The 71,738-nt window shown below is 44.0% G+C and overlaps 1 protein-coding gene across 1 annotated transcript; it reads left to right on the top strand.

The window, feature by feature from the left end:
- The first annotated feature begins 14,417 nt into the window (after positions 1 to 14,417).
- GATA6 (GATA binding protein 6) lies at positions 14,418 to 44,772 on the top strand. The gene is made up of 7 exons (XM_036245749.1): positions 14,418 to 14,645; positions 16,010 to 17,172; positions 21,799 to 21,965; positions 25,455 to 25,580; positions 26,440 to 26,527; positions 26,623 to 26,726; positions 44,602 to 44,772. Exons 2-7 carry the CDS (start codon positions 16,047 to 16,049, stop codon positions 44,770 to 44,772), a joined length of 1,782 nt encoding a protein of 593 aa, XP_036101642.1. The 5' UTR covers positions 14,418 to 14,645; positions 16,010 to 16,046.
- The last annotated feature ends 26,966 nt before the right edge of the window (positions 44,773 to 71,738 follow it).

A 71,738-nucleotide genomic window follows, 5' to 3' on the forward strand; every position in this document is an offset into this window, starting at 1 on the left:
TGTGAGTACCTGTTTGGTTACACAGCATTGGGTATGGGAACAAGGGGCCAAAGACATATCATTCTCATTCTCTGTCCTGTTCTTCCTTATTGTATGGTCACCTACAAAGAAGTTTCCCCAGGACCCTTGTGATGTGGCCAGGCAGTTGCTTCGTAAGTAAAAGAACAGTTGCTTCTCTCCCCTGAAGGACTTACTTAGGGTTATGCCCAGTGAGCCTCTGAGTTGGTGCATGGAGGGAGAAAATGACAATTATTCCATCTCTTCCTCATCTCAAGTCCACAGTCCCTGCACTGGTGTGAGAGAGGAAAATATAACACAGGCCTCTGCTCTTGGTGGTGTGGAACAGAAAAAGTACAGTTGAAATGATGTGTGTCTAGGACTTTGCTATGAATCTATTTGGGTGCATCTATTTACGTAGGATATTTTATGGTGGCTGTCCTTTAAAAAAGCACTCTGTAAGGCAGAAACTTTATCTACAGTATTCTTGCATGGTGTTGTGTGAGAGTGTTTGAACTTAGTTTCCTTAGCAGTTCTTGCTCTGTTTCTACATATTTGGGGGCTTCCAGGGCAGGAGGACCCATGGCAGGAGGATGGCTGGTTTCCTTCAGATAGGGCACTAGTTCTCACACTAGGCGCATCCCCACCAAGAAAAAGAAATTTGAACTATCCCAAGCAACACAGTGGAAGTGTGGTAGAATTCTTAAACTGGTTCAGTAAAAATGAAAAGAATTGGACATTTTATTTGAATGATCCCTTCAAAATTGACCCTCTTTTCTCTTTTTTAGGTGTGACCTTATCCTGTTTTATTTTGGGTAGGTGCCAGCCGTAAATCTATTCTTTTCTTATGCCCAATGGCAAAAGGCAGTTGCTCTCAAGACTGAAATCTGTTTCTTAATATTGAAATGATGGAAACAAAAGAGTTCCCTGGGCCCAGCACTGAAAATGCAAGTTACCCCTCTGCTTTATGTCCATGGTGCTGGAAACACTGTTGATGTTTACTATATTCTTGCTGATTTGTACTATTCATCATTAATTCTTCTTCTTTTTTTTTTAAATGTTCTTTTCCCCCCCTATTTGTTTTTAGAGAGTGAGGAAGGGAGAGGGAGAGAGATAGAAACATCAATTGGCCGCCTCCTGCATGCCCCACTCTGGGGATTTGGCTCACAACCTGGGCATGTGCCCTTGACAAGGAATCGAATTGGCAACCTCTTGATGCATGGGTCAACGCTCAACCACTGAGACACACTGGCCGGGCTAGACAGAACACTTTTTTTTTAATTTTAATTTAATTTTATCTTTATTGTTGAATGTATTACAGATGTTCCTCATTTATCCCCCATTGATCCCCTCTTCCCCACACTGTTGTCTGCGTCCATTGGTTATGCATATAAGTTCTTTGGTTTATTTCTTCCCACCCCCTAACCCCCTTCCCTTTGAGGTTTGTCAGTCCAGCAACCAATTTGTACTTCTTAAACCCTTCACCGTTTTCACCCATTCCCCCAAAACCCCTCCCATCTGGCAACCAACAAAATGTTCTCTGTATCTATGAGAATGTTTCTGTTCTACCTGTTCATTTTGTTTGTAGATTCAGTTGTTGATAGATATGTATTCATTGCCATTTTGTTTGTTCACATATTTTATCTTTTTCTTCAAAAAGACCCTTCAACATTTCATATAATAATGGTTTGGTGGTGATGAACTCCTTTAACTTTTTCTTGTCTGGGAAACTCTTTATATGGTCATCGATTCTAAATGACAGCTTTGCAGGATAGAGTAATCTTGGTTGTAGGTTCTTGCTTTTCATCACTCTGAATATTTCTTGCCACTTCCTTCTGGCCTGCAAAGTTTCTTTTGAGAAATCAGCTGACAGTCTTATGTGAACTCCTTTGTTTTTTTTTTTTTATCCTCACCAGAGGATATTTTTTTTTTTCCATTTTTTGTACAGATAGAGTGGGAGGGAGAGAGAGAGAGAAACATCGATGTGAAGGGACACATCGAGTGGCTGCCACCCGCACGACCAACCAGGGCCGGGGACAAACTGCAACCGAAGTACGTGCCCTTAGCGGGAACCGAACCCGGGTCTCTCCGGACCGCAGGCCGACGCTCTAACCGCTGAGCCAAACCGGCCAGGGCTTATGTGAACTCCTTTGTAGGTAACTAACAGCCTTTCTCTTGCTGCTTTTAAGATTCTGTATTGAACCTTTTGCATTTTGATGATGATGTGTCTTGGTGTGGGCCTCTTGGGGTTCATCTTGTTTGGAACTCTCTGTGCTTCCTGGACTTGTATGTCTGTTTCCTTCACCAAGTTAGGAAAGTTTTCTGCCATTATTGCTTCAAACAGGTTTTCAATTTCTTCTTCTCTCTCTTCTCCTTCTGGAAACCCCAAGATGTGAATGTTGGCACGCTTGAAGTTGTCCCAGAGGCTCCTTACACTATCCTCATTTTTTTGGATTCTTTTTTCTTTATGCTGTTCTGATTGGGCATTTTTTTGCTTCCTTATATTCCAAATCAATGGTTTGCTTCTTGGTTTTACCTACTCTACTATTGAATCTGTGTAAATTATTCTTTATTTTAGTTAGTGCCTCCTTCATTTCTGACTGTGCATCCTTCACTTCTGACTGGCCCTTTCTTATGCTCTTGAGGCCCTCACTGAGTTCACTGAGGTTCTCACTCAGTTCATTGAGCATCCTTATAAGCAGTATTTTGAACTCAGCATCTGTTAAGTTGCTTATCTCCATTTCACTTAGTTTTTTTCCTGGGATTTTGTTCTGTTCTTTCATTTGGGACCTGTTTCTTTGTCTCCTCATTTTGGCTGCCTCCCTGTGTTTGTTTCTAAGTATTACTTAATGAGAGGTGTGGGCTAGCTGAGACCAGATGCTGCTTGTTTGAAAGAATTTAGTAAAACCTGAAGCAGGATCCAAGACAAGCCAATCCTATGGTTAAGCAACTGGCAACAGCTTGGGTGGGCCTGAGAGTTAGGCGGGGCTGGGGGCCTGAGGGAGTCACCAGGGTGGGGCAACCAGTGTGAGCCAGGTTGCTGGAATCCCAGATATAGCGGGTGTCTGCTGCCCCAGGGAAGGGCTTACCAAAGGAGCAAAGGCCTCTGATAGCACGTTTGTCCTGGAGAAAGCCCCCTCTCCAGCCCTCGTTCCAGTACCAAACAGCTCAGTTCTTCTGTGTATGTCTCTGGTGCCCCTCCAGCTGCCTCTCCTCCAAGCTTAGAGGGAGTGAGTCCGATAAGTCTGCGTGTGGGCCCTTTAAGAGGAGCTGCCTGGGGCTCTAGCTGCCTCAGCCTCAGGCTCAGCCTCTGGCTGGTTTTTCCAGCCAGAAGTTATGGGAACTTCTCTTCCTGGCACTGGAACCCTCAGCGGGGTGCCTGGTGTGGGATGGGGACCCCTCAGTCCTCAGGGAGGACCTTTCCAGTCAAGGTATCCTCCTGATTTTTATCCGCCACATGTGGGTGTGGGACCAGCCCATCTGCCTCCACCCCTCCTACCAGTCTCGATGTGGCTGCTTCTTTAATTCTGTAGTTGTAGGACTTCCATTCAGCTTGATTTCAGGCGGTTTTGAATGATGGTTTTTCTGTAGTTTAGTTGTAACTTGGATGTGGTGGTGGGAGGACACGATACTGTATTTACCTACGCCGCTGTCTTGACCGGAAGTCCTCTAGAAAGAATACTTTAAAAGATGAATTAATGTCCTGGCCGGTGTGGCTCAGTGGTTGAGCATCGACCTATGCACCAAGAGGTCGCTGGTTTGATTTCCAGTCTGGGCACATGCCCAGGTTGTGGGCCTAATCCCTAGTGGGAGGCATGCAGGAGGTGGCCAATGTTCTCTCTCATCGATGTTTCTATCTCTCCCTCTCCCTTCCTCTCTCTCTAAAACCAATAAAGAAAAAAAATTTTAGAGTTCTTTAAAGAAAAAAGATAAAGTATTCTTTCTATTAGGTTTCATAAAGTATTGGCTAATACAGAATTCTGAATACAGATAATATATTCATAAATGGCTGAATTAAGGGGAAAATGTGGAACGCATTTTGAATTGGAAGTAGTAGAATTCAGTGAAATACAAAGTCCATAAAAACTGAGACAAAGTCTGGGAAGTAAAGGAACAATGTCTGCTGTAACAATAGCTTTACAATATCTCCCTTAAGGACCAAGCATACAAGGACCACAGGTTACAGTCAGAATTTTTTTGTATTAGGATTTTGATCACAAAATACCTTAGAAATAACCTTATTAAAATCTTCAATATTACCAAAATGAACAAGCATTTAGTGAGTGCTATGTGCTAGACCCAGCGTGTGTCAATGGGGACACAAAGAGGAACGAGATGTGATGTGTGCTCCTCAGGTCTCACAGACTGGAGGAGTACAGGACACAGTAAAGAGGAGCCACCTCTGATCCACCGTGTGTCACAATGACCACAGTGCGGCCTGAGCATCAAGAGGCTGTGGGAGTGGGTGGAGCAGGAAGAGGGCCATTGTGTGATGGAGACACACATGACAGCCTTTGCTAATTTTGTGATGGGCTTCACAGCCATTAGAGTCACACCAGTTGTGACTGGGGACGCAACTTGGGATGCTCATGAGGACAGAATAGGTGGTATGACCCCAGACCAAGTTTCAGCCATCATGCCCTGGTGCTTCCTCAAGAGAGAAAGGGTGCTGACTCTGTCAGAAAAAAGAACCTTTTACATTTATTAGACATTAAAATATCTGTGCCCTGAAAGAGTTTCATTGCTTCTGCAACCATTACTTTTATGTCTATACAAACACAATATGCTGGGTAAAAGCCTACAACTTCATTCACAGATCAACTTATTGGCACATTTGTCATCATGAAAACAGCATATTGGAAGGTCATATATACAGAAAGGGCAAGTTTATGTTGTTAAATAATCCCCACAGGAAATGTCTGACATTCTCAAAGGCTTTTTCCCCTAGCTTTTTTTTTATGCCTTTGATCACTTCCTACCTACCTTTTTTGAGTCATTGATCTGTTCTCTCTTCCCTCTCATCTCTCTTCCCCTTAAGAAGTGGCCTGAAATAGAAGTTTATGTTTTTATTTATTTATTAAACAGTTCAAATAGCCTGTTTGTTGAGCCAGACATTTTTCTAAGCAGGTCGTAAATATTAATTTGTTTAGTCTTCAGAACTCTTCTTTGAGGTGTCTACTGTTATTATCACTCCCTTTCTACAGATGAGGAAATGACAGCAGAGATATTAAGGAACTTGACTAAGGATACACAGCCAGAGAGAGAGAGCAAGCTGCAGGGCTGGGATTTGAACCCAGACCTCCACACAGTGCTTAATCTAGCTGCAGTGGTGTGGTGTAGACAGACTCTCCTGGGGGTGCGCACCAGCCCAAATGGTAGGCTCTTCCCAATTCACCTAGCCTTTTCTGCTTCTGTCCAGAGCTTGCTGAGCTCCCTATAGAAGGATGCCTTTGAAATGCAAAGGTTGACAGCTTTAATTGTGGATCTGCCTGTGGTTTTTGGCTAGAATCTGCTGGTAACTGGCTTTGTAGTAGTCAGTCTTTAAAAATGGTGTAATATTCACACTGTTTTTGTTGGATAATTGCATGTCCTTAATTTGTGGTATCATAAATAGAGCCGTAGACTGGATCAGGAGTAGCCAGAGAAAGTTATTTGATATCCATTAAGTTTCTATTTTTATTCACCTCTATAGAGGTTAAGTATTGGTATGGTCATGAAAAAGCAACATCATGAAATATATTCTAGTGGGTGTCTCCTGGCTGGACAGATTTTTTAAAATAATGCCCTTTGAAGAAGGTAGGCTTCCTTCCCCTTCCTTCTTTCCCTAACAGAATAGGCAAGTACAATTTCCCCCTTAGATATTATGACAGTTTAACTATCTTTAGAATATGAATTATAAGGAAAAAATAAGATAATGTTTTTAGTTTATGGATTTGGAACAGTGATTTTTTTTTTTTTTTTAAAAGACCTATTTAAACTGCTGCTACCTAAAATGTTTACCTTACTCAGAAAATTCTTGAGCCCTGGCCGGTTTGGCTCAGCGGTTGGAGCGTCGGCCTGTGGACCAGAGAGTCCCAGGTTCGGTTCCCGCTAGGGGCACGTACCAAAAAAAAAAAAAAAAAGAAAAAAAAGAAAATTCTTGATAGTTCAAGATAAATAAAAACATTGAATTATGTTAAATAATTACTTAGTAAATATGAGTCCCCAGGTAGTGAACATATTTGAAATAAGGGCATCCGTTGTCAGTGATTGCTTTTCATCAGTGTTCTGTGATTTAGTTGACTCATTATGTATTTATATGTAAAGAATAAATTATTTAGATAGCATCTTCAATCAGAAGACATTTCAGTGGTTTGAAAACTTGAGCCTAAGCTATCTGTTCAGTCTTAGGAAAAATAAATCATCCCTTTTGGTTAGCCCATTGGTATAGCATTTAGATTAGCTTATAGGTTGCCATTTAACCTGACGGAGTCCAAAGAACCAGAAAAGACACATGCAAGTGGCCTTCCCTGGGTCCTGACAGAGATACACACAGGGAGAAAGACCCAAGTTATTAGTCTGTGATTAATGTTTGTAGTAAGTAACATTTCTACCATTTTATAGATGGAGCAACTGAGGTACCGAGAGATGAAGCAGCTCTTGATCACGAGGCTGTTTAGTAGATCCAGGAAAATCAGGTACTCATGCCAGCTAACCATGGCTTTGCATCCAATTCTCACCAGTTCTAAATTTTGCAAGTTACAGTTCCTGTACCTGCTCCCAAGTAGGTTAGAAACTGGAAGTTGCATCTAAAATGAGAAGACGTTGATGACATTCACTTTCTAGAAGGGAGCTACCAAGGGTGGCTTTAGCAAAAATTGCTGACATGGGAGCTAACGGTCCCCAAGGACCCAACCCTCTTGGACCTGCTGGCTCTCCCCTGATCCCCCGTGGATTTAGTCCATGAGGATTCAATCAGTCCCAGACTGCTGGCCGGGCTGGGGGGCAGGAGGACTGTAAATCTGGGAAAGCTGCAAGCATTCAGGGTCTTGAACTTTATCAGGTTTAAATGTGTGATTGTGAAAGTAAAGAGCAGAGAAATGACAGCACTCAGTAAATCAAACATAGAGAAGATCAGGACTGTCAGAGACAAGAGAAAAACAGGCTCTGGGCACAAACCCGGCTGAAAACCTGCAGGGAGGGGAAGACTTTTATGTTCTCTCAAGACTTTGCCTTTTGAAAAAAACAAATCTCTTTCCCTGTCATTTTGTCTAGAGAACAGTATTCTTTGTTATGTCCCACAGATTTTTTTTTTTTTTAGTTTTCCTGATTGAGGTTTAGATCTTATTTGAGAAGATAGAGTACTATAAGAAAAAAACGCTGAAAGACAATTAGTTGGAAAATGTCTGGAATGGCCGAGATTTTCCTCTATCAATAGTGTGTTCCATTTTCAATAAAACTTGGGAAAAAAATAGTGTGTTCCACAGCTCCTCCGAGATATGTTTTTATTCCATAACAAAAATGTGATTAAAGTAGAATAAGTCTCCTGCATATATAGCAATACCAAACTGAAAGGTAAAAAGCATGAGAGAAGTGTAGTTAGCCGAGCAGGTCAATTCAATTAGTTCTTTTTCTTCCCTGATATCGAATGCCAGTCCTCACAGCTGCCCTACTTCATGGCCCCATCTGTTAATTCACTCCTATCTACTGCCGCAAAGCAGTTTCAGGGAGAGGGTGCTGCTAAGACTGGGATTCCTTTTGAGAAGCAGAGGACAAGCCTTGAGATTACTATCTTTGTCCTGTAGAAGATGTTGGTCTGTTGCTGGCATTTGCAAGGGGAACAACAAGGAATGTTTCCTCTTCAAAGGAATCAAAAGCAAGTAAAGGACCTTTCTGTCTCACCTCCCTCCTCCCCCCTTTCCTACCATAATGCAATAAATAAAGTCCTTACTGCTGGTGCGCAGGAAAAGCCTGAGACCTCTGGTGAACAGCAGTCTCACAGAAGCTCTTTCCTGGAAATTAATTTAGCTTCAGGAGATAATTAGGTCACACAAGAAATTAAAATTTGGTGTAGTATATGTGAATCTATTACACTATAGATATTGGTAATAGTTCACATTTATATAATGTTTATTATGTGCCAGGTACTATTAGCACTTCACATATAAGAATTCTTTTAATCCTGTCAACAGTTCTGTAATGGAGGTACTTTTATCATCCTCATTTTACAGATGAGAAAACGGAGGCACAGAGAGGTTAGGCAACTTGTCCTGGTAACACAGTAAGAGGTGGGGATAGGATTCAAAACTAGGCAGGCTGGCCCAGGGTCTGGGCTTCTACAAAGTCCCTCATGTGACTCCCTTCTTTTCAAATTAACCATGAAGTCTAGAGGAAAATCTGAGCCTGAGTATTGCACTAGAGAAGAAAAAAGGTTCAGACAGCTCCCTTCATCTTGAAAGTTGTCTGTGGTACTTTGCCTCACCAGCTCTACAGAAGTCTCAACCTTCTAGACTGTAAACACTTCAAAACTAGAGGCCAACTTTTCTAGTTTTCCTTTGTGCAGTGCATACTCAGTACTTTTGGGCAAGTGCAAGACACTGGAGGACTGCATGGGGGTAGACAACCCTTTGGTCCTAATTCTCTGCATATTTGCAACATAGCTAAATGGAGAGGTCATATTTCTGGGTGGCAAATACAGTCATTTTTAAATTTAATTTTTGGGCACTTTAATTGGCTGAAGGACAAACATTAGTTCCTTAGCAAATCTTCAAAAGCCTATCACTCCTTTTTCTGCTGTCTCTTACACCCCCCCCCCCCCAAACACCCAGTCAGAAAGGTCTCTGACCTGAGACAGCTCTGGGGCAGTGGCATCTGGACCCTGACCCTTGAATTGGCATTGCCCACACACTTAATGATGCCAGCAAAATCCAGGGAAAGCCCACAATTTGGGGCTTCGGAAATTTCTGCATCTCTTTCACCTTCTTGGGTGCAGAAATAACCCTTCTCTCTGATGATCTGATTTTTCTCTTTCTTGAGGCTGGGTGAGGAGAAAGAATTAGATTTTGGAGTTCACCTTCTTTGGATGGGGAGAGGAGAAAAGAGCCATCTTTAACTTCTGGGGCCCAGCATAAGGTGACAGACAGAAGCTAAAGATGCTGGACTGACGTTTGGAATTCAGAGTCCTATCTCCAACTTCGACAGAGAGATAGGGGAAGGCAGAAGACGTGCGGAAAAGCCGAGTTCAGGAAAGCCAAGTGGGGGTGGGTCTCATGTGCCAGCCCCAGCTTTTTATCCTGCCATATTCAAAGTGGTCGAAGAGGCTTGTTCAGGCTTTAGACTCAGTCTAAGGCTTAGAGGAAACTTGAAAACATGGCACCATACTCCCCAAGCCCACTTTTCAGTCCTGAATCAGGAAACTGAATATTCCTCATTTCACCCTTGGTGAAAGGAAGGGATCACCACAGGGGCAGGGACGGGGCCCAGCTGGCAGCCCTAGGCGTTGTGTAGTGATGCCAGTAGTAATTAATAATGATAATAAATACCACACTTTATAACCAAACCCAACCTGAGGATGACTGAATAATTGGACCTCTGCCTCCCACCTGCACACTGTTAGTCTGCTAGTCCACACCCTCCCATTAGCTTGGGTCTAATCCAGCTGCCGGGTTCCAGCCACCATGTTCTGACGGGTTCAAAAGGAGGTCTGCTCCCCAGGACAGAGACGTGGAATAGCACTGCTCCTCAGCAAAACCTCAGGGGGCGCGGGTGGGCAGGTAGGGGTGGTTTGGCTTTGCAGTATTCAGAGTTAGGAAAGAATCAAAATGGGACGGTCATGTAGGCCCCACTGATCTTGGTTTAGTGTTTCTTCGATGTGCCCAGCTCCGGCCGGCCCGGAGTTTCCCGACCCCGGACCCCAGGGTCTGGCACTCCCCGGCCGGGCAGCCTGGGGACCTCCGGAGCCGAGGCCGCAGGTCCCGCGGGGCATCGGAGGTCCGGGCGGCTGCAGAGGAGAGCTGGGGCCGTCAGGGCGCACTCAGGCCGCGGGGAGGGAGGCCGGCGCCGGCGCGGAATGTCTTTATCGGGACCCAACAGCCGCCCGCTTCTCCTTCGCTGCTTCAAGCGATCACGGAAAGACACCTTTCGATCTTTCGTCAGACATCTTGGCCCTTAATAGCTAAATTTATTTGGTTTAAAGCAGCCTTGGGAGAAGCAGTGGGGGAAAATCTTTCGTCGGTCATTGGGTGGCCTAGATAACAAGCTTGAAAAGAGAGAGGGGAGAAGAAAGTAAAAAGGTTAATGGATGAGGGGAGGGCTAGAAGGCGCCCAGCGTGGGGCTTTTACAGCGACCCTCCCCCGGCAGCCCCTTATCGCGGCCCTGACTTACCCGCAGCGTATGAAGTACATTAAGTCACGTAAACAGCACGCGGACAGGAATGCCACCGCGGTGACCTTTCGTGCGCCGCCGCGAGCCTACCTCCGCGCCGTGCTGGCGGCCGCCGGCGGCGCGGGGGGCGCCCGGGGCTGCGGGCGAGAGGCCTCGGGGCCGGGCCTACGGCCGCCGCGCGCCTGAAACTGCACTCGGCGGTCCGGCCGCCGGCGTGGCTCTGCTCTTTCCTTACCCCAAGTGACCGGCGGCGGGCCCGGGGGCTGGGGCGACCTCTAGGCTGAGTACTGTTCGCGCTTCCGTCGCCTCCACTTGACATTTCCAAAGAGTACTTTGGGGTTTTCGAGAATTAAAAACTAAAACTAAAACAAAACAACAACAACCCTCTCCCTGCAAGAAACCACCTCGACTCCGGGCCATGGCTTTGGTGGGACTGACAGCCGCTGAGGCGGGGGTGGGTCGGGGGGACACGCCACCCGGACCCAGCTAGTGTACCCGGAGTCTGGCGCGGGTGGGGGCGCCGAGGTGACCTTGTGTCTTTCGGAAAAAGCGTCCCTGGGACAAGAAGAAATATGGTATGAGAAGGCCCCATAAATCGGGTTTAAAATCACTCAATTTAAAAATATGTTTTAAGTCAGATGTTGTGTTCTTTTTCTTTCAGAAACGTCGCTGGAGCAGCCAGGAGCTTTGTAAAATGACAGTACAATGAGCTGAAGTTTGCGGGTGTAAAGGCGTATGGCGATGAGGGTCCTGGGGTCTCGCAGATCCTCCGGAAGTAGCGCACGACTAACTCCCCAAACACCCTCTCCCGTTTGGCAGCAAATCTCCCGCCCCCTGCCCAATTGGCTGCTGTTTTCTGGCTGAATTCGAATCACGAATAGTAGTGTGGCGCGGCCCAAATAAATCAGCCTGGGGGACAGGCCGCGCCCCGGAGCCAGCCCCTCTCCGAGGGTGGGGAGGGCAGCTGGAGAGGGACGGCTCAATCTGGAGGGGCCACCCCTTGGGTCTAAATAGTCCGGAGAAAAATGATTTCGTTTCAGATTAGCAAACCCCAAAAGAGGAGACAGGCGGAAGGAAAAGAAAAGGGAAAAAGAAAGAGGGGAAAGTTAAGAAAAGAAACAACGAAGAAAACAGAACAACTACTAAAAGCCTGCCTGTCAACCTGAACACTGTGGGGGCCTTCTGCGGCTCTTGAGTTTCTCTCTTGTTTGGTGTGTATTCTTTTCCCCGCACCCCCTATTTTCCCTACCTTCTGAGACCTGTTGGGACGCTCAGAGCTCCAGGGCCTGGGGCTGGTGGGGGTCGCTTTGGAAATGTGCCGATCCCCGGGTGTTGTCCCCAGGACCAAAGCTGATGTGTTGGGAAAAATGCAAACTGGAAGGGTCAGGCAACCTGGCCTTCCGTCTGAATAAACTGTACGGTTAAACAGTCGTGTTTTATTTTTAAATTAACTGACAAAAACATTTCATACCCATTCCCTCCTTTGTTTGGAAAACCAATCTAAAAACACAACAACAGCAGCAACAACAACAAGCACTTTGTAGCCCAGCAAAGGAGCAATGACCTTTCCTCTTTCCCCTCTTTGTTTTAGGGAATGATAAAAAGAGATTTGGAATCTGGAGGGTATAATGCGGGTCCTGCTCTAGTCCTTAGAACCCTTATGTTGGGGACTCAGTCAGTGTCTGTCCTATGGCTTACCTGTGTCCCAGCCATGCCCTGGCCAACGCACCCTCTCACTGCTGCTACAGAGCTGTGGAAAAAAAGAGGCCATTGAGGGGGGTGAGCTCCCGTGGAAAGAAATCCACACGGATAGCCCCCTACTTGCAAATACAAAGATTTGCGCAGGGCTGGGTCTCCTCTGGGCTCAGGCTCAGAGGCCCGTCACAGCCTGGACTCTAATTAGCCAAAAGATTTATTTGTTACCTCGTCTTCATTAAAAATCAGCTCACCAAAATTTGAATTAAAAAAAAACACAACAACTTTGAAGAGCAAACCTGAGGAACATTTAAAAACAGTTGAACTCAAACGTCCATAACCTTTCTGTAACTGCTTATAATGGAGTTTCTGCAAAACTCAGTCTATTTAAAAATCTGGTTGGAACTCACGTAAAAACCAAAAGAAAGACATTGGAAGCCCAGGCCCAAGTTAAGTGCAAGGCGGACGCCGGGCTGTCTCTTCTGGTAGTTGCATTCGATCGAACTCAGGTTAAAATTTAAAGCCCTTGGATCCTGCTCCTGTCGCCAGTCTCCGTTCCAGAGTTTTCTACCTTCAGTCCTTCCGAAATGCGGCAACAACTGAAACTGGGAGCCGCCGCCGCAGTGATTGGGGGAGGCAGAGAGGAATGTAATAAAAGTAACTAAATTAGATGAGAACGGTTTATGGACCTTCTCAGTAGCAATTTAAAATTCAAAAGTGTTTAGCAGCAATTTACAACGAAGAATGGGGGGTGGCGGGAGAATGATCGCCAACTTCCTGAATTCTGAGCCCTCCTCCCCCGCGCTGCCAGGCCCTGTCCACTTCTCCCCCCCAGACACACAGGTTCACAGCTCACAGTTATATTGAGAGAAAAGATACACTTAGTGACGAGGTCTTACAATCTTTCTAAATCATATTTTACAACGCCCCTACCTACACTGGCTTAACTATGCTTAGGTTCCTCTCCCTTCCCCAACTAAAAAACACAAAAATAAACAAACAAAAACAGAGCCCAAACGCTTTCAGGGGAAACTGACCTTTAGGAAATTATTTACTTTGATTTACCTGGAAAAAAAAGTGTAAAAATCCATTCCCACACAACTCCTACTGCCCGGGTTAAAATTCTCACACGCCTTCTGGGGTCACGTCTGTCGGAAGAAATTCTTTTTGTGAGCGAAAGGGAGCGAGACCTAATATCAAGGCTCCTGCCGCGGCCGAACCCGCGGCCGCGCGACTCGTTGATGACAGATCGGCGCTGATAACCCCGCGACGTTTATTTCCAGTCCCTTTGCCGGCTAAGGACCATATCAGTTTGTACACAGTTGTGATAACCATTTGGAGGGAGTGAATAAGAGGTGTGTATGTGGGGGTGGGTGGGAAGCGGTATATCGCGCTGGGTCCAGAGAAGGTGACCCCCCTCTTTCCAACGACTTATCTGAAACTTACCTGAAGTTCTCCAGGGAAAGCTCAGAGCAAACGGGACACCCAAACTCGGAGAGCATCTGCGGGCGCTACTGGCGTGGAAGCCCTTTTCCATCCTGTGCACCTCAGGACTAACCTAGCACACCATTTACTAACTAAAGTAAGTATACCACGGCCCCGAATTAAACGTCCCGAAGGCTAGCTGAGGAGTGCCGACTTGAACGTCCCAAAATTTCCCAAGAATTTAGTATAGTTTTAAAAGCAGGGCACAGATAGGGAGCTGGGCACTCCGAGTTCCTTCTTTCCCACATCATAGAAGCCTCAACCCCGACGGCCACCACGACCCTGTAAGTTCCAGGGTCTTGAGAAGAGGTCGGGGAAAGTTTAAGGTCGATCACAAACAAATGCAGAGCAAGAAGCTCATTTAATGTGGAGGGAGGAGCAGGGAAGGCCAGCGGAGCAAAGCATCCCCCCTCCCATTCTGGGGGCGCGTTGACCTGGGAGCTGGAGTGTCCCTCCCACCGCGGTGGCAGCGCAGGGCTGTGCACAGCCAATTCCACCCGTGCCACCGCTCCCCCCGCCCCCCGTGAGTGCATGTGTAACTAAGGGCGGAGGAAAGTGCTCCGCCGAAGGTTGGGTGTGGGTCGCCTGCCAGGTCTGGCGTTTGGCCACCTCCACCCCTTCCTCGGCGTCCCTGGGCTCGGCGCCCCCTGGATGCACGCGCCCCCACTCCTAGGGCTGTGCTTGCAGCTCAGCTCACGCCCGCAGGCTGCGTAGCGCTCATTGTCTGCTGGGGCGGCGCGCTCCCCTCCCCCTGCCGCTCACTGTCCCCTCCCCACCCTCTTTTTTCCCCTCCCCTCGCTCCCTCCTCCTCCTCCTTCTCCTCCTCTTCACCTCCAGCGCCCAGCAGCTCGCGGAGCGCAGTTCCGACCTACAGCCTGGCACCCTTCGGCGAGCGCTGTTTGTTTAGAGCTCGGTGAGTCCAATCAGGAGCGCAGGCTGCAGTTTTCCGGCAGAGCAGTAAGAGGCGCCTCCTCTCTCCTTTTTATTCACCAGCAGCGCGGTGCAGACCCCGGACTCGCGCTCGCCTGTCGGCGCCCACGGCCTCTCTCCGCGTTCGGGAGCACCCTCCACCGCGGCCGTTCTCCATGCGCAGCTCCCACCCGAGGTTCGCCTGCTTGCTCTCTTGCTTGTGCTCCGCTCTTTCCTTCCCGCTACCCCCTCCCGTCCGGGCCCCGGCTTCGGCTCTCCGGGCCGCGGCTCTGCGGGCCGCGGCCGGCTCTGAGAGTGTCTCCCTTCTCAACTCCCGGCAAGCTGTAGGGACTCCCAGGTTCCCGGGACACCGCGTACCAACTTCTGGTGTCTTTTTCTCTCCCCAAAGCGCTTATCTGCGCGCAGCCTTATCTCCGAGTTATCTCGGCGCAAAGGGGCGGGAGCCGTAGTCAGGCGGGCAAAGAGACTTCTTTCTTGCTCTCTAGCCCCGGGTTTGCGTGTGAGCATTCATTTTTAGTATGGTTATCTCCGATGAGCTCAAGCGATTTGCAAAGGCAGCCCGGAGAAGGCCTGCCTGGCTGCATTTGCCTCCCTCCTTCACCCCCTTCGAGTCTCCCTGTCATTCTTCCTGCTCTCTCCTTTGGGGTGGCTTCGTCTCCGAGGCGGACTCACGTACCCCCTCCTTTTCTGTGCACTCCGCTCCACCCCGATACGTCCTATTCCGGAACGGTCTAGCCTTTCCACCGCTGGGAATAACCGCGGGATGGGCCGGGTGGCCCGGCCGGCGAGAGCGCAGGCGCTGGTGGCTGCAACGCAAGCCGCGTCTAAGGTGTGCGGTGCCGCCGCAGGCACGAGAGTTGGGCGTGAGACTCGGCCCTGAGGGCATCCCGCACTGCCGGTGCCCGGAAGATCCGATACTGCCTTCCCCGCCCCAGGCTCCACCTTCCCAGGGCTGAGTTGCATTTTTCTCTGGGTCTTGCGTTCTGTCTTGTCAGTGCAGTCTCGGGAGCTCTGGGAGAGCCAGTGTGAGAGAATGCGGCGGTTTCGTTTTCGGAACAGGTTGCCATCCTTGAGCTAATAATTTTTATGGGGGCAGTCATCATGCCGAGGCGTTCTGGGCCGGGAGCACCCTCAGGGAGGCAGGATAAGGCTACTCGTTAAAAAGTTCTTTTGTGTGTGGACGGCAGCAAGGGAGCAACTTTGAGGAGGGAGGAACACCTCCGCCAGTCTCGGAGTCACCCCTGGGAACAGGCGCGCGCGCAGATGAAGGATGCTGCAGAGGGGGTGAGAGGAAAGGGCGAAGAGACCAGAGAGATGCGGGTGAGGCAGGACAGTTGATCCCGGTCCTTGGAGGATTCGGTGGCGGCTGCTCAGGCCACATCCCTCTCTTATTCACCAACTCCAACGCCTAGGGCAGAAACGGCATTTTTGAAGAATCTTATTAGTTAGGAAAAGGAGTAGAAATGAGATATCGTACAGCCTGCGCTTTTGGTAACCCCTTTTTTTATTTCTCCTCCTGTCCCTGTCTCCCCGCCTTAGGAGCTAGAAATAAGCTTGCAGCGGCGCCGGACCGTGGATGGCCTTGACTGACGGCGGCTGGTGCCTGCCGAAGCGCTTGGGGGCCTCGGCTACGGACGCCAGCGACTCCGGAGCCTTTCCAGTGCGGGAGCCCTCCACGCCGCCTTCCCCCATCTCCTCCTCTTCCTCCTCCTGCTGCTCCCGGGGTGGAGAGCGCGGCCCCGGCGGCGCCAGCAACTGCAGGACGCCGCACCTCGACACGGAGGCGGCGGCGGGACCTCCGACCCGGTCGCTGCTGCTCGGCCCCTACGCCTCGCATCCCTTCGGGGCTCCCCACGGACCTTCGGCGCCCGGGGTCGCTGGCCCCGGGAGCGCCCTGTCGAGCTGGGAGGATCTACTGCTCTTCACTGACCTCGATCAGGCCGCGACCGCCAGTAAGCTGCTGTGGTCCAGCCGCGGCGCCAAGCTGAGTCCCTTCGCACCCGAGCAGCCGGAGGAGATGTACCAGACCCTCGCCGCCCTCTCCAGCCAGGGGCCGGCCGCTTACGACGGCGCGCCCGGCGGCTTCGTGCACTCGGCGGCCGCCGCGGCAGCGGCGGCGGCGGCGGCCAGCTCCCCAGTCTACGTACCCACCACCCGCGTGGGTTCCATGCTGCCTGGCCTGCCGTACCTGCAGGGGGCGGGCAGCGGGCCCACCAACCACGCGGGCGGCGCGGGCGCACACCCCGGCTGGCCCCAGGCCTCGGCCGACAGCCCTCCGTATGGCAGCGGAGGCGGCGCGGGGGGCGGCGGGGCCGCTGGGCCAGGCAGCGCCGGCTCGGCCGCGGCGCACGTCTCGGCACGCTTCCCCTACTCGTCCAGCCCGCCCATGGCCAACGGCGCGGCGCGGGACCCTGGGGGCTACGCAGCGGCCGGCGGCGGGGGCACGGGCGGTGTTAGCGGTGGCGGCGGCAGCCTGGCGGCCATGGGCGGCCGAGAGCACCAGTACAGCTCGCTGTCCGCCGCGCGACCTCTGAACGGGACGTACCACCACCATCACCACCACCACCCGAGTCCCTACTCGCCCTACGTGGGTGCGCCGCTGACCCCCGCCTGGCCCGCTGGACCCTTCGAGACCCCGGTGCTCCACAGCCTGCAGAGCCGCGCGGGAGCCCCGCTCCCGGTGCCTCGAGGCCCCAGCGCAGGTAAGGGTCGCTCCGCTGCGTGGGGGTGGGGACCCGAGGCTCTGGGGCGAAAGGGGGTGAGGAGCAGCCACTTGACTTGGGCCCTATTTTCAGTGCTTTCGTGTCGGGAAGCCCAGAAGTCGACCTGGCCCCAGGCAATATTTGCCGACCTGTAGTTGGGCGACTCACAGTCTGGCTGCGTTGATGTAGTGCTTCAGTTTTGCGGACTATCTCAGTTCCTTTCCACCAGAGACTGAATTCGCTCATATGTATACACCCAAGTGCTTAGGAGAAGCTCCAAGGATTTGATGAGTAGTGAATGAGGTGGGCAGTAGGAAGGAGTCAGCCCCGAAGGGAACCGACAGGGCCTGAGCCCCGTCGAAGACTCTAGTTTTGCGTGAGTGGAAGAGTGAGACTCTTTTTGGGGTAAGTTTAGGAGAATGTTGGACACTTGGTTTACCCTGTCCTCAAACACATACAGTCTCGCTAATTCACCTCTCCAAAGATGAGGAATTGTGTTTTCCTCAAGGAGAGTATATAAAAGGACTCCACAGTGGAAAAGGACCTAAGGGCCCCACCTGCCTCTCAATGACAGGGAAAGAAGAGAGGACACCTGGACTGGTCAGCCTTGTGACTGTCCAGAGGGAAAGCTGGTGGGTGACCCTTTGGCTTGGCATTAGTTGGGAGGGTGTCTGGGGCTCCCAAATCTAGAGGTAGAGTTCAGCCCACCAATTTTTCAGTTTCCAATCCTACTTATACTGTCATTCTAGGGTCTGGGGCAATTTTCGAATGAACTGGGAAAACACAATTGTCAGAATACCTGGAAAGACCCCATTTTGAAGTGTTTTGTTCACTGAAGCAGGCAGGGGTGGGTGTGACTGTGTTGTCTGGCCTGACAGGCACTTTGGCTGCGTAGCCTAAGCATTTTGGTGCTTTCGCAGGCTCCTCTTACCTTATATTTATTTAACCTGTTTGATAACCTGACAGATTTCTAACACACAAGTTTTTTTGTTTTGTTTTGTTTTGTTTTTGTTTTTGGTCTGTTTGAGGGGCTCTGTGGGAGTTACAGAGGTGGAAATGATGAAGGAGGTGCATCAGCTTAAATCATTTTACCTGGTGTTTTCATAGCGCAGGTCTGAGAGCCTCAGCTTTCCATTTAGGGACACGTTTTTTAGGGGCCTTGAGTAATTAGGAAAAGTGAGGCATTGTCAGCCTTTTGTTCAAAAGACATGCTGGACACTCAAGTGGCCTGAGAGTAAAGGATATGATCTGAAAAGTACTAGTAACAGTGGGAGAGGGCAATGAGCTCTTCCTCTACCCGCTCTTAGATCTTAGTCTCAAAATTCCCTCTTCTTCCCCTTGCAAGCTGGCTCTGAAGACTGTCATCACTATGTGGGGGGCCCTTGCAGGTTTGCTCTTTTGAATAGACACTTGAGAGAGCACAGCACTGTCACCCTTCCTGCTGCATAGGGACCTACGTCTGGCTTCCAGGAGCAGACAGAAGGGAGATGAGGGTTCTTCAAAGCACGGGAAAGGGGGTGGCTGTTAGGGTGTGAGGCTTTTGTCAGTCAGGAGTCCAGCAGGGAACTGAAAGGGTATGTGAGTTGGGTACGGGACTGGGGGCAGTTGCAGTTGGAGCAAGGTCTTGAAGCTCTGCCTGTTCCGTGACACACCTTAGCATGATATCCATGTTCCTTTCCACTAGTCTTCAGCATTTCACAGGACTGAGAAAGAGAAATAGTCCAAAAGACATAACTGGAGTCTTCGAGTATTTAAGGTGACTGGTTCTGTGTGAAAAATCCTTTTAGAGGCAATAGGGTGTGATTGGAAGCAAGTTATGTTTCTTTTCATTTTGAACTTAGCCAATCCTGCTCTGGCTGGGTAGCTCAGTTGTTAGTGTTGTCCCACTACAACAAGTTTGATCTCCAGTCAAGGCACATACAAGAAAACAACCAATGAATGCATCAATAAGTAGAGAACAGCAAATCGGATGTCTCACTCTCTCTCTCCCTCCCTCTCTCTCTCTCTCTCTCTCCCTCCCTCTCCCCCGCCCCCTCCCTCCCTCTCTATCTCTCTTTTTAAAAATCAGTAAACTGAGTCTATCCTTTCACCAATGTTTTCACTTTCTGGTTAGGACACTGCAAAATTAGAAAAGTTTTCTATAGATCCAGAGTGTATTTAAAAAAACAACCAACCAGAAATGGGAAGGGGTTTGGGAACACTCAGACTTTTGCAGAGTCTGTTAAGAAGGCGGGGAAACTGCTGAGTGAGAATAAGCCAGTCTGGGAGTGATAGAGGCAAATAACCCTAACTTTTCTTGTTCTCACAGGTGTTCTCTTGCTAGAGAGACCTCAATCCTCAACCCCTCTCCTCCCAGCTTCCGAGCTAGATTCCCCGCTTCTCCACTTTGATTATTTTTAAACAAACCAGTTCTGGAGGCACTCTTTAATTGATATGGGCAAACAGCAGGGCTAAAACCTGAGTGCTGAGCTTTCTTGACTTGTGGAGGCTCTGGGAACCTGCACCGTACAGCTCTTCCTGGTTCTGGTCGTGGGTGAGTGGGTTGTGGGGAGTCCTGGGTGAGGTCAGAGTCCTCACAGCCCTTCAGTCCTCAGCCCAGACCTCTCATAAGTTCCTCATAACTATTCCATTCTTTGGGTCCTGGGACTACACTTGTTGGATGAACCCTTCTCCCCTGAGTCTGCATTTCCCAGGGGCACCCAAGGCAGCCATGTTAGGAGAGAGATGATGTGTAGGGGAAACTGATGAAGGGGCTTCCAGGGCCATCAGATTTTAAAATTTTTATTTTAAAAACACTTTTCTTATTTTAATCAGTTGTAGGATTGTAGCTGCTGGGTGAAGAGTAGGGAGAGGTCGGGAGGGAATGGGAGCTATAGATTTTATTTAACCAAAATAAACAAACTTCCTAAATTTTATTTATCCACAGTGGACTTTAAGTTTTGCCTTTGGATTTTCAGATGACTTAAGAGATTTACCTGGCGAGTTCATACTGTCTTCTCCTTATTGTTCCTATCTCGGGGAAGGAGGCCAGATGCAGGGCTGGGTTCTCCAGGGAATGCCCCACTCCTCTATTGAGAGAGGCTCTGATAGGTAACATTTTAAAGTCAACAACAAAGACAAATACCTTGTTTAACTTCAGTGTCCTTGAAGTCCTGAGCATTTTACTGATTACCGTAGTCAATAGTCGCTTTTAGGGCCGAGAAGAATAAATCTTTGTGATGTGTTGTAAGTTGCAGTATCCCCATGACAACTTTGAACTCCAGTTATGTAGGATGCTAGTTTCTTTTAAACTTATTTCTTGAGAAAGGAGACTTGTTTTTATGCCAAAGACACATTTAAATATCTTTACAACAAACAGTTAATAGTAGAGACAAGCAGTAAACTGCACAGGAATGAGAAGAATAGAAAAGCTCAATAGTACACATAATCTTCAAACAAAATTCTACAGTGTAATGTTTATTTACTTTAAATATTGATTCAGAAATGCTCCTTAAAGAAAGCGAAATTGGAACATTTAAACCCTCTATAATATTAACAACCCTAAACAGGAGATACTTATTTTTTAAAAGTCTATTTACAAAGTACTTATTTAATTAGTAAGTACCTATTTCATTTTAGATAATATTCATTCACTAACTGATTTAAGGTAAGTAATAAATGTTACAACTATTTATTCTTAAGATTGTTTTAAATAACAGGTTTAAATTAGTTGTGAATTCCAAAAACTAAACAAATAGAAATGACATAAACAATTTAGAAAGATTGTATAAGTTGACATTTTAATGTAGGAAAATAGGAAACAGTTTTATTTATCACTGGGATGGTCTTACTGTTTTTCTGAATAAAATATCAACAGTTTGTAGAAATTTTGTAGATAGAAACAATTAGACCCACTTTAAAATAAGAATATTTTAGTGTTTGGTCCTTGTGGCATGAAAATAGAATTTGACATTTATCTTTGCTTATTAATGTTAGTGCATTTTTTCCTTGAGGAGATCTGTCATTTTCTAATTAATTGGTATCAGTGCTCTAGAACAGTATTTCTAATTTCACTTGTCTATTTTTTTATTGGGGAAAAAGAAGGGTGGTAGATACAGTAAATAGTTTTTAAAACAAAAAAGGAAGGTAAAAGCAATGGGCAGCCTCCCTGTGTCCTGGGGTATTTGTGGGCTGGAGCAGGGGTCAGTGATCAGTGTTAACTTTGTATGGTTTGCTCGGGTTTGGCAAGTGGCATACTGTAATTATGATGGATTTCAGTTTTGAAAAGCTTGTGAACAGCCGGAAAGGAGGGGTCAGGGGACCTAAATCGATCTCCCCACAGCTCATCTCAACCCTGAGGTCCTTAGTGGTAGAAGGCAAATGCCTCGGCTTACAGCACTGTCTCCCACTTTGCTAGGTTTATACTGGGCGCGCCCAGGGGTCCCTCTAGAGAATGGTCAGCAGATGGATAGGGACATCACCAGCCGGCTCCCAGCTTGGCTACTGAGCAGAGAGATCCGTGGGGAAGGGCGCAGGCAGCACGTCCTCAGCACTGGCACCACGGGTGCTGGGGGGCTTCGGGGGAGCCTCGGTAGGGGCGGGCGCGGCGCGGCCTCACCCGGCCTTTTGTCCCCGCTCTCACCGCAGACCTGCTGGACGACCTGCCCGAGAGTCGCGAGTGCGTGAACTGCGGCTCCATCCAGACGCCGCTCTGGCGGCGGGACGGCACCGGCCACTACTTGTGCAACGCCTGCGGCCTCTACAGCAAGATGAACGGCCTCAGCCGGCCCCTCATCAAGCCGCAGAAGCGCGTGGTGAGTGCGAGCGCCCTCGCCCCTGCCGCCCCACCCGCCCGGGCGCCCCTGCGGGCACAGGTGCGCGGCCCGGAGCCCCGGGTCTGGACCGAGCGCAGGAATGGGCCGCCCCTTACTCCCCATCTGCTGGCGCCCGGCTGGTGGTTATCCCGAAATCAACGTCTGCGAACGAAAACAGCCCGTTCCCCATTTTTAACTTAGAGAATGACATCTTACATGAAAGAGGAAAAAAGGAAGGTGTAAGGTGCTACCATTTTTTAGTACAAAATATATATTTACATATTTCTGTATATATTTGTAAATGCACCGAAATAATTCCGAAAAGAGACGTCAGACATTTGTAATGATGGTAACCCCCGGGAAGGAAGACTGAGTACACCGACCCAGGTCAGGTGAACGAGGGAGAATTTTTTTCTCTATGCACTCTCTGGTCCGGTTTGGATTTTATTCTGGAAAAACCATGCTCCTTTAAAAGTCCCTTCCCCCAGCCCCAATAGAACAGGACAACGAACCCGTACTCCCTTTCTCCCTACGGTCTCATCCCGGCTTTCTTTGATTCTGTCCCTTCTATCTTTTCTCCCAGTGAGTGAGACAGATTTTAGCTACAGACTCCACTCATCTTTTGGATTGTCCTTGAGTCTGGTGAAAATTTATTTACCTTAACCTCTGTTACTTTGAAATCTGGTTGTTCAGAGAACTACATAGAACTTGAGAAAATAAGCAGTCAGTGTGTTCTCAAATTGGAAATTTTCGCCAATCTGAACACGGTTTACTATGTTTTAAAATATGGGAATTTTGATTTTCTTCAGGGATCAATCTCTTATTGTCATAGTTTGTGTGTGTGTGTGTGTGTGTGTGTGTGTGTTTTAGGAGAGGGTATTTACTGCTGTAGTGATTAGAGAAAATAAAGCTTTCAGGAGCCCCACTGTAAGGCTAACATTTGTTTAGTCAAGCACCCATACTCGAATACCTTTTAAAGTAAAATATTTTACAGTTAGATGCCAGACATCTTAAGTATCCAAGTAATTTATTTAATTGTTATACTCTAATTAGCAGGGACAAATGCTACACATGTTGTTTGTGTTAAACAGATTAGAGTGAAATTGCATCACAATGTAAGTCTGACACCTTAAGGAGGAGCAATTAGTTTTATGGTTGTTTTGTTTTTAATGCATTTAAAATAAAGTGGCCAAGGTTAATTTAATGAGTGTATGCGCCTTAAACTTGTTACAACCTCCCACAGCTTAAAAGTTTCTTCAAAGGCCATCCTTAACTTCAGTGTCTGACTCCCTATGGTTTTCATTTTTCTTATATGCGTGATATTAAAAAAAGAAAAAGTAGTGGCTGGAAAATATTCCAAGGAAGTTCTTTGTTTTCATGTATTAACCTATGTATTAACAATGAAACTGATAATAATGGCGCATTGAGCTGAGAACTAGCTGAGCTCCGAAAGGTAACATTTTCTTGAGATTGAGCAAAAAAAGAGTAGAATAGTAGCCATTTCGGTTTTAGTTGCATTATAAATTTAATCTGGTAACAGCCATATTTAGATAGTGCCATTTGTTTTGTGCTTTTTCAAGTAAAAATTATTTCCCAGAAAAAAACAGTTTTTAACATCTCTGAATCAATTTGTTTCCCTTCTCTGTGTGGTAACTGTTGGCAGTAACCAAGGTCAGCCAATGGGTTATAAATGATACCAATTGAAGGGTGTGTCTATCAATTAGTTCTCCTTGTGGGCTTCTTATTTATGGTTTTGATGGACCTACCTTAGTTATCAGAAGTAGAATATTGAACCCAAGTTTGTTTAGCCAGCAATACAGAACCAATCACTGTGAAATTTGAACTTGTAATATATTGCAAAATAAGAGATTTATGGTTAACTTGAATTCCTTGTCAATGATGAACATAACTGAGATCACTTGTTACAAGGAACTTTTATAACCCACTCACCTTCATTTCACATGTTTATGAGGACTGGCTTCACTTATGATCTGCAGTTGACAGTCATAAAGTTCTTTGTTATAATGGCAAATTCTGATAACAAGTTTGCCTCACATTGGCTCCAAATTCCAATGGAAACTGTCATAAATGACCTGTTTATGAAATGAACCTTCCTGTCCCTATTTTCACATTTATGAAGAGAAAGGATTATTCTCCTAGGAAATTATTTTCTTTTAACCAGAAAGAAAAGAAAGAAACCCTGATGCATAAGGTTTTATGTTTTCATCATTTTAGCAAAAGTAGTTCCCCAAATAATTCTCCTGTCAGCCAAGCATATTCATTACAACCAAAAGTCAAATTGATTTTTTCTTAGCACCGACTTCTTAAAATGTTGTAGTGCTAAGAGGCTTACCAGTGTCTCCTTGTTTTTATAACTTGTCGGTGAAGAGTAATGCTAAAGTAATACAACAGGATATGAATTTTAAATGAGAAAGTCAGTTGTATCTTTTAAATTTTCCACCAAAAGATTTGGAAATCTGTCCTTTAATCTGTGAATTTTCAATACATACTCAATTTTTATTTTTGTTGTGCATTCTTTACTTCTTTAACAGCTTCTTTTCTTGAATTAATTAGTATAGCTCACTCCCTATAGCTTTTTTTTTTTTTAACAGAAGTCATGACACCATTTTTTAAAAGTTGCCTATCTAGGTAATTTAAAAACAAATTTAGATTTTTGCCATTTTAGGGAGGAACTTATACTAGGTTAAATTCTCGTTCTTTATAATTCACACATAATTTAAGGGAAATAAATTCCCTTTAGGGATGTTATGGGCATAAAGAGAACATGGAAATCAGAATGAGGGTAACAGAGGGTTGACTTCTGATAATACCATTTAACCCTTTGTGTGAACAAAAGTTCATTATTATACTGCCAGGGTAATAAAATATATTAGTACATTGTATATAAGACAATGCTAGCATTAAAACAGTGCCATAAAATTTGCTTATCCTTTGCAAAAATGAATAATACAAAAATACAGCCAGCATTTGATCATGATAATTATGGAATGTATTAAAATATATTTCTTTAAAAACATTTTGTACATTTTCCAAAATCCATTTCTGGTTTGTTCCTCTGCACGTATCTGAGAAATAGACCTGATTATCTTCAGTTTTCAGGTGAAGCGGAGACTGCCCAAAGCCACTCAGCATATTGGTAGACAGTTATGATTGCATTTCAATTCTCTACAACGGTAGGTGCAGTTATTGGCCAACATTGTGACTGCTTCCCAGTTTTTCTATAATCTATGCTAATATGCTGGAGCAAATCAAATGTATGTTTGGGATCGAGCACGCTATGTAAAATTTAAGTTTTTTGGTACTAGAAGGTCAATTTAATTACACTTAAATTTTTTTCTTGAGGGGCTTCTTATTTATCATAACCAGGTACATGCTTGTTGATGACAGGGACATGATACATGGATATATGTAGAATATATGTAAAAATCACTTATAACTGTACACATACTTTCTTGTGCTGATTTTTAGCCTTCTTCTCGGCGGCTTGGACTGTCCTGTGCCAACTGTCACACCACAACCACCACTTTGTGGCGTAGAAATGCTGAGGGGGAACCTGTGTGCAATGCTTGTGGACTCTACATGAAACTCCATGGGGTACGTCACATATTCTGTTCATGTGGATACACTTTTAGTATAGTGTGTACATGATTTTAGTAAATAAAAAAGTCAGCAAAGGAGGAGGGGATGAAAATGAAAATCTGATTTTCTCTATGCATGTTATTGAATCTTGGAGGATATTAATTATATTAAACTATTAATATAATAATAGCAAGAAACAAACGCTGCTAATTAAACTCTTACGCGTGTCCATTGTAAAACATCGCAATATTAGAACTATTAAAATGTGAAAAATGTATATTTTAGAATTGATAAAATGGTAGTAACCCTTTAAAAAAAATACTGCACAAAGAGAAAGCATGGAAGGAACCAACTGGAAATGCACAATGACTAGTTTATATAGTTTATATCTTGACGTACTTTTTGAATGCAAATATATTTATATAAAGGAGTAATATATGTATTTGATAGTTATAGTTAGAAAGATAGTATACTTCATTTTAAGGATAGCACAAAATATTATAAATACAAGTATCTTAAAAAGTAAAATAACCTTGTATATGTAGGAGAGCTCCTTGGAATAAAAATATGCATTCATTGGTTTTACTCTATAATCGAAGTTGTTTAAAACAATAAACATTTATTGAAGGAATAATATCTCCCTGGCAAATCACCTCATTTTCCCTGAAGGAATCTGCCTTTGATGGGGGTAAGTGCGGTCTTTGTGCAGTTGGAATCTATTGACTATATATAAAAATTGGATTGCAATTTATGCCAAGTTCTTTTAAATGAGGGCTTTCAGTACTGATGTTGGGTTTTTAGCTAAAGTTTGGGTTTACTTCAATAATCATATTTATTAACTGTATGGCTTATGTGAACATTTTTTTTTTTTTAGGTGCCTCGACCTCTTGCTATGAAAAAAGAGGGAATTCAAACCAGGAAACGAAAACCTAAGAACATAAATAAGTCAAAGGCTTGCTCTGGTAAATATAATAAAAATGTTGTTTGATTGTAAAGTATTTGCCAACCTTAACAGTATAGTGTATGTATATTTATGGGTTAATTTTGACTATTACAGGTAATAACAATAATTCCGTTCCTATGACTCCATCTTCCACCTCTTCTAACTCAGATGATTGCAGCAAAAATACTTCCCCTACAACACAACCGACAGCCTCAGGGGTAAGTGTTAAAACAGTATAGATAAACTAGTGGGTAGCTAGCTGTCTAGTTTATTATCTCAAATTTTATCTTATCTGGTAGTGCTATAGTCTAAACCAACAGTCTAGTTTAGTTAGCTGATACCTAAGAATAGTTTTTAGAGGAAATTACATTTAAATGTCAACAAAATGACAAACTTAAGTACTTTACAAACCTCTTAATTAAGATCTATATCATATTTTTATGGTTAAATTAACCCAAGTAAAAGCTAGAAGTTTTGGTTTGAAGTGCTTTAAATTGCTTTATTTCCAGGTTTTTATCTGAATTGAGATATATATATTTCTAATGTCGATCAAAAACCTATCAGCTCAGTGGTTTCATATGCCCCAGAGCACATGACATTTTGCTTATTAAATCAACGTGTATTTTCAATTTTCTTTTCCCTTTTCCTTCCCTTCAATTTCCTCCCTCTCTCCTCTTTCTTTTCTTCCCTCCCTGTCTCCCAGAACACAGCTACTGTATTCACTAATCTTTCTTCACCCAAGGTCCTCTTGCTGGGAGGTTTCGCCTTATTTAAATGTGCCTAATGGTGCCCAGGCTTCTTTCAGCCTTGCTGCAAACTAGCCTGTGAGCAGCTCGGTTTGTGAGTGAGGGTCTTTGTGACGATCATACTCAGAGTTAATTTCTGTGAAGCTGTGATTGGAACTACGTTTTTCTCAAGTGAAGAGCATTTTCCCACCCTACTGTTACCTAAATTTATCTGGGATGCTCTTTAAAAATGATTGGGTCTCACTCTAGTTCTCACTGAAATCCAGGGTGGGGCCCGGACAGCATGCCCCAGGTGATGGTAGGATTATACTGAGACTGGTTTAGGGTGAAACACCAGCATTAAAATCTATTGATTAATTGCTTTTTACATTTAGTTTTGTCCTATTTGGGGTACTTTGAAATACTACAGATTCCAGGGCCCCACCCTGGATTTTCTGAGTCAGAGTCTCTGGGGTAGGGCTTGGAAATAATGTGTTTTTGAACAAGTGCCCCAGGTGAAATTGAAACCCTCCCCTCCAGGTTCTTCCACTCAGGGTCTGGGAACCTCAGAGCTGGTTTTGTTTCTTTCATTGTATTTTCACAGGCTTAAACAAATGGAAATTACACGTTTGAAACGATTTTAAATTGTGCTTAAAATTAAATTTATTTCTCTTTGTCCTCTGACCCAAATTCTTTTGAGCTTTTTCTTTAATGAAACAAGAAGTTTGATCCGAGTCTCACAAGGGAAAAAGCCTTTCATTCATGTTTGTTGCAGATAGGTTAAAAAATGTTCTGTCCTTTATAAAGGTGGACTCTGGTGTATGAGGTTTTTACAGGAGGGTTACATGTAATTTTAAATATCTAAAGTGGTAAATAGAACACTTCCTTGTAGGGAAATGAAAAAGATCAAAATTATTTAAAAATATTTTTGATGATGCCTGAAGTCCTCAGAAGCAATTATGTGGCTAAATGAGGCGAAGCAATGTTCTGGTTTTCCAAAGCGTTGAGGGAACAGCCAGGTTTCCCCCTCAGTGTGTGTCTTTTTTAGCAGAAATGAGTATTGCTGCCAGCTCCAAGTCACTTTTGTTGGTGATATAGTCCAGCTTAAGCATGGCAAAAGCCAAATTTGAATGATAAATGGCAGAGAAATAGATATTTGCCCAACAATGGGCTTTGGGGACCTGGAACCCTAGTGGGTGGAATCCATTTTGCTCTAGGGGTTTTTGTGAAATAAAATTTTAAAATTGGCTGTTTGCAAGTCTAATCAATTGCCCTCCCAGGGGAGGAAAATTGAAAAGGCAGTGCCGGTGGGGCCCTGGCCTGTCTGGAGAAGGACCCTTGGGAGTTCTGCTTTGGTGTCCCAACAACTCTACCCTGGGACGCAGCACACCAGAGGTGGCTAGCCTGTCAGTGCCCTTTGGAGGAACATTCAGTTCCTAGGGGCCAGGAGTCAGAGCAACAGAATTTTAGAGATTGGGGGATTTGAGAGCTATAAGCTCCCATTCTTCCTATAGCCTCGAGGGACCAGGAACCAGCCATGTAAGCTACAGGTGGCCTCAGAAATGCTTCCAGACAGCTTTCCTGGTGGGTGGGGGGTGGGGGTGGATTGCCTCCCCTCCTCCCCTGACCCCAGGGACCCCCTCCTGGCCTGGCTCCACAGGCTGGCACCTGGGTTATGGGTTTTCTCTGGATGGCGAGCCCATCACGAATGTCTCCATCAGCTCCCACCCGCTGTGCCTGTTGTGGGGAACGAAGTCTGCTTGGCAGAAGCCAGTCTGCTGGCTGCCTGTGGAAACTGTGCCTCCAAGACTAACTGTAGACTCCAGTGCTCTCCCCAGCTCACTCCCGAGGAGTGCCAGTATGTCCCTGCTGGTCCCTTAGCGCTTTTCAGAGTCTTCTCTGGGTGTGGGTGGGCAGCCCGGCAGCTGAGGAGAGCTGTGACGAGAATGTGAGTTATCTGTGAGCTGTTGGGTTGGCACAAGCCTTTGTGAAAGGGGGCTGTGTTGACAAAGATGTGTTGTTTTCCCATTTTGGTCATGGTTTATGATGTTGGAGGGCAGTTGGTGTTGGAACAGACCACTTACAGGATTTTGTGAAGGGCTATAGGTGAGGAAAATGTTCTATCTACATAGCAAAGTTGTATCTAGTATGTAGTACGTGGCACCTTCATTGGCTCGGTGTTTAAGCCTCTTGTGATGGTGGATACCTCCCTTTGATTTCCAGTGGTCCCTTTGGCGGAAGTTAGGGTTATCCTAGCTTAGTAGGGACAACTGAGCTACAAAGCAGGGCAGTTTTAGGCATACTCCTGGTGGAACTCAGGCACTGGGGCTACATGTTCTTCCACTGAGAGAGGTAGATGGCAGCGTAACTGTTCCACCGTTCCTTCATGACTTATAGCAGGGACGTGGGACCACTGCAACGGTCTAATCAAAGTTGCTGATTACTTTCATTCCTGCTGAGAAATCAGCTCTAGGTACCGTGGGCATTCCCAGCAGGCTGCTTTTCAGTCCTCATGTTCCTGCCCTAACCTGCATGTGGACATGTTCAGGTGGTGACATGTTCAGCATGGTCCGGATCCTGAGTGTTCTGGAGGGAGGCACTCCTGTTGTCTGCTGTCATGAGAGGGGGCTCCGGGGCTCCCTCCCCAGCAGGTTGAAGGGGTATGGGCAGGATGCCTGGTGCACAGCGTTCGGTGTTCTTCCTGGGCAAGTGCCACGAAAATAATTTTTGTGCTGCTCTGAAGCCTCATTTCTGTGTTTTGTTGCCTGTGTTAGCTTTATGAACTTGTTGATACTTTGTGTTTTAGTCCTCTGCCTGGGAAAAAGGAGACATTCCTTCTGATGATCATCAGGTCAATGACCTGGCTACCTGATGACTCAGTTTCTCTTTGTTGTAGGCTGTGCATGTGGTGGTGGTGGTGTGTGTGTGTGTGTGTGTGTGTGGTGGAGGTAGAGAAAGGGTACTTGGTTTTCTGTGTGAGATCAGGAAGACCTGCTGCCTTGCAGCCCAGGATTAAAATAGCTCCTGTCTTGTTGCTTTGGAATCCTTGTGTTTGCTCAGAAATGTGTTAAACTTAATTTTTGATAGACAGTTAATTAATTTTTGAACTTAAAGATAAATTTCCCCAAAATAGTATTTCACTTTGTCTAAAATGTTGTTATACATGTAGTTTTACTGAACAACGTATGTTCAGTTGACCTAAAGAGAGCAGATTTTCTTTGGCATTTATATTATCTGTGGGTTATGAGAATATTTAAATCTTTTATTGATTTTCATTTATTGACTTAGGTTTTATAGTTTTTTTTTGTTATTGTTATTTAGAAGGGAGATATAATGACATGTTCTATTTCGGCAATTCCCAAGTAAGATTTATAAATTTATAAGTTTATAAATGTTGTTTTCCTTCCTATGACTTGTACCTAAAAATCTGTAAAATTAGAGGATATGTTACCTATACAGGGGTGGGCAAAAGTCAATTTACAGATGTGAGTACGTGAAACACAGTTTATTCTTGTATTTATTTGTGGATTATCATATTATTTATTTGTATTATGTAAAACTTCTTTTGCTTACTCCTGTATAGTTCATCTCCATTTATTTCAACATTATATGTCTAATGATGACTTCAATATTATATCTGCAATTTTAGCACAGACTTAAGTAGGTTTTAATTTCTAATATTTAGAACTACTTTTAAGCAGGCAAAATATGTATGTGTATATATATAATGTGTATATATAATGTGTATAATATGTAATACATAAACTTAATATATATCTGTTAATACTGAAGTTTTATTAGATAAAAGATATTTAATTTCCTTTGGGATGGGAAAGATTAATTTGGGGATGAAATAAGCAATAAGACAATCTCTGAGAATAAGAAATCGCTGAATATACAGGATGAGGCAAAAGTAGGTTTCTAGGTGTGAGTACATGAAACAGTTTATTCTTGTGTTATTGATTATTGTATTATTTTCATTATGAAAAGCTGTAAACCTACTTTTCCCAGCCTTGTATATGACTAGCCCTTGCTTTATAGTTGTCCCGTTTATGAAGCATTGTGCTATTGGAGGCCCTGTTATAATTGAATAAAACTAGGTCCCTGACCTCAAATTTTTCATAGTTCATAAGGTGGGGATGAAAATAGACACTACTGCTGGTTAGATTCGGAAGTGCTTTAGGTGAGCGACAAAGTGACAACAGTATGGTCGGCGAAAGGAGGGAGTGGTGCATGCTGACCGCAGTTGGAAATGGCTCCACGGAGTAGAGGAAAGGGAAGTTACTTGGGGAGGATTTTTGTGGGGGAAACAAGGGGATATATTCTCCAGGAAGAAGAGAGGCATGGGTATCTATGGTACTCCAGGGACAGCGTATTTAGGGAGTTCAGTGTGGCTGGACTTCAGAGTTTAAGAAGCCAAAGGCAGGAAATGAGGCTGGTAAATAGGTGGAAGGTAGACCTTTGAAATGATTTCAAATTGATATCAAGTCAGCCTTAAGAAGAGCCCAGACCACATTCACTTCTAAATGATGGACTTTCTCTACCCCGCGCTGCAGTCACAAATGTGTTCCTGTCTTGCTAGAGCCCAACAACGAAAACATTCTTAGCTGGGAGTATTTTGATAACTGATGTAAACAAATGCTAGCACGCTCCTAATTATACATTTTACAAGCAGGCTTTCCCCTCACACATAGCAAGAAAAAAATCTTTCCTTGGAGCTGGTGACATGCCCTGACCTCACAGCTTATAATGTTTAGTTCCTCGGTCCCCAGGGCTCCTCAGGGCAAGACAGTTTGGGGTAGCTGCCACGTGACTCTTCAGAATGGAAACACATTAGGCATGGTGTGTTAGTGATAGGAAGTTTCTTCACCTTGCAGTTCATCATTGGTGATAAACCTCCACAAAGAGAAGCAGATGTCCTTAGACTGAGACAAGGACCTGGTCCTCACTGGCTGTTCTGTGCCTTTGGGTGGACCTTACCCACTCTGTGGTCAATTTCTCCCTGAAAAATAGGTGTCTTCATTCTGGTCTCTTTTATTCTTCTAGAATGCTATGTTCCTAGCTAGACCTGTTTTCTAATTGCAGTCACCCCTTGCTAATAACATTATTCAATGACCTTGTCAGAAGACGTATTTCAGCTGAGCCTCTAGGTGCTAACTCTCGTGCTATAAGTGGTTTGAAAGAGTTAATGCACCCCCTAAGGCTTGCAGCCAACAGTGATTTAGGGACTAGGGACTGACGCTTGTTAGGATATTGGGATGTCTTTCTAAGGCCGCCTAAAGAAAGGCTAGGTACTTTTCAGGTTAATATTTAAAATTCTTTATGTAGATATTCTGTCCTGTATTAATATTTGCATCCTCTGGTAAAAATTGGAAAGCACCACTTTAGTCATGTAGTTTACTTCTTAGCACATTTATACCCCACTGTCTTTTTCTTCAAGTAATTGAATTTACTGTGGCATTGTGGTTGGCCACAAAATAATGGTTTCTGTTATTATTAACTATTCCTATAATAATTAAGTAGCTGAAAGGTCATTCATACAGTGTGGGTTGCTTTCACTTTAGAGGAACTTGGGTCTGAAGAGAGGATCTGATTCAAGAGGCTGCTAAAATGGGGACAAAAAAATTACTGCTGAGCCCCTAACTGGACTATTCCTCAAGGGCCTGCAGAGTACTTGACAGCCAGACATTAATGGATTAGTCTTGCATTTTATCAGTCGTACTCTTGCTTTTGGAGAAGTTTCTCCCTTTCCCATACTTTCTCATTTACAAGATAGTGGACATAGGAAGGCAGGAAACTAGCTTGTATCAGTACCTTTCCCCCCCTAATTATTACTAATTATTATTACTCTACTAAGGTGGTGCTTTTATTACCATTTTCTATTTGCAGGAGTGAGACTCAGAAGGTTAATGATAGCCCAAGGTTATGTATGAAGGGCTTGGATTGGGATCCAGGTGTTTGTCACTGTGGCAAACTAGATTAATATGCTATAGATAGTCTTTATTTGTGGTATTGACATTTTTAAAGAGAAGGAATAATATTTTCTAAATGAAATCTGACTAATTTTGATTAGTAATTTTCAGCATTAAATATTGTCCCACTGAAGCAGGTGGGAAAATAGGCACATTGTACAAGTTTTCTTGTTAATATTACACTTATTAATAAAATGTATTATAGTACTAAGACTATGTTAGATATAGAAAAAGTAAAATTTACTGTTCTAATGTACTTAATGGGACTGGAAAAAGATTCTCTTACAATATTAAGTACAACAGTGCAGTACTAAAGTTCTTCTACTGGTATGATTTAAATGCATACACAGTGAATGCTAAGTTAGTTGGAACCTTCTCAGAATGTGCAAATTACCTTCAGTTAATTTTTACAAAATCATTGAAAACACATTTTTAATAGGCAAGTGTCCATTTTTTCCTCTCAGAGTTTATAGTCCAAGACACTCTTTTCTAAATGAATAAAAAATGAGTTACAAAGTCATTAATCTCTTACAAGGGTCTGAGAGAGAGTTGCAGTTAGGTCTTATTATTGCCTCATTTATAAACCAGGGCCCAGAGGGACTCCGTAAGGTCACAAAACAGGCCTGTGCTGAAGCCGGGACTGGAACCGACGTCTCCTGCCTCCCAGTCCAGGGCTGTTACCACTCCCAGGAGTTGACCAGTCGTCATAGTTATTAATATCCCACTTGCCACTTGCTACAAGCCATGAACATAAATACTTTGTTGACATTTAATCTTCACGCTCCCTGTGTGCCAGGCTCCCATCCTTTCTTCTTTCATAGCCCCTTCTAAAAACTCACGTTCCTGTCTGACCACATCGGCCTTCACTACGAAAGTCACACGTCACCCTGACAAGGAACCTTGGAGTATGTGGAGCTGGCATACTTTCTCTTCGATCTCAAGGCCTTTTGCGGACTCCCCTCGTCGTGTGTGTGTGTGCTTGCGCATGTCACAGGGAGGATGATAAAGAGGAGTAGTTACAGATACACGGCACAACATTAATATCTGATGTCTTTGAATGTATATTAGGAAACAGTAAAACTATTACTCTTCAAATAGTTTATAATATGTGTCCACCCAGTTTCTCACAGGACTAGGATTTATTTAATAAGTGGCCACAATTTGAAAACTAGAATATTAGGTAAAGAACAACTTGTAGGCAGAATGTCATTTGCCTTTTTTTTTATTTGCCTTTTCATATGGCCTCAGGTTAGAAGGCTTTATTCCAAAAGACAACTTATTTTTTAAAATCTGTTTTTATTGATTTTTTTAGAGAAAGAGGAAGGGAGAGAGAGGTAGAAACACTGATATGAGAAACATCAATCGGCTGCCTCCTGCATGCCCCCTACTGGATCGAGCCTAAAACCCAGGCATGTGCCCTGACTGGGAGTCGAACGGGGACCTCTCAGTCCATGGGATGATGCTCAGTCCACTGAGCCACACCGGCTGAGCCAGAAGACAACTTTTCTTTGTCAATTACAAAGTCTTTGTAGCCCCTCCCCCCCCGACCCCCGCCTCTGTAAGAATATACAAAATTGTCACAAAACTGGAAATAATGTTACGGGAAAACATGACCAAATTTAAGAAATTTGGCCTAGAATGCTCTGAAATGTTATTGGTAAATGAATCTTCGAAGAAAATGAATTCCTTTACTGGAACAAAAGTAATTTATTATGCATTTCATGGGTGTCTGCCAAAAGAGTTACTAGCAATATGAAGAGCTAATGAATATGAATTAGATACACTGTGTTAGCTTTATTCATGTTTAAACCTACCTGTTAATTTTTCTCTGAAATTTTAATAATTACAAAAAGCATCTCCAGAGCTAGGTATTGGCATATGTGATGATACATAATGCTGCTACTTATCATACCAGGCCCAGCATTAGAAACCCGCGAGACTGAGCACAGAGATTATTTTATTGACTTCAGATTTTAAGATATATTTGAACAAATAAACAACAGGTATTGATTTTGACCTCCTGTTGGAGTCTTGTGGGTAAACAATTCCAAGTCAATATCTGCTGGTGTTTAAATGCTGATTTACCTGAAGTGCTGCCCCTTTGGTTGTTGGTAGCATGGTGTGGTTTCACCAGAGTGGGGCACGTGCTCTCGCATCATTTTTATTTTATTAAGCACAAATACTTCTACTTTAAAGTTCTCATTAAGTTTAGTTGCTTGATTGATGGTGAAACCTGGATATGGTCTCAAGTTTATTCTGGGGGTTCACAGATTAGCAGCTGGAAGGAAACAGTTTTAGGCAGCCAGACGCTTAGCTGCAGCTCTGTGTGTGACTGTAGTAAGCTGCCAAGGTTTTGTAAAGCCTCTATTTTCCTCTCTTAAGGGGAAAGTAATTCCTACCATCTGGTTCTTAGGAGTATTGTGTAGCATAAGTGGGAGATGCCTGTGGACTTCTTTGAAGCTCAAGAAGAATAGCACTATTTAAATTTAATCTTGGAAGTTAATAGTGATATGTTTTATTTGCATGGCAGTGTTTTTCATCCCAAGATATTAGAAATAAGTCCTTACTTTCCTAATAGGGGAAATTTAAAGATGGAGAGCTAATGTGTTAACAAAGTAACTCTTTTTAAATACTGCTTTAATTTCTCTGATAGCAACAATTTTTTATTCTTTATGATACTTAGTATGTTCATGCTGCTTACTTGTAAATACTGCTTGGTTCTAGAGGTATGCTTTGTCTAATTGAGATGGTGAGGTAAAGACGCTCATCCAATCTCCTGAAAAGCCAGTTTTGTTATAAAAGGTAATAATTTTACCAGGTTTTAAATCTTGCCTTAGGATTCTTTACCAGTTAATTTGAAGACTAGACTAGGTCATCTATTTTGTTTTGATTAGTTTCAGAAGAAAATCCTTTTCTTTAGCGTGCTAATGACTTCAAATTGTAGAACAAACCCACCCCCTTGCAATTTATATTTGTACATCAGTATTTTACTGACAACCCCAGAATACTTACAAATTTTGAGCCGTGCCTTTCTTCACTACAACATGCTCTCTGTTTAAGTGTGTACAGCTACACAAAACAATTTGATTTTTTGCCCAGAATAGATTTTAAGTATAGAATTGTTCTTCTGTCCTTGAAAAGGCAGCATCCCAGGGTATGGGTATAACCTAGTTTACTCAGGCCCAGAAGGGGCAAGAGGAATCGGGGTGGGGGTGGGGGCAGCCAGTAAGCTCTCCAGCAAGAAATTTTGTTTAATTACAAAAATAACCATTCTGCTAAAACCTGAGTGAGGTCATCAGCCGAAGGGACCACGACTCCCTCTTCTTGTGAGAGAAGACACTCACGTTCTCTTGCTTCGTTTGAGTCGTTGTGGGAGAGTTAGGGGATTTTGTTGTGATTGATGATTTTCACATGTCCTGGTGAAGAAAGAGCCTTTACGTGTTTGTGAATCTTCCTGTGTTGCCTCCTAAATTATTGAATCACTTTTTTGGTGTGGTCCTAGTACCTCCATTCAAATTGAAATAAGTGTTGTTAGAGTAGAAGTTTAGATTTATCTGAGTGTTTCTTTTTGGAACTTACACGTAGCTCTTACTTTTTCTTTTGAGGAAGGCTGCTATATATAAAGCACTGCGAGAGTCTAACCTAGAGGTTATAAAAGCAGAGAAGAGAGCTTTGGCAATGAGGGACGGCTGGCTTCCCCTCACACAAGAAAAAGCCTTAACCACAGACTTACTTAGATGTGTAGGAAGGACAGATCAGAGGCCATGGAAGCCGACAGTCTGAATTCGAGCTAAGGAGGCAGTTGTGATCATCATCAAAGTCTTATGCTCTGGAAATGATCACACATTCACCCTCCACCTGCCTGGGGTGCAGTGTTTTGTTTCTTCAGATCGAGGCTGCGCTTTGAGAGATTACAGCCTGGAGGACTGAGCACATTGCTGTTGACTCCTTATTGGTTTTCTTTCTCAAAAATGAAATGTGTGTTTATAATTGCACAAGCCACAGAACCTATGCTATTCTTCTAGAAAGGCCGTGTCCTTTAAGGGTTTCCTTTGCTTAATGTGTGGCCTGTCCGGAGCTGCCTCCCTGGGCATCCCCGCTGGAGACTGTCTCTCGGCCTATTATGGGATGTGTGGCCTAAAGGAAAAGAGAACTGACGGTGTTGGTGAGCCTGCTGTGAGCAGACACTGCTGGGCATCGACTGTATGAGTTTATCAAATCGGAAATCCATGACTTCTCAGATATGCAGGGGTGGACAAAGGTAGGCTTACAGTTGTGAGTACGCGAAACAGAGTTTATTCTTGTATTGTTTATTAGTTATTGTATTTATTTGTATTAGAACTGTAAACCTACTTTTGCCCACCCCTGTATGTCTGAAAATGAACAAAGGCTTATTCTCACAGGGAGAAAATCTGGTAATCTAAAGATGAACTCTGCCTATTTACAGGCCAGTGGATGTTTTCCACGTCCCAGTCTGCAGCAGGCGAGTCGTCCCTGAGGTCATTTATTCCTCTAGGAGGGAGTTTTCCAGCCCAGCTGCTCTGCCATCAGTCGGCTCCCACCTAACTTGGCCTGCACTCAGTGCTAAGCCCAGGCTGGGTCTGGTGCTGATAACACTTTTTTTCAACAGGAAGTGCCTCCATTTTCAGTTGTCTGTGGGAGGGTGGAGGGCAGATAAGCTGTGAATGGAAACACAGAACAGATTTCTGCTCCACCCTCATTGCACTTTGATCAGAGGACCTCCGCCTGCCCGAGCCGCCCGAGGAGAGGAGGAAGGATGATTCAGCTACGGGCATTCCCGAGTGCTCTTCCCTGCTGTTGTTCAGAAACATTTGGTGGAGTGGGTTGGTTTAGGTTAGTGAAATGTCTGCGTTTGCTATGTTGAGATACCTGGGATCTTAACTAAAGTGCTTTCAAGGGTTTAATTAGATGAGGAAACACATAATAACCAGTTGAAATTTATACTTGTATTTATGTTTGTATGTACTGGGTCCAGAGTCACATATACGTTTTCTCGGATTTTCTCCCCAAATTGTACTGATTTTCAACAGGTAGCTCTTGACTATCACCAATGAGGAAAAGGCACTTAAGAATATGATATGACAAGCCAGGTTTCTTAAGGAGAGTTGTGCCAATTTTAGACTTCTGCAGTTAGAGTATCAGTTTCAAGAGCTCAGGTTCCACTGGTGAGCCCATGTAGTGTGTTGGTGCTTTAGCTTCTGTGGAACCATGTTTCACAGGGGCACGGATGGCCAGGTTCCAGCCTGTGCCAGGTGGCATTGAGGTAACTCCAGGGGTGCACGAGGCCCGTTCTGATCCCCCTTCTGTCTGTGAGTACCTCCATTCTGCTTCCTTCCTATTTTTTCTTGTGACTTTGTGACTCCATCTAGGCTGGCTCATCCCTCCAGTGCCTGTGCCCTATGTTTCTGGTGCTAATGTCTTCCGCTTTTCCCCCAAAGTGAGACTGTACTATGCTATTCAATGAAAATATTCAAAGAAAGGCATAGAAGGCTAATAGGTTGGGCCCTCTCAGATGGTCCCCTGTCCCCCATGTTCTCCTGGGTTCCCTTGAAATGCTCTTGGGTGTGCATGGACAGGTTGTAATAATGACGTAGAATTTTTATATCCTGCTGTTTTTCACCTACCATTTTTACTAATTGCATAATAATTTATTGAGCAGATGTACTTGCTTTTCCAAACCATTCCCATATCCTTAGACATTTAATGATTTCTATGATTTCCACTATTATACATAAACCTGCAGTGGATGCCTTCCTGGGTGGAGCCTTTCCGTTCTTTTGAATTCTTTCCTTATAATACATTTTCAGAAATAAAATTATAGAGCTTAGTAGGGTATGAATTTTTTAATGTTTCTGATAACTGCGTTCTAAAGTGTTTACCAGGCCTGACTGGTTTGGCTTAGCAGTTAGAGCATCAGCCCGTGGACCAGAGAGACCCGGGTTCGGTTTCCGCTAAGGGCATGTACCTTGGTTGCAGTTTGTCCTCAATGTGTGGATGGCAACCATTCAATGTGTCTCTCTCACATCGATGTTTTTCTCTCTCCCCCCCAGTCTATCTGAAGATGAATGGCAAAAATGTCCTTGGGTGAGGATTTAAAAAAAAAAGTATGTACCAGAATATAGTCCCACTGGCGATGAGGGTATTGGGGTTCTCACAGTTTCATCTGATCTCATCATTATGATCTCATTATGTATTTTTACATAAAAAATCATAATTTATTTTTTATTTTTTATCCTCACCCGAGGATATTCTCCTATATTTTGTTCAGAGAGAGAGAGAGAGAGAAACATACATCAATGTTAAAGGGACACATCGAGTGGCTGCCACCTACATGACCAACCAGGGCCGGGGACAAACCGCAACCGAGGTACGTGCCCTTAGTGTGAACTGAACCCGGGTCTCTCCGGACAGCAGGCCGAAGCTCTAACCACTGAGCCAAACCGGAACCGGCCAGGGCATAATTTATTTTTTATTTAGGTATGGTTGACATACATAAACATTTTACATTGTAGTATTTCATGTTCATGCAGTATGTCCCATGTACAAATATAATTCTCAAGCTTTGGGCCCAATTTTTTTTTTTTTTTTTTGAGAGACTTGAATGTTGCTTTTGATTTCAAATGAGTATATCTATCTATCTATAAAATTGAATTTATTGGGGTAACATTGGTTAATAAAATTATATAGGTTTCAGGTATACAGTTCTATAATCATATATTGTATTGTGTGTTCACCACCTCAAGTCAAGTCTCCTTCCATCAACATGTATCCCCCCATTTATCTGCCTCTACCTCTCCCCTTACCCCCTTTCTCTCTGTTAATCACTATCCTGTTGTTTGTGTCTATGAGTATCCCTCTACCTCTGCTTAATTTGGTCGACTTTTTCACCCAGCCCCCAAACCCTTCTCCTGTGATAGCTGTCAGTCTGTTCTTTCTATTTATAAGTCTGTTTCTAATTTGTTTGTTAGTTTTTTTAGATTGTTCATTAGATTCCACATATAAGTGAAATCATGTATTTTTCTGACTGGCTTAGTATAATACTCTCCAGGTCCATCCATGCTGTCACAAAGGGTAAGATTTCCTTCTTTCTTATGGCCGAGTAGTAGCCCATTGTGTAAATGTACCATAGCTGTTTTATCCACTCATCTGCTGATAGGCACTTGGGCTGCTTCTAAATCTTGGCTATTGTAAATAACACTGCAGTGAACATAGGGGTGCATATATTCTTTCCGAGTAGTATTTTGGGTTTCTTTGGATATATTTTATGGTGTGGAGTCACAGGGTCATAAGGCAGTTTCATTTTTAGAGTTAACTCTGTACTGCTTCCCCCATTGGTTGCACCAGTCTGCATTTCCACCAGCAGTGCACGAGGGTTCCCTGTTCTCCACATCCTCACCACCACAGTTGTTTGTTGATTTATTTATTTTTTAATCCTCACCTGAGGATATTTTCTCATTTATCTTCGGTGAGAGGGAGGGAGGGGGAAAGAGAGACAGACAGACAGACACATCAGTGTGAAAGAGACACATCGACTGGTTGCCTCCCGCTTGACCTCCACCAGGGCCAGGGACTGAAAAGCAACCGAGGTACGTGCCCTTGACTGGAATTGAACTCGCTGTTCTTTGGTCTGCGGGCTAATGCTCTACCCGTTGAGCCAGACTGGCCAGGGCTGTTTGTTGATTTATTGATGATAGCTATTCTCATGGGTGTGAGGTTATATTTTATTGTGGTTTTAATTTTCATCTGATTAGTGACACTGGGCATCAATATGGCTGTTGGTCATCTGTATGTCCTCTTTGGAGGAGTGTTTATTCAGATCCTTTGTCCCCTTTTTAATTGGATTGTTTGTTTGTTTTTGGTGTTGAGTTGAATACATTTTTAAGTAGATTTTGGATATTAACCTCTTAGAGCTGATTTTTTTAAAGAAGCTCTTTAGTCATTTAATTTGGGGTTTTGCTGCCCTTTGACAGTAGGACTCTAGTCCTGCCATATAGCTTAACATTTTCTTCTGAACAAAGACAGTAGGTATTTCACCTGGTAGCTTTTGGGATTATTGCTCAGGTGTAAGAAATCAAGGTATTAAGATTTCTTTAATGTGGCTTATTTGAAAAAGGGCCAGTAAGCCTTTTGAAGGGCTATGGAAGCACCTTGCTTTCTTTTTTGGGGTTGGAGGGAGAGTTGTCAATAACAATTAGAATAAGGTCATCATTGAGGTGGATTTCACTTAGCTCTGGATGAGTTCTCATTGCTCCCACCCAGTGATGGTGCTAGCTCACCTGGCGAAGGATGGAATTGGGAGATTAAATTAGGCTTGCACTCCTTATCTGTAACAATAATAATAAACTACTAATAGTAGTATATACTTATGTAGTCTTTACCACTGTCAGATACTGTTATAAAGGCTTTACATATATTAACTAATTTAATCCTTGCACACATAGGTGCCTCTGTTTTTTGTTTTACATTTATCTTCAGACAAAGTGGGAGGGGGAGAGAGAGACACATCGATTGGTTGCCACCCGCACAACCCGAACCAGGGCTGGGGACAAACTGCAACCTAGATATGTGCCCTTGGCTGGAATTGAACCCAGGTCTCTTTGGTCCACGGGCAGACACTCTAACCGCTGAGCCAAATCGGCCAGGGTGGTGCCTCTTTCTATTTCCATTTTCTAGTGAGGGAACCGAGGCACAGAAAGTGCTAGGTCAGGTCTTCTAGTTTACCTCTCCCACATTCTCTTTTGACTCCTTTGCTTAACGCTTCTGTTGTAGCTGGTTTTCCCATGAACAGATCTTCCCATATCCTGCAGGCCTCCAATTCTGAACACCCTCTCCTCACCAGTAACAATAGCTTCTTTTTAGGTAATGTTTAACATGGCAAGGCGTCATGCTGATGCTTTTACAAATATCTCAGTTAATGGTCACAGCCATATTTGAGGTAGGTGAGACAAGGGCCAGTTAGGAAAGACGAGGCTCGGGGAGGTGACCACACTCCCTGGGTGGCAGAACCAGGACAGTACTTGAAAGCCCATACTTGTCCCCTGCATGCAGGCTGCCTGTGGCTCTTCAGGAATCCTTTTCCCTCTTTGATTCCCTTTATGACCTCTCGTCCCACCTCCCTGTCTCAGCCACTCATGTATCATTTATGATAGGCAGTTGAGCAGTCTTACTTTTCCAGTGTGTATGTATCCTGCCTCCTGATGTGGCCTGGGAGCTCATCCAGGGAGCGACTATCTCTTTGGGGCTCACAGTCCCAGTGCCTGGCTCTCATGGGCACCTTGCTTCTGTTCCTTGTTACTGACTTGTGGTGACGACAGACTGCTCTGCTATCTCAGCACTTCTGCCCATTTGAGGTGGGCTGCTTCCTGGGCCAATCCAGGCACCCTCTTCATTTCAGAGAATAGCACTTGCTATGCTGACGTCTTTTTTGGGGAATAAATAAATCAATGCAAAGTTGAATGTGGCATGAATCATTTATAAAGGAGCTTACTCTTTCTACTAGTTGAATGCTAGCTAATGAAGACTCTAAAATGAAGAGTCCTTTTGTAATTTAATATTATCCTTCTGTTTATTGCTTTAGGGGTTAAATCTGGATCCATGTTGGTTTGGCTTTGCTCATTGTGGGGGTTCTGAACTTAAGGGCTGACGTTAACCAGCATATTTATATGTGTAACCAAAGCCATAGCTTTAGTGTGTTGGGCAGGATTGTTTCACCTGTTTCAAAATGTTCACAAGAGTGTATTTTAAATTTTAGACATATCAATGACTTTTTGAAATGTGCTTTTTTATGCACCTAAAGCCCTCAGTTTAAGTCTTTTTAAAAAAATCCTCACCCGAGGACATTTTTCGATATTTTGTTCAGATAGAGTGGGAGGGGGAGAGAGAGAGAGAGAGAGAGAGAAACATCAACATGAAAGGGACACATCAAGTGGTTACCACCCACATGACCCAACCAGGGCCGGGGACAAACTACAACCCAGATACGTGCCTTTAGCAGGAACCGAACGTGGGTCTCTCTGGACCGCAGGCCGATGCTCTAACCCCTGAGCAAAACTGGCCAAGGCCCTCTGTCTAAGTCTTTAAGTTTGTATTACTTAAAAAGAAGTTTGGGTGTGGGAGTACTGCTGTTGCTGGATTTTTACAAACACGCATTTTTGCTAGGAAAAGGAAGGATTGGATACCTATGGAGGGTCTGGCTTTGGGATGGGCAGACAGGAAGTCACATGGTCAGACCTCCTGAGACCCCACCTCCTAGCATCATGCTGTTATTGTGAGGATTTGAGAGAAAACCAGATTTTATCCAGGGAAGAGTAGAACCACATTTGCATTCAGGCCCCGGAAACCCAGGATGCTCCGCGCACCTTCCATTCAGTTCAGCCTGTGTCACGTGCCCTGTGTTTCTCTGAAGTGAATGTAATTTTAATTCAGCCAGACACATGTTTTAAGGATTTAAGGGAATTGTGTATGTAAAAAAAAAGAATGCTTTGAGAAGTACAAAATATTCTATCTATGTCAAAAAATAAGTATCCAGTAATTATTGGGGTAGAACCCTAAACAACTGCAACTGCTTTCTCAAACCATAGTCTAAACATGATTTTAATTATTTTAGTTTGATTCCACTAAATTATATCATACAAATTATGTTTTCTATATGGCCTTTCTCATTTGGGTGGGAGGAATGAATGAAACAATACAAAGGTAACCTTTTACTCTGAGAAATAATTGCCACAATCAGGACAGATATAGGATGTTAGTATTTTCTTTGTAATGTGGTCTGCTTCAAACATAGCCCATTCTTCTTGGAGAGTTGAAGTAAATGAGGTAGATATTAAAACCTGTAAATGCATGGGTTAATTTTCCATTAAGTCAGTGCTCAAAAATTTCATTTATCAGGCCTTGCTGAACTGTGTAGCTTTCTCTTTTAGACTTTGACATAACTGCTAAGCCTTGGCAGCTCTGCTGCGTGTGTGTGTGTGTGTGTGTGTGTGTGTACAATGCTCTGCATTTTCTCTTGAAATGATTAGATTGTGTGAGTATCATTAGGGGCTGTTTACCTATGTGGTGTGGCTTGTTTCACTGTCAGAGATCTTAGGGTTTGGCACTTTTTACAAATAGGTTTCCTCCAGTTCCTTTTCTACTTTCGTGCAGCTGCACATGGTGCTGTGTGGTTACTGCCATGAGTTCTCAGATAACAGGAGAATGCGAGAGCTCAGATCTCAGGAGTTAGGTCAGTGGCGCTGTGCAGCTCAGTGAAGGGCCTTCCCGCTGCACCGCCCACCGCACTTGTCTCCCTGTGTTTACCTGACAGATGGCACCTGACAGATTCATCAATAACTCTCTCCCCTCTCTTTCTCCTCTCTGTCCCCATCTTCTGCCAGGCGGGTGCCCCGGTGATGTCTGGCACGGGAGAAAGCACGAACCCCGAGAACAGCGAGCTCAAGTACTCAGGTCAAGATGGGCTGTACATAGGCGTCAGCCTGGCCTCGCCGGCCGAAGTCACATCCTCCTCGGTGAGACAGGATTCCTGGTGCGCGCTGGCCCTGGCCTGAGCCCGCCGCCGGAGCCGGGCCCGCGGGACCTGCGGTGCTTATGCCACACTGTGCAAACCGGGGCGAGTATGCTGACAGAACATTCCTCTGATGCGTGATTTCCGTGCCTTTATTTCCCAAGAGGCTTGCTCTGCCTTACCAGCCAGCCCGACAGTGAAGAGCCAGGGGGAAGACGAGCGCTTCCTGGGAAGGCCAGTGCAGCCTGGGAGGCCCCTCCGCCCTGGCCGCGGCCCCTCCAGCCAGCCTGCCTCTGGGTCTGCCAGGGCATCCGCGGTGCCACTTCCAGAAACCTGGACTAGGACGGGGCCTTGCCTGCTAAGGAATACTGAGATTTAAAAAAAAAAAAAAAAGGTTTTATGTGCATTGCCCCAAATCATGTGCTTCTTCTGATCGGTTTTGGTTATTCCAGAATTTCTTAATACCTTTCCACACCCAGATTTCACATGTGTTCATGGAGAAGACCGTTTTGGTACACACTTCTGGGGGCTGAGTCGGTTCATGAGGTCACTTGTCAAAAATATTACTCAGTTTGCAGGACTGCATTATAACTGTAACTACACTGTGACTGACGTTTCTCAAAGTTCATGTTGTGTGGCTGATCTAAGTCAGTCGGAATTTGTAAACAGGGTAGCAAACAAGATATTTTTCTTCCATGTATACAATAATTTTTTTAAAAAGTGCAATTTGCGTTGCAGCAATCAGTGTTAAATCATTTGCATAAGATTTAACAACATTTTTTTTTATAATGAATGTAAACATTTTAACTTAATGGTACTTAAATAATTTAAAAGAAAAATGTTAACTTAGACATTCTTATGCTTCTTTTACAACTACATCCCATTTCTATATTTCCAACTGTAAAGAAAAAAATATTTCAAGAACAAATCTTCTCTCAGGAAAATTGCCTTTATTCATTTGTTAAGAATTCTTATACAAGAACACCAATATCCCCCCTTTATTTTACTGTGGAATATGTGCTGGAAAAATTGCAACAAAACTTTACTACCTAACAGACAACATTTGTAAATACTCTAGGTATCTGTACACAATAAGATGAAGTCTCTGTAGTGTGACTAACCCATAGGCAGGTTGGTTGACATTAATTTTTAAAAATGGGATGTCATATGGAAACCTATTTCACCAGAGTTTTAAAAATAAAAAGGGTATTGTTTTGTCTTCTGTACAGTGAATTCCTTCCCTTTTAGTTTCATTTTGATAACTGTAGGTGGCTATAGATCTTCATATAAAACAAGCGTATGTGATGTTTGCAAATTGCCTTATGGCCTTCCTTTCGGGGCATCGTCCTTTTGGAGCTGTTTAATAACTCGGTTTCTTTGAAGTTGGCACATGGAGTTAGTTGTCACTTTCAATTTGCATTGGGGACACTTTTTATAAGCGGAAGGGATCCAGTATTGTCACATTATCTGAGATTATAAGCATTCTCTTTAGGATTGATCCTTAAAAACATTGAAAAAGTCCAGAGTTTCTTGCCCTCTGAAGTAAATATACTTTATAGTCTGGAGATGATCTCCTTTCTGGAACCTCCCTTTTGCAAATTGCCACTAAGTCTCAAAGTCCTTATACACACCAGAAGACATGAAATGGTCTGAACAGCCGCTGCTTTATCTTCACTGTTGGGTGGATCTCAGGAAGTCAAGAAGCTGATCCACAACACAAAATGGTATAATTTCATTTGGCTCTGAAGTGGGGCATTTTTTTACTTCTTTTTGTGTACTGATTACAGCCATTCTATGGGATCCAGTCTGATTCTTTTAGTGTTGGAAGTCAGACTCAGGGCTGGGGTACATGTGTGTCTGGGGAAGTCACTGCACCCTAAAACCATATGGTGGGCTGGAACAATGGTTAAGAATGCTGGGTATGGAGTCAGAGCACTAGGCTTCAAATCCTGTTCTCCACACAAGCTCTGTGACCTTGGGCAAGTTATCCAACTCATTTTCCTCTGTAAAATGATGCCAGTAACATACAACTCAAAGGAGAGAGTCCAGATAAAAGGCCTAGCATAGGGCCTGGCACATAGTAAGCATCGAGTGTGAACTTGACTTTGAAGGAGGGTGGCAGGCCCTGGCCAGTTTGGCTCAGCGGTCAGAGCGTCAGCCCATGGACCAGAGAGTCCCAGGTTTGGTTCCTGCTAAGGGCACATACCTCGGTTGTGGTTCGTCTCAGGGGGTCATGTGGGTGGCAACCAGTCGATGTGTCTATCTCACATCTACGTTTCTCTCTCTCTCCCTTCCTCTCTCCTTCCCACTCTATCTGAAGATAAATGCAAAAAAAGGTAATCAGATGAGGATAGGAAAAAAAGAGGGTGGCAGGAATTTTTATCATATAGGTGTTTGGGATGTCTTTGTCCCTGTGCAGAATCAGAAGTTTATGTCTGATGTCCCTTGGCTCACCTGCACGTCAACAATGCTGGGGAGAGGAATATGAGGGATCCCACCCCAGCCCAGGGGTGGCAGAAATGGATGGGGAAGATGCTTGAGAGATACCAGTGTGAGTTCAGTTCATGGTTTAATAGAACAGGGCTGATCTGACAGCAAAAGAAAGTTATTATCCCCTCATTAATTTCTCCCTCCTTCCTCACGGTTTTCATTACCTTGAGTACTTCTGGTGGGTTGGCAGTTGTTAGAGTAAATATGCTTTGATTGGAAAGTGAATTTTTCTTATTGGGGCTTCCAAATGATTTTTTCCCCGTGGGGGTGGTCTCAAATGTTGCTACAAATCCTAAAGTGCCATTAGGTAGTTAAAGCTCCCTTTCTTTAGAGCACAAAGGGGAAAGAGTTCCAGCTTTCATGAAATACAGGACAAGGGGCAGAAGCCTGTCCCAGCACAGTGAACTCCACTGATCTGGGCTTTTTCAATGGTAACTTTCTTACCTATGATTCTATATAGTGGAAGTTCGCTAATTTCTTCTGGACATACAATCTTGCCATCCCTTCCCCAGACTATGATGTACAAAAACAAGTCATTTTTGCCCTGGCCTGTGTGGTTGGTTGGAGCATTTTCCTGTGTACTGAAGGTCTTGGGTTTGATTCCCTACCAGGGCACATGCCTAGGTTGTAGGTTCTATCCATGGTCGGTGTGGGAGGCAACTGATCTCTCACATCGATGTTTCTCTCTCTCCCTTCAAATGAAAACATATCCTCGGGTGAGGATTTAAAAAAAACACAAAAACGTCGTTTCTCAGTAAAGGGAGCGTTTGCGTAGGCACACCTCAGCTGAGAGTGCTCAGACCCATTACCGTGGGTTGCAGATTTATGTCCTCGGTCACTCTCGGCTGGTTTTAGGCCATCTTACATAACCGAAGGCTCTGTCTGTCTGGGGTTTCTCTCCAGGGTCACTTTGTGTTGTTTCCTGATGCCTATGGGAGGGTCAGGAAAGCAAAGGGAGCCATTCATTTCCCCCAGCAAATAAATTAGCTTCTTGCTCATGGGAAATGTTTTCCCCAGTCTTTGGAAAATTGATGTAATTTCAGATTATAGATAGGTTAGCTGCTGGAAGGGCAATACAGCAGGTCTTCGGTGACTATGCCAGATTCCAGGCTGCTTTCATTCTGGGGCAGTGAGGTGGCTTCAGTGTGTTCAGTGTTCTCTATGCCCCAGCACTGTCCACGGGGTCTTCAGATCCTTGTGGCTCTGAGGAGGAAATACTAGGTGTGTGTGGGGGGCGGGTGGGGAGAAGCAGGGACCAAATATTCATTCAGAATAAGACAGCTTTAGCTAACGAAAATGCGTTTTGTTTCTGGATCTATGGGTAAAAATTCTGTACAGCTCTCGCCACTTGAGGTCTCGGGGTGGATTCTGTGTGGCTGAACAATTAGCTGCAGCTAAAGCAGGCCCGTCTGCTGTGGGTTTTGGAGACAAGTTTCAGGGACAAGGTGCTAGCCCTCTGTAGGATCTGCAGAGGAGAGGGGTCATATGGTGTCGTCAGGTGGTTCAACTATAACATATTAGTAGGCTGAAGGCCTAAGTAAGTTTATAGGAACTTTGGGTAAATCAATTCTGGTTGATAGTTCCAAATAAGTTCTAAAGGAGAGTTAGTATGTTGTAGGTTTATGTCAAGCCTCCGAAACTTATGGCAGAATGAGCGATCAAGCTCCCAAGTCCGCTAGGGCATGTCCCAAAGCTGTACTGGAGAACGCGCAGGACCGCTGGTACCCACTGCTCAGCAGCTGTCACAGGGACGTGACCATTCCACAGCAGGTATCACTAAGAGATACTTATTTTCTTTGTGACTTAAAAAAAAAAAAAAAAGGACATTTTAAAAATGGCTAAAATATAGCAATTAAAGATGAAATGTTTAATTACTAGAGGGGCTTATATTTTAGTCATAAGTGGTCCCCTGTGGTAAGAGATTTATCTAGATATCCCTTAGCTTTTTTTTTCTTTAATGTTGTTTTTATTACTTTTTTTTTTTTTTTTAGAGAGGAAGGCAGAGAGAGAGAGAAACTTCGATGAAGGAGAGAACATCAATCTGCTGCCTCTTGCACACCCCCTACTGGGGATGGAGCACGAAACCCGGGCATGTGCCCTGACTGGGAATTGATCTGGGACCTCTCAGTCCATGGGACAGTGATCCATCCACTGCCACACCTGCTGGGCTCCCTTAGCTTTTGAGCAAGTCATTTCCTCTCCCTGGACCTCAGTCTCTGCAGCAAGCATACAATGGAGAAATCAGGCGGTGTAGTGTAAAGGTCCCTTCCACCTGTGTGCAGATTATAGGCAATGAGGCGATCATGGGTCTGTGGTCTGGTCTGAGTCCCCCGAGTCTGAGGGGCCTCCACAGGCCCCTCCATGACTACGGAAGCTGGTGGGATTAAAATCTCCTAGCTTTCTCCTGGTTCCCTCACCTCCTCAGGTTTTGATTTACGGATGCTAAGTCCTTCTGGCCACAGAGGGTGAGAGTCCTGGTCATATTTATAAACATGGGGACTTGGTAAGAGGTACTGCCACCCCCTAACCCCAAACCCTGATAGAAAACTTATACAGTGATACCGACCCAGACCGGAAAATGGAAACGTCTGGCAGCTGAGCAGCCCACAGAACAAGGAAAAAACAGCTTTGCTTTGCTTGGCCCATTGCTTCAATATCTTGTAGTTGGTTTTTTATTTCTTGGAAACAACCAACTTTTCATTGTTGTTTGCCTTCTGTGTCTTCTCTTTAGCTATTACAGAGTTTTCCTCCCCATCTCTCCACCCCTCCCCTTGCTTTTACCCTTATTTTTGTGGATTATATTCCTTCAACACTCCAAGACGGGTCTGAAATAATAATAGCAAATATTATTACTTACTATGTGCCAGTTTCTATACAGAGTGCTGCTCACATATCGATTTATCCAATCCTCATGCAAGTGAATGAGGTGTTGCTATCCCATTTTACAGAATTTCAACAGAGGCACAGAGAAGTTAAATAACTTGCCCAAGGTTACCCAGTGGCAGTCTGGCTCCAGAGCACATGCTCTTAACCACTCCACCATATTGCCTTTTCATCTTGATTTAAAGGGAAGGAAATTGAAAAACACAGAGGAGGAGGCAGAACTGTCTGAGACTTGAGGTTATGTCCTTTCTCTCTTGCCTAGTATCTCAGAAACACATAATTTTGATTTGCAACACAGGTATGCTGAGATTGGGGGAGCCTCATAAAAGTATACATTTCTTTGAGTTATAGGTGTCTTAGGACTACATAAGGTAGTGTAGTTGTTAGCTGGAAAGTGTTGAGTTGGAGGTGCTGTGTTGTCTTTGAGCAAGTCACTCTGCTCTTTTTCATGTAACTTTGACTAAGGCTTGTTGTGCTCTTACTTAGCTCAAAAGCACTTTGCAAAGTTTAAAAGCTGGTAAAATTATTAACAGTGATTAAAACTAAACACCAGAGAGAACAAGGAATACTTTGTTGTAGTGTAAAATCTTTCAATCACATTGTGGTTATGCCAAAGAATTGTTTTCAGGAACACTTGTGCAAGATTTTGGCAGTGGTGGCTTAAGCTTTATCTTTTAAAATAAGTGTTCATTACTGCTTACATCATTGTTGCTATTATTATTTGGATAAGCTTGCATTACTAATCATGCTGTCAGTCATGGGTTCTTAAACTTCGAGGTGCACAAGAATCTCACACAGTGCTTGTAAAAATTGCAGAGCCCCCGACTCCTTCCCCAGAGAGTCTGATTCTGTAGGTCCTGTGCAGGGCTGAAGAATGTGCGATTTTTTGGCCTTTGCATTAGTTAAAATTTCTGGAATTGCACAAAATTCAAAAAGTTATAAATTGGAATGTAGTGAAAAACAATTGTCCTTTTTACCCATTTTCCAGCCATGCAGTTTCTCTCCCAGATGTAACTCCTTATTGCTTAGCTCATTGACTGTCAATGCATACATAAGCATGTACAAGTATATATATTCAATATCTTTTACGTATGTGGTAGTATACTATGCACATCGCTTTGCATTTTGCTTTTTTTCATTTAGTAGATTTGGGTAGTTCGTTATTAAATTGGTGTCCTATTGGAGAATATTTATTTCCCATCTTTCTCTATTTAAGCAATGCTGCAATTATTATTCCATATTTTGTGTTATTTTACTCATGCAAATATACCTGTAGGATGAGTTTCTAGAAGTGGTATTACTGAGTCAAGGAGTATCTCTGCTTTTGATTTTGGTAGATATTGCCGAACTGCTCTAATGGAGGTTCCACTTTGCCAATGTACAAGAGTGCTTGTTTTCCTTTAGTGAAATGTCTGTTATCAAATACTCTGATTTTTGTTATTTTGGCGTCTTTGAGCTTTTTTTTGCATTTATCTTATTGTGAATGAGGTTGAACATCTTTTTCTATAATTAAGAGCTGTGTGTGGTTCCATTTATGTGAACCCTTTGCCCAGTTTTGTTCATATTCTTTGCCTATTGTTTCCTATTTGAGTTATTGGTTTCATTGATTTGAGTTCTTTGCATATGAAGGTAATTAGCTTTTTGTCTAAAATATACTTTAAAGATATTTATTGCTGGTTTTTTATTTGACTTTGTTTATACAAAAACAACCATGACGATTCTTTAAAGGTAATTCAATTCATCTATCTTTTCTTTTATGGATTTGGGGTTTTGTATAATATTTAGGAAAGCCTTCTCCATGTTAAGATTGTTTTTTAAAATCCCATGTTTTCCTCTAGTACTTTTATGGTTTTGCTTTTGAGGTTTACTTTTTTGTTTCCACCTGGAATTTTTGGTTTTGGTTGTTGTGACACGTAGAGTATATATTCAACCTTATGTTTTTACAAATGCCAGCCTACTTATCCCAGCATCATTTCCTGAATAATTCATTTACCTCCCACTGACTCAAATGGGAATTCAAAAAATATGTGAATTTTCATATATGCGTTCTTGTATAAATTCTTATGTGGATATATACTTAATATAAATGTTTGTATATATTTGGGTCTATTTCTGGATTTTTCTATTCTGTACCAATGATCTGTTTATTTGTGCTTTGATACCAAATTGCTTTGGTTGTTATACTTTGCAATATATTTAGAGGGTTTGTCCCTTCTCCTTAATGTTTAAAAAATAAGAATTTGACCATTATTTTCACTTATTTATTTTTCCATTCAAACTTCAGAATCAGCTTGTTCAGTTTTTAAAAAATGCTGTTGATATTTTAATTGGAATAATATTAAAATTTTAAATTAACTTAGGGAGAATTAATATCTTTACTTGTTAAGACTTCCTGTCCAAGATGAAGTATGTCTTTTCATTTAAGAATTTTTCTGTGTCCCTTAGTAGCATTTTAAACTTTCCTTCATGTAGGTCTTATGCACCGTTTCTAGTTAAGTTTAATCCTAGGTACTTCACACTTTTTGATATTAGTGTATCCCTTCTAAATGGTTATGTATGCTAAGCGGATGCCTTAAGTTAGTGTCCTAGAATCACCCTGAAATTTGCATCCTTTTTTCCAGTCAATTCTCTTGTATTTTCGGGGGCGGAGAGATATGCAGTTTCTATTTGCACTGGTGGTTTGGGTGTAGGTGGGAAACCTTACTCTTGGTGTCTGATTAAGAAAATACATACCTCCTAATGCACTTTTTCACTAAAATTGAGGGTTCATGCAACTTTAGAGATGGAAGGGACCTACCTTGCTGAGGTCCAGCTTAGGAAACTGAGTCTTAGAGGTTAAGTCTTGCTGTTCAGTATGAAACCCGGGTTTCCAGACTCCTGGCTCAATGGCCTTGGCTCAGGGGTAGGCTGAGAGGTCACTGCGTGAAACTTGAGAACCAAACTGTGAGCAAAAGCCTGGCCTTTGGCAGAGGCTGGAACTTCTTACTACTCTGAGCATTGCTGTTAGTTTAGGAATTAACAAACGACTGAGACTTGGGCCAATACGTTTTTTTTTTTTCAGATTGCGTATGTCCCCAAATACCAGCTCTGAGTTACTACCTCTAGGGAGTAGCACAAATGACTATTGGTCTCCAGTGAATCATCAGGCTGCATTTGGTGAAATAAATAAAAGCATTGTGGGAGCAGGAAATCAGGACAAACACCTACACTTGCTAACCCAAACAGCTTCCCTGTCTGAGCCCCTGGAGATCAGTTATCACCAAATGGACAGATAGACTCCGCAAAAGTTTTTGCAGGCTTCACAGCTTGTAAATAAGAGACTGCATTCTTCATGCTCCCCTCTTGTTGAATCTGGCAGAGGGACGATCTCTGGCTCCAATCAACTGGGCAATGACCAGTAGCTGGGCTGGCTGGGACAGCGATGACTCCAGCTGAATGAACTTCATAAACCCACTCTACTTAAGTCAGAGCACCCTTTATTTTGATAATACAAGGCATCTTATTAATGGAAAATCATTGGGAGCACCTGTTGTGTATTACCTATCATTTATACATTTATGCCAAATACCAATTTATCTATGTGGAACACACTGGCCTAGATTACACAATATTTAACATTTCTATAACTCTTATCATCCCATTTATTCTTTCTTACACTCTTATTGTTCTTCGTACCTTTACCAGGGCTTCCTTTTCATTTATTCTATTTTTCCATTTACATTGTGTTGAGGACTTGAGTCTACAACAAATATTTCCAACTCTCTGATATCACTAGATTTAGTGGCGGGATTTTCAGTTGGGTCCTTCCAGGAGAAATTCTGGAAGGTGACTCCTGTGCTTTACAAATGGGTGAGAGATTCTCTTATTTTGGAACTGACCACAGGAAGCCTTGGTTGGTGGTTATGTCTTGGGTCAGGGCAGTAGGGGTTGCTGCTCCAAGTTTAACCTTCTTTCCTTGACATCTTTGAAACATTTGACTTTGTGGCCCACTCCGTTTTTCCTGAAACCTCTTTTGACATTCATGATGTTGTAGATCAATCAGGGGTGGGTGAAGTGGAAAGGCCGTGGACTTGGAAATCATGCAGATGTGAGTTTGAATCCTGGCCCCACACACCAGTTCTGTGGCTTGACTAAGTTACTTAACGTCTCCAGGCTGCAGTGTTCGGTGTTCAAAAAGGAGGAGAGCAACATTACCACCTCATAACCCTGTCATCAGCCTGGAAGCCTTACTCAACTTCAGCTGTGTGAGGGGTGGAGCAGCCTTTATAACCCTTGGCAGGGTGCTCACACAGTGCCTGCACAAGACAGACACTCGCTAATTTAGTTGCTCTCTAATTTTCATGTGCATCCTAGAAAAGCGTCATTTATTCTCCATTTATTAGTGAGAGATCTCCAGAGAAACAGAACCATGTGTATGTGTATGTATATGTGTATGTGTATGTATATGCATGTTTATATATATGTGTATATTCCTCTGTGTATATATCTTTATATCTATCTATGTATCTACCTATCTGAGAGAGATTTATTTTAAGGAATTGGCTCACATGATAATCATCGGGGCCAGCCAGTCTGCAGTCCATAGGGCTGACCAGCAAGCTGGTGACTCAGGTGAACAGTTGATGTTGGAGTCTTGAGTTGAATTCTGCAGGCAGTAGTCTGGAAACTCAGGATTTCTAGGTTGTATTCCTGAGGAGGAATTTTTTTGGTGGGGAAACCTTTGTCTTTGCTCTTAAGACCTTCCACTAATTAGATGAGGCCCACCCACATGATGGAGGTAAATCTACTTTATTCAGTCTGATGTTTAAATGTTAAACATCTAAAAAAATACCTTCAAAGCAACATCTAGACTAGTATCTGACCAAACAATTGGGTGACATCGCCTAGCCAATTTGACAAACAATTAACCATCATATCACATTCCACTAGGGTGGCTGTTGATCCTTAGCAACAGGGCCTCAGAGTAAGGTTAAAGGGCTCAATTAAAGTGATGGCATAGCTTAGAGGACCTTAGGGATCTGTTGGAACTCACTCAGTATTAGTGTTCTGTGTTGGTTATTTCTTGGGGACCCTCTTAGGGTTCTGACGACATGGTTGGTGGTGGTAGTGAAGGAGTTTTGTAGAAGGTGCTATCCTGAGGTGCAGGCCCCGCTCCCTTCCATCTGCCCAGCTCTGGGCTTGGCGCAGCGTGTGACCCTGGGCTTGTCACTGGCTCTTCTGGGCCTCAGCTTACTTGTCTAGAAAGGGTGACATTCAGACTTGATGCACTTCAAGTTCACTTTTTAATAGTGGGTTTCTTGGCTTCTCTTGTTTTGGTACGTGATTTGCAGAGACTTGTTAGGAATTTCCAGTTTGTGATTACTTCTCTCTTTTGGAAATGGTCCCACGTTTCCAGACAGCACTATGAATTGACATCACATGTTTGTTGACCAGAAAAGTGATGCCTTTTTGTCGCTGTGATGTGCTGGTCTAGTGAGTACTCAATAGGGGCTTTTTGTATTAAAAAATATTTTTTAAAAAGTGTGTCTCATTATAAAGATATGTTCAGCAGAAGCTCCAGGGTAATGATAGACTCACCCTCTGCATTAGCCTTCTTGACATTTAGGGGACTGTAGAGTATATTGGAAAGAACCGAGGCTTTGGAGTAAGACAGATCTCGACTTAAATCCTGGCTTTTCCACTTACCAGCTGTGCCACCTTGGTCATAATATTGAACTTCCCTGAGCCTCAGTTTATTCATCTGTAAAATGGGAGTAATCAGATTTCTCACAGCGTTGTGAAATTAAATGAAAGGCTGTATGTTGACTGCCAAGTGACACAGAGTAAACCTAAAATAAAACGGAGTTTCTTTCTCTCCCCAGGATAGTTTCCGAAGTTCTGGAGGCCCACAGGGCCACTAGTCAGTTTGAGGCAAGAGGCTCACTTTCAGAGATATCGAGGAACCTATCTGCCTTTAACGAATAAAAAAACCACATTAAGGTGAGGGTTAGGCCATGTAGTACTTTGCTTTACTTTTGAAATAGACAGTCTGTACTCTAGGTATTGGCATTTCTTCCACTTCTAGAAAAAAATGATGAATCACTACAGGAAATCTTATTTTTTTTCTCAAGTACCAATGAAAGTAATTAAAACCGTCAGTTGAGAACAATTTTGGGAGGAGTCAGAGTGGAGCTAGACATTCCAGGGTTGGAGTCAACATCTTTGAATTAGATAATCCTGGGTTTTAATCCTTATTGCTCGCTCTCCAAGGCCTCAAAAGGCTTGTATATTGGAAAAAATTAATTAAAATACAACCTTATAACAAAAAACTTAGAGTACCACCAGTGATAGGACTAATGGTAAGTAATGTTCTGAATAACTAACTAAAAATAGGCCTCTATGGGTTGCTAGAGAAAAGGTCTTCCCCAGCTGCAGAAGACAGCCCGCAGGTGTGTGCTGCTGGGAGCCCCTCTCCCCCCACCACTGCCCTCCACAGGTGTGCACAGGCTCTGACCACTTTTCCCAGCATCACTTGCGCTGGGCCAGGATGTACTTATCCTCTCTCTCCACCTGGTTTCACTCAAGCCCTAAATTGCTGTTAATTACCATTAACCAGTTTCTTTCAACTGTTCTCCTCTTCAAAGAAGACAGGTTTTAAATTATTCTTTCCTTTAATTGTCAGGGGGGTCACTTTACTACATTCTAAATGTGACTTTAATTGAAACTCCCTAAATAGCTACAGTTGGGACTTGGTGTCGCCCGGGCCTTTCGACTCACGTCTTCTTGGGTTGGTTACTGCAAACCAACCAGGTCAACAGCCACTTGTCTCAGCGCCACGCTCACTGGGAGCACACAGCTGTTTCCAACAGGGCTGTTTCCAACCCAGGGCCAAAGGCTTGCTCCTTGCTCTTCTCTTCCCAAGTAGAAGGGCAAGCTCCTCTGTCACCCAGCTCTGGCTCTTTCCCTGCAGTGGATGCTTCCCTACGCCTCAGGCCTGAGCAGCACTTTCTGACTGATCTCTGAGCTGATATGTCTATGGTGCGAGGAAGACAGTGAGAAAAGTGATAGAGCTCTAAGGAGACCTTGAGCAAACTGCTTCTGTGAAGCCTGTGCCGGTAGCACCCCGTCAGTTTGTCGCCTGTTCACCAGCTTCTCTCCCCGTTGTGGTAGGTGCGCCCTCGGGAGGGAGACCTCTGTTCTACTCCGATCTGTCTCCCTTCGGGCAGTGGAGGGCAGGGGTCCCCTGGCTGAGACTACTGCTGAACACACGCAGGCTGAGATGGCCCCCGAGTCCTGTTCACACGTTCTCTTCTTGAAGGTTTGCTGCTCACATTCCAGCAGGGTCAGGAAACAGGAAGCCAAACAAAGGAAAGAAGTACAGAGGAACAGACCTACAGAGACAGGCAAGAAAAGATCCCACAGAGCTGATCTAATAATTGGCTGATTCTGCAAACTTCAGGGAATAGAAAGACTTTTTAAATTAAGTATTTTTACTATAATGAAATCTACAAAAAAAGAGCATATCTATTGCCTTGGCTCGTGTGGCTCAGTAGGTTGGAGCGTCGTCCCTGTACACTGAGAGGTGGGGGGTTCAAGTCCCAGTCAGGGTATATACCTGGGTTGCAGGTTTGATCCCCAGTCTGGGTGCATACAGGAGGCAACGGACCAATGTTTCTCTGTCACAGTGGTGTTTCTCTCTCTAAAAATCAATAAACTATTACTTAAAAAAAGAGCATATATATCACCTATTTTGGGTTTAATGAGTGATAATAACACAAATACCCAGACACCCACCACCCAGTTTAAGAAATAGAGCGTTACCAGTATCTTTGAACCCCTTGTAGGGCCGAGGGGTGAGGGGGCAGTTTTCAGTTATTTGTGGCTACTTAATCCACAGCCAAATGTCTGAATCCACCATTCATTTACATTTAAATATTTCAAATTATCACCTCTTTTGGCTTTCTCCAGATAAGAATTGGTTTTAATTATTTAAAGGGTTCTTTGCTTTCCCAAAGCCTTCTCACTAGCCTCCCCCCACCTCAGCCACTGCTAAGAATTTCTCCCAACTTTTGTCTGCAAAAAATGGGCTGGTAATCCATGTAGGGAGACCCATTTCTATGAATAACATCCATTTAGCTACCTGATTGTTCCTCAGTCCTGCAGATATTAGAGCAGGAATCCTCACAGATGCAAGTAAACAGCAAACGCTTCCCTTTGCAGCACAAAGCAGGTACCTTATATTTTCAGACCTTCCAGTGTGGATTGCAAATATGATTTTCCTCTTTTTAATACACAGGCTTGCAGCAAAGATCTCTTCTTCCTTTTCTGACCTTTTCCAGAGGGGTATAATAGAATGGTTTTGTGTGTTCTACATGGGCCACCTCAGGAACTACAAACTAGGTGGATAAATGGTGCAGGTAGGTTTGATCGCCTTAAGCCAGGCACAGCTGAGAAGCCACTCTGAGTAGCATGTCACTAGGGCTCATCAATCGGAAGCAGGCTGTGATGCTGCTGCCCCTCCCATACATTATGACATGTGTGTACCTGCAACCCATCATTTCTGGGTGTCCCCAGACACTGTTTTTAGGACTTTTAGATGCCCTCCACCCCATTCTTATACCACTGCCCGCTGGGCTGAACTTGAACCAACTGTCAGCTCTCCTACCTCTTGGTGCCTTCTCCACAGGGCTTTGAGAATGATCTGGATATGAGACCCAGAAGGACCTAAATCTATATTTCTTGGCCCTGTTTCAGAGTGGCCCTTGATCTTAGTCTATTTCCCAGAATTCCCATTACCTTACACCACCAGGTGGAGTTTTTTGGTCCTGGATCCAGATGAACAGGGTTTAGAACTTTTGGGGGGATCTTTTTGTATTTGGCAATATCGCTGATGTGTAGGGTCCAGGAAAAGAAGACATTTTTCTCTTATGAAAATTCATGTCACTTTGCAGGACAGTCCTGAGAGCTTCAGTGCCTGATTGTGGGACTTCTTCCTAGTCTCCTACAGCTTATAGAGGACTCAGAGCCGTTACTGATGAGCAGAGGATGAAATCACTAGTGAGTCAGATGGAGGCTAAATTGTCATCTAAGAGCGGGTGGTTTTGACCTGGGGCCTCTGTGTGTTTGGATTTGCTTGTGAAATTTTGTACATATGCAGGTGCGTGCATTTTTCTAAGAAAAAGCTTCATTCTAAGGAAAAGAATTGTTCATCAGATTCTCAAAGGCACTTGTGACTCGAAGTAGATTAGGAGCCAGTGATCACGTCGAGTGCTGGTTTGCAATACAGTAAAAAAATAGGTGATACAATTGAGTTTTTTATACACTTAAAATTAGGAGCATGCTCTTTATTCCGGGATTATGTTCATTTGATATTTTTGGTATTAAATATTCTTTTCATTTATAGGATGATAGTAATAGTAAATAGTAACTACAGAAAACAGTTCTTTCTTGACAAACAAAAAGTTGATGATACCGCCAATTACAATTTCTTTTCCCACTCTCTGGCCTGTGAAATCCCATATTCTGGGAGCCCAGTCATCTAGAGGACTGCCTTCATCTTTGCACGTGATTTTGGAGTGCGCTGCTGTGTATCACTCGCCTCCCGCTGTCCCTCACCCGTGAGAGTTGTCTTTTATTGTGTACAAAGCTGATTTAAGGAAAGTGATTGGTATGAAATAAACTGAGGTGTATTAAACATTTTAAGAATTTATTTGAGCAAAAATTAATTTGAATCATGCAGCACCAAGCCAGAAATAGAAGCACTCCATCCACAGAAGCCAGGCGAGACTTTTATTTTATTTATTTTTTATCCTCACCTGAGGACATTTTTGCATTTATCTTCAGATAGAGCGAAAGGGAGAGAAAGAGAAAGAGAGAGAGAAAGACATCGATGTGAAAGAGACATATTGACTGGTTGCCACCACATACCCCAACCGGGGCCAGGGACAAACTGCAACCGAGGTACGTATGTGCCCTTAGCGAGAACTGAACTTGGGACTCTCCAGTCCACCGGCCAACGTTCTAACCATTGAGCCAAACCGGCCAGGGCTGGGCAAGATTTATACAGAGAAGATGCAGAAGTAAAGCAAGACAGTTAGTTATTTGACTGCCTATAGCTTAAGTTGGCTGCTGGTGTTTGGTTGTCCTTAGGTTTCAATCTTTTAACCCTTGAGGCATTTGTGGGCTTGGGGTTTGGTTGACATAGGGAGACCCATTTTAAATGAATTAAACCCAACTTCTCTTGATTCCCAGAAGAGGTAACTGTCACTTGGATAAATCACCTAATGTTCCTGGACCTTAATTTTCTTTAAAAAAATAAGGGAGTTTGACTGGCTGGTGTGGCTCAGTGGTTGAGCGTCGACCCATGCACCAAGGAGTTGCCAGTTCGATTCCCAGTCAGGGCACATGCCCAGGTTGTGGGCCAGATCCCCAGTGGGGGGCATGGAGGAGGCAGCCAATTGATGTTCTCTCTCATCGATGTTTCTCTCTCTCCTCTCTCTTCTTTTCTCTCTAAAATCAATAAAGGAAAAAAAATAATAAGGGAGTTTGGTGAGCCCTCCCAACTTCTGTCCAAATCTAGCATTATATCATTCAAGTGAGTACATCTGAGGCCAAATGGGAAAGACTGAAATACAGATCAGAGCCTTGAGGAGGAAGATGAAGGGCAGAGAGAGGACCCTGTTTCTTAATTTTTAGCAAAACTGGAGTGGAAGAAAACAGTTTGGAATGTGTTCAAACTTTGCAAAAATGTCTGGCTTTTGTCTAAAAGTAGTTAATATGCTTTTTATACAGGGATAGGTAAAGGGGAAACTGATCATAATCAGGTACACGTTTCCCTTGCTCTCCGCACGTTTCATCAGCTGACGGCGTAAAGCAGAGAGCACCCCTGCTTTCCGGAAGTTCGCGACATGTCACTTTGCTTTAACAAAACGTACAGTCGTGCACCTGTTTTCATTAACTGAAAGACATCCAAAGAGGATGTTCACCTATATGGGAAAAAGCTGTTACTGTACTAATGCTGCACCTTGTATAATTATATGGGTAACAGCAACAGAAAGAACAATAACAATAGTTACTGCTCAGCTCATCGGATGCCAGTCCTGAAGTGAACTTTGCAGTCATGATCTTGCTGAATTTTGAAAGGTAAGTTTGGATCATCCCATTTTTAAAGAGCCAGTCACTGGCTGGCAGTCAGTAAGGGGCAGGACTATGCTTGGAGCCTAGATCTATGTTTATGAAAACTCCCACCCCTGCGAACACGCCTTAAAGCCAGACCTTCTTTCCTCAGAACTCATCTGCCGGCCAGCAGCTTGGGCATTGCCTAGGAGTGTGTTGGAGCAAGATCAGGCCCCACCCCAGACCTAGTCCAGAAAAATCTGGATGCAACCAGACTCTCAAGGCATACACATTCATGTGGAAATTTGGGAAGCATTGGTTTAAATGACTTTAAAAAAACAACAACAAAAAAACACATTATTTATTTACTGGTATAAGAAGTGATTTTTTAATTATTTTTTTATTGTTCAAATTATTACAGTTATCCCCCGCCCCTTTTCCCCATTGACCCCCTCCTTCCCACTCCCATGCCCCTCCTGCCTTCCCGAGCTTAGTGTCCTTGTCGATTGATTGTGCATATATGAATATAAGTTCTTTGGTTTATTTCTTCCCACCCCTCCAACCCTCCCTTCCTCTGAGGTTTGCCAGTCTGCTCCCTACTTCCATGATTCTGGATCTCTTTTGGTCGACAACTTATTTTTGCTCATTATATTCTACAAATAAGTGAGGTCATGTGGTACTTGTCTGTCTCTGGTTGGCTTATTTCGCTCAGCATACTCTCTAGGTCCCTCCATGTAGTCTCAAAGGGTAAGAGATCTTTCTTACAGCTACATAGTATTCCATTGTGTAAATCTGCTACAGCTTTTTTATTTACTCATCTACTGATGGGCACTTGGGCTGTTTCCAGATCTTAGCCATTGTAAATAGTGCTGCTATGAACATAGGGGTGCACATATTCTTCCTGATTGGTGTTTCAGGCTTCTTAGGATATATTCCCAGAAGTGGGATCACTGGGTCAAATGGCAGTTCCAGTTTTAATTTTTTGAGGAAACACCATATGGTTTTCCAATTTATTTTTTTATTATTATTATTTTTATCCTCACCTGAGGACATTTCTTTTTTTTTTATTCAGATGGAGTGGGAGGGAGAGAGAGGAGAGAGAGAGAAACATTGACGTGAAAGGGACACATCGAGTGGCTGCCTCCCGCACGACCACAACCAGGGCTGAGGATGAATCACAAGCAAGGTATGTGCCCTTGACTGGAATTGAACCTGTGACTCATTGGCCCATGGGCTGATGCTCTAACTGCTGAGCTGAGCCGAACCGGCCAGGGCATTTTCCAATTTATTTTAAAAAATAATTTTTAGCCCTGGCCGGTTTGGCTCAGGGGTTAGAGCAGCGGTCTGCGGTCCAGAGAGACCCGGGTTCAGTTCCCACTAAGGGTACGTACCTCGGTTGCAGTTTGTCCCCAGCCCTGGTTGGTCGTGTGGGTGGCAGCCACTTGATGTGTCCCTTTCACGTTGATGTTTCTCTCGCTCTCTTCCTCTCTGTCCCTCCCACTCTATCTGAACAAAAAATGGAAAAGTGTCCTCGGGTGAGGATACAAAAAAATTTAGAGAGAGATAAAGACATCGATGAGAGAGAACATCAATTGGATGCCTCCTGCATGCCCACCACTGGGGATTGGGCCCACAACCTGGGCATGTACCCTGACTGGGAATCGAACCGGCGACCTATTGCTTTATTGGTTGATGCTCAACCAATGAGCCACATTGTCCAGGCAAGTTTTTTTTTTTTTTAAATTGTCCTACATGTCAATACACATCAAGTGTTCCCTGACTTGATGGTGAAGAAGAAAAGCCTGGCAATAAGGATGAAAGAGAAGGGCATTCAGGTTGTGGAGAGTGGAGCCCTGGCTTAGCGAATGGTTTGTGAATTTCTGAACCCCTCTTGCCTCTTTTCCCCTTGAAGACTAAATATGTCATGGAATGCACCACCCAACAGGGAGCCCCAGTGTGAACTATGGCCCCTTAGTGATTAGGAGGTTCATTGATTGTAACAAATGCACGACTCTGGTGGGAATGGCCATAGCGGGGAGGCTGTGCGTGTGTGAGGACAAGGGGTATATGGGAACTTTCTGCACTTTCCACTCAATTTTGCTGTGAACCTAAAACTGCTCTAAAAATACGTATTAAAACAACAGCAATAATTGAGTGTGTGAGCTGTGGGCTTTGCCAAAGATGGCACAGCCAGTAAGATAAAGCCTGTTCAATTCTTTTTTTATCCGTTTGGATAAAAGGTGCTTTTAAAAGAGAGGGTTTTGTCAAGTGCCATGATCTCATCATCTGGCAACACCGTTGGGAGAGGATCCAAGGGAAACCCAGGGCGTTGACGTGTGGGTGACTCAGGAGCCCGGCTGACTTCGAGCAGCCTGGGCTTGGAGTTGGAGGGAGGGGGCAGGAACCTGTGGGGCCCTTTCAGGCAGTGCTGCTGGGTGAGGAGAACCCGGGGCTCAGGCTCTGGGCTCCTGCCGCCCAGAAATGCTGGGCACTGGCTTTTCTTCTCTCTGGTTTTCTGAGCCGTGTTTCCCCCTTTGTTCTTCAATAGATGCTTGTGACCTGTGGCGGGTATTAAAAGGGCTCTGCTGACACGGGGCTGCCCTGGAGCGGTGGCACGTTCCAGGCCCGTCCCCCTGCGCCCCCTGATGCCAGTTCCTGGGGCAGTCAGCTGCCTGAAACGCACCATCTATTGTGTTTTGCTTGTTTTGTTTTGTTTATTTGATATGACTAACCTATGTATAAGGCTTTTAAAACCTTTTTTATTCCTGTATCTCATTTGATTTTCATCACAGCGTCTGGTAAATGAGTGGGTGAATGATAGTGTAGGGAGTTCGGGGAGGTGTTACTCGTCCTCTGGGTAATGAAGAAACAGAAGTTCAGTGAAGTGAGTGGCCTCCGCTCCTCTGGCGGTGACGCAGGTGGTGTGGGCCACGGTTCCCCAGACTCTCCCCCATGCACCCCAAGGTTTCTGGCTTGGGCTGCTTAAAGACTAACCAGGTCAGCAAAATAGGTGGTGCTGTACTTGTTAGCTTTTGAGGAAGACAATTAACCCTGCATTTGTCTGCACTTGTGGAGTTTCCCAACGTTAGCACTGTCACAGGACATTTAGCATCTGAGTGGAGAACAATATGACAGCGATTCTCTAACAGGGCATTTTTTGTTTATTTTATTTTTTCACATTTGGCTGTGCTCTTGTGGCTGAGCACTTAAATAGCCTTTCTTATTTTTATCCATGGTGCTAAGTTTTAAGAAACCGAATGCTGAGGAAAACACGGCCGAGAGAAACTGTTAGGCTGGCTTAGGGGTGCCCAGCTCAGGTCTCACCAGAACAGTGAACGGTAAACTAGGAGGAAGCCAGGGCGTTGCTGACAAGACAGGTTATCAGGATTTGAGGCAAATGGTCCAAGTGGCTGTTTAGCATCTCAGGCTTTCACTTCAAGCCACTAACTCACTTGGGGTGGCCCAAGTGACCTCTGTTCCGCACCTCTCGCAGTTCTCCCGGAGGTGGCTTATTCATTAGCAAATGTGAGAAATTACTGATTAGCACCTCACTACTGTGCTAAAGCAGTGTAGGTTATAGGTGGGTGTGAGGAGGGCCCCTCCCCTCCTCCTGCCTTCTTTCCTTCCGAGATGCTTGGATTAACACTGGAAGGACATCTCTGTAACGAGACCCCCACAGCAGTCAAGACTTCTAAAACTGTAAGGTGGATGCCAAAGAATGCTAAAACACTTTGAAAAACATTAAAAAAGCCCCTTACCACTACCTTCCTAATGTGATCGCAGTATTTTTATATTTGCATAGTTTTCTGGTCTTTGTCTACATGCACATTTCTTTGGCATTGTGGTAAGCTCATTGTAACATAACCATTTAGTGTTGTGCTTTTTCACTCCTAATATGATACCATACATACTGCTCCAATTTACACATTGTCTTGGGAATGATCATTTTCAGTGTATGCACAATATTCAGCACGTGAACACCCTCAGTGTACTAACCCCTCTGGTGAGCATTTTGGTTGTTTCTAGGTTTTTTATTATTGAGGTGGCCAGGAACATTTTGGTGTGTAGATACTTTTCTTCTTTGAAATTGTTTCCTTCTTCTTTTTTCAATTTAAAAAAAGTTTATTAATTTTAGAGAGAGGAAGGGAGAGAAGAAGGGAGGGAGGGAGAGAGGGATGGAGAGAGAAAGAGAGAGAGAGAGAGAGAGAAAGAGAAAGAGATATTTGTTGTTTCACTTATGCATTCATTGGTTGCTTCTTGTATGTGCCCTGACCAGGGATAGAACCCGAAACCTTGGTGTATTGGGATGATGCTCTAACCAACTGAGCTACCCGGCCAGGGAGAAACTGTTGAATGCCAGCAGTGCCAGCTGAAAGAAGGAATGTGGGGGGTGGTGCCACTCTTCTGCGTCTATGGGGTTCGAGCGAGATGCTCAGGGCTCCAAGCCACCTGACAGGGCTGCTCTAGGAAGTGCTTTCTCAGACCCTTTAAAATATTCCTCCTAGGTTCCTACTCAAGCTTCGGCTTGCATTTCCTCCCATTCCTTCTCTTACTATCTTTTCTCAGCCCACACCTGGTCCTCAGACTCCCCAGAACACCGATCTCCCCACCCCTGGGAGGGTCTCATCTGAATGACCCCTGTTTTCAGTCCTGGCTCCTTTCTGAAGCCCAGCTGCCCCCCGAGGGATGGAGAGGTGAGGGAACAACACACGTTTGAATCTTAGCCTCTGGATCTTAACTAAATATTATTTCTTGTCCTCCTTACATCACAAGCCCACAAGGCAAGGGCCCTGCCTTTACATGCACCGTGGAGAACAGAGTGCTGCTGGCCCTGGCGAAAGTGGAACGTTTTGTTATAAGGTGCTAATAACTGGAAGATGTGAGTGGATGTTCTGGAGAGGTAGGACCTATGCTGGAAATGAGCGGGGCTTCCTGGGATGACCACCAAGGAAAGAGTCTTCACAAGAAGAGGGTGGTCACCTGTGTTTTCAGAAAAGTATCTGGGGCTTCTGCTACTGGGAGATGCTGGCATTTGAGTAGGTGCTTGACTGGGGTGCTGTCCACTTGAACAACTTCCCGGAGCATCTTGAGTCCTGCCTAGTTGAATCCAGGGCTGTAGAGACAAGGGAATGACACGAACACACCTCTGGAATAACCTTTAGTGACCTTGGGCAGTGGGACTGGAACTTCTTGACAATTTCTACATTTTAATATCTGAAGTTTCGGAATGGAGGTTAAACTTTAGAGAGGATTTTTCAAGTATAAATATTTCTTGTTGGGTCAAGCAGGTGGGATCATCCTTTATCTGTTGACATCAACAAAGTATATACATTTATTTATTTTTTAACTTTATTGAAGATATTGATGATATATACCTAACCTCCCTTGATAATTTTAGGTAAGGTTTTTTTACTAGGTAAATAGAAATTTCACCAAGTACGACAGAAATCAAAATTCTACCTGGTAAGGGCCTTTCACATCAGGTTTTAAAACAACTTAGATGAATAGGCTGTTTCTACACATGGGTTCTTTCTAATAAAGAATCTGTTTTTGTTTTTGAAAGGTGTTGATGCTTATTAATTTGCTATTATTTTAATACAAATTGCTTAGGAGGAATACCTATAACTATCTACACATTCTATAGTTCAACAAGTGCCTTAATATACATTTTCTCTTTATTCTTATAGCAACTCGTGAGGTATATATAGGTCTGCTTTCATTTTACAGAAGTGGACACTGAGACCACAGAGGGCAAGGGATTCTTTTTTATCCTCCCCTGAGGATATGTTTATTGATTCTAGAGAGAGAGGAAGGGGGAGAGAGAGAAAGATCCATGTGAGAGCGATGTATTGACTGGTTGTCTCCCATATGCACCCCTACCTACTGGGGCTCGAAGTATGTATCCTCCTGGGAATTGAACCTGCAACCTTCTGGTGAACAGGACGATGCTCCAACCAACTAAGCCACTTGGCCAGGGCGAGGGCAAGGGATTCTGGTCGTAAATTGTTGAGTTGGAATTTAAACTCAGCCTCAAGTGTTGCCTAGTATCATGTTGTCTGTCTGATAGGGAAAATGATGGCAATTTCTGTTGTAATCTATCTTTTTTTTTTGTCTTTATGAGTATTCTGTGATTTGCTCCCACTGTCTCTTCTTATAGGCTCTCTGTCTGTCTCGTGGGTATCATTCTTGCATTGTTAACATTCCAGAGAACTCACTGGACTTTGTATTGGTGAAGCAGGCAGCCCACGAGGCCCTGAAATGGCAGCCGCAGGTATTTTCAGGGAACGGAGTTGGAAGCCAGGAGAAAAGGAAGCCCAGTCAGCTGAAAGCGCTGTTAGACACCAGGTGAAGCCCACGCGAGGCATTAAATAGACGTGTTCTGATGTGTAAACTGGAGACTTGGCACTTCTAAGCCGTCCTTGGGCTGTTATACCTGCTCTAGAAATGCGGCAAAGCTGCCGGGACGGTGCTGGCTGAGTGTCGGGGATTTAGACGCCCCTTCTCCCAGTTCGGTGCCGTACCAGGCGGGAACAAGTTGTCCATCTCTAACAGATAAACGTACTGTTTAAATTGCATTTTAATTCAGCTACATATATTGCTTATCCATGTCTTTGGGGTCTCTTGATATATCTGCTATTACTACTGTGTGACTTCCGGCAAGTGACTGTGCCTCAGTTTCCTCATTGATGGAATAGCAACAATATTAGCCTCTACCACATGGAGTCATTAGGTGAGTTGACTGCTTAAATGAGAGCCCTAATGAGGGTTCTATAAATGTGAACTATTATTATAAAGGTTAACTTGTCTCCAATGTATTATAGATGCTAGGTTTGTTCTTCAAATGGTAATGAGTCCATTTCTTTTTCCATTTTTAAAAATTATGGTAAAATATATCTAACCTAAAATTAACCATCTTTTTTTTTTATCCTCACCTGAGGACATTTTTGCATTTATCTTCAGATAGAGCAAGAGGGAGAGAAGGAGGAAGAGAGAGAGAGAGAGAAACATCAATGTGAGAGAGACACATCGACTGGCTGCCACCCACATGACCCCAACCTGGGGTCTGGACAGACTGCAACAGAGGTACGTGCCCTTAGCAGAAACCAAACTGGGGTCTCTGGTCTGCGGGCCATTGCTTTAACCACTGAGCCAAACTAGCCAGGGCTAAAATTAACCATCTTAACCATTTTTAAATGTACATATATGTGTGGCATTAAGTACATTCACACTGTTGTGCAGAATATATTATTAAAAAAAATTTTTTTGTCTTTTATGAATTGTAGAGAGAGAGGAAGGGAGAGGGAGAGAGATAGAAACATCGATGAGAGAGAACATCAGTTGGCCATCTCCTGCATGCCCCCCTCTGGGGATCGGGCCCACAATTTGGGCATGTGCCCTGACCAGGAATCGAACCGGTGACCTTCTGGTGCATGGGTTGATGCTCAACCACTGAGCCACACTGGCAGGGCCAGAATACATTTTTTAAAGTGGGGAGTGGACCAGGGAAGGGATGGGTGTGGGTGCTGTGTGCGCATTGTTCACGGTGAGTCCAGCTCCCCGTCGAGCTGCTTCTCCTGGCATGGTGCGTGCAGCAGCAGGGACCCTGGCCATGCCCAGCAGAGCAGGCAACCGGTGTCCGACTGTGTGAGCAACACAGAGGCTGGGACTCAACATTTTGTTTTGTCATCCATCCAGTTTGTTTTTATTTGCTTTCCTGGCCTCTTTTGCTCAATCAGTTCTTTGATCCTGGGAGGTTAAAAAAAAAAAGGCCTGGGTTCAGATCCATTTTGTAGATATCATTTGTTTGAAATGTCAGCAAATCAGTGGCTGAGACAACCATTCAGAAGTCCTAGGTACCCTGATTACAGGTCCACGACTCAAGGTTTCTAGGACTTATAGATTAAGCATGGAACTTAACTCCGTGATTTCACTCCATTCCTTGAACTGAACAAGGCCAGAAGTTTAAAAGGTCAGTTTCTGAAAGTCATAAAGATATGGAAACAGACTTTAATAAAGACAGGATGTCTATATCCCTATCTCTCTGAGATTATTTTTTCAAGTTGGTGATACCATGAATCTGCTAAGCCTGGGCTACCTGGAGAAGCAGCAGACCTGAAGCTTGGCACATGCGTCTGCACATTCAGTGGAGAGAGAGAGAGTTTGAAATTCATTTATTTTCCTATGTTCCTTCAACAAACATGTATTGAGTGTGTGCTAGAAATCGTAGTGCTCACTGTAATTCTACTTAAAAGGATCTCATTCTCCCCCAGAGAAGGTTTATTGTGAGAAGTTTCTAACGCGTAGCTTTTCAGGCAAATGCCTGTTATACCTAATGTTGAATTTGTTATTTAACTCTTCTGGGCATAGTTAGTTTGCAGGTGTCAAACAGACACATGCTTTTAAATATATGTGAGGGATTTTAGTTTCACAGACTATTAAACATCAAAGAGCCTCAGACATCTCCAAGGTGGCTGCCTCAGTAGTTACTTCAAGCTCACAAAGTGAACTATTTGCAACTGAAGGGTCCCAGGTGGGCACACCTAGATGCAACCACCTAGAGGCTAGCTTTACTAATTGACATATAACATTGTGTAAGTTCAGGGTGTACAACGTAGTTCTTTGACATATGCCTATATTACAAAATGATTATCACAATAATGTTAGTCTACATACCCATCACCTCACATACAATTTTTTTGCCTTGAGAACTTAAAAAATCTACTCTCATTTGGCTGCTGTGGCTCAGTGGTTGAGCATCAACCTGTGCACCAAGAGGTCGCCGGTTTGATTCTCGGTCAGGACATATGCCCAGGTTGTGGGCCTGATCCCCAGTGGGGGGCATGCAGGAGGCGGCCAATCGATGGTCTCTCTCATTGATATCTCTATCTCCCTCTCCCTCTCATTTCTTTTCTCTCTACAATCAATAAAGGAAAAAATTATTAAAAAATAAAATAAAATAAAATAAAAATCTACTCTCTTAGCAACTTTTAAGTATACAATATAGTCCTGTTAAGTATAGTCACCATGCTGCACATTACATACCCAGGATTTATTCACCTTATAACTGGAAGTTCGTACCCTTTGACCACCTTCACTCATTTCCTCCACTATCTGTTGATAGACACTTGGATTGTTTCCATGTTTTAGCTACTGTAAACCATGCTGCACCCTGGCTGGGTAGCTCAGTTGGTTGGAGCATTGCCTCAACACACCAAGGCTGTGGGTTTGATCCCTGGGCAGGGCACATACAAGAATCAACCCATGAATGCATAAATAAGTGAAACAACAAATCAGTGTTTCTCTCTCTCTCTCTTTAAAATCAATAACAACAATTAAAAAAAAAAAAAGACCATGCTGCAAGGATCATAAGTGTGCCCATATCTCCTTGAGATAGTGATTTTACTTTCATCTGATAAACACCCAGAAGTGGGATTGTTGGATCATAGTTTTATTTTTAATTTTTTGAGGAACCTCCACATTGTTTTCTGTAGTGGCTGCACCAATTCACACTCCCACCAAGACTGTGCAAGGGTTCCCTTTTCTCTACATCCTCACCAACACGTGTTATCTCTTGTCTTTTTGCTATGGAGATTTTACTTTAGCCATCCTTTCACCCTTCCATTCATCCACAAAGCATTAAATATGTTCATAGGCACTGGGAATTTTCCTGAGGGGGAAACAGAGTCAGCATTTCCCTGTTTAGTCTGACTATAGAGTCTCATGTACTCTGTGGAGTGAAGCTTTGGAAACACTCAAAATTAAACTGTACACTACTCTTGAATTTCCTTTAGTATCCCTCCTATACAACCTAACCTGAGTAGCTTTCATATCTCCTGGGGTATTTTATGAAGTGTAAGATTTTGGTAAGCAGCGACTAGAAATCGTTATATCCATGAGCTGTTGTGAAATCCATCTTTCTCTAGTGATTTGAGAAGTTAAACTTTTTGTTGGGACGAAAGGGATAGAGAAACAGGTATCTTGGGTATGCCGGTCCGTCCCTCCTGCATTTCCTAGGTAAACAAAAACTGCCACCTTTCCTTCATGGGGAGCCACCTGGCCTCTGGCCTCACACCTGGTGTTTCATGTCTAGGTATCTGATTGACCTGCCTTTCCACTCTCTGCCTCCTACTCCCCGTCGGAATCCAGGCGGTTGTGCATGTGCGAGCTGGGGAGAAGGCAGCTTGCACAGCCACCTGGAAGCCGGCAGGCACACCCCTGTGCTCCTGTGCTCCTGTGTTTGTGTGAAGGCGCAGAGGTCCTGGCCGGAGACTCCTCTCTTAGGTGGGGTCTACCACGCCAGGGAGGCCTGGCGAAATCAATCCGGGTTTCCTGGGTCCCAGCTTCCACCCTCTCCCTGCAGTCACTTCTCCAATCCCACCCTAAACAGGGCTATGGGGTCGTGGGGGAGGGGATGAGGAAGGATATTTCCTTTATGTAGTCCTCGAGGGTCAAAGAGTCATAAGCGTTTCCTCTGCGGAAGAACACTACTTCCTGACAGGTTGCTTGCCTTGCTATCGGGTTTCTTAGCAGGAAGAAATAGCT

The sequence above is a fragment of the Molossus molossus genome, unplaced genomic scaffold, assembly GCF_014108415.1.
Source record: "Molossus molossus isolate mMolMol1 unplaced genomic scaffold, mMolMol1.p scaffold_m16_p_6, whole genome shotgun sequence".
NCBI classification, from domain to species: Eukaryota; Metazoa; Chordata; class Mammalia; order Chiroptera; family Molossidae; genus Molossus; species Molossus molossus.

What these genes read in the sequence shown, in the direction of transcription:
- GATA6 (XM_036245749.1), top strand. Translation starts at nt 16,047, where the DNA reads ATGGCCTTGACTGACGGCGGCTGGTGCCTGCCGAAGCGCTTGGGGGCC. An exon ending in GCCTCGAGGCCCCAGCGCAG is followed by an intron (nt 17,173 to 21,798) that starts GTAAGGGTCGCT and finishes CTCTCACCGCAG; the next exon opens with ACCTGCTGGACGACCTGCCC. An exon ending in TAAGTCAAAGGCTTGCTCTG is followed by an intron (nt 26,528 to 26,622) that starts GTAAATATAATA and finishes TGACTATTACAG; the next exon opens with GTAATAACAATAATTCCGTT.